The 71,386-nt window shown below is 51.7% G+C and overlaps 2 protein-coding genes across 2 annotated transcripts; both read left to right on the forward strand.

The window, feature by feature from the left end:
* The first annotated feature begins 1,922 nt into the window (after nucleotides 1-1,922).
* On the forward strand, nucleotides 1,923-11,942 carry CFAP107 (cilia and flagella associated protein 107). Its single transcript, XM_089663921.1, has 3 exons — nucleotides 1,923-2,032; nucleotides 9,136-9,310; nucleotides 11,609-11,942. The coding sequence occupies exons 1-3, from the start codon at nucleotides 1,961-1,963 to the stop codon at nucleotides 11,887-11,889; spliced, it is 528 nt and encodes a 175-aa protein (XP_089520047.1). The 5' UTR covers nucleotides 1,923-1,960; the 3' UTR covers nucleotides 11,890-11,942.
* A 7,577-nt stretch (nucleotides 11,943-19,519) lies between these two features.
* Nucleotides 19,520-35,362, forward strand: LOC149434231 (cysteine-rich motor neuron 1 protein-like). Its single transcript, XM_089663922.1, has 4 exons — nucleotides 19,520-19,858; nucleotides 28,873-29,049; nucleotides 29,585-29,722; nucleotides 35,080-35,362. The coding sequence occupies exons 1-4, from the start codon at nucleotides 19,573-19,575 to the stop codon at nucleotides 35,319-35,321; spliced, it is 843 nt and encodes a 280-aa protein (XP_089520048.1). The 5' UTR covers nucleotides 19,520-19,572; the 3' UTR covers nucleotides 35,322-35,362.
* Nucleotides 35,363-71,386: the final 36,024 nt, after the last annotated feature.

Genomic DNA, 71,386 nt, shown 5'->3' on the forward strand with positions numbered 1-71,386 from the left:
CCCCATGCAAGCTCTTCCTATCCTGCTGCCCCCCCCCCCATGCAAGCTCTTCCTATCCTGCCCCCCCCCCCATGCAAGCTCTTCCTATCCTGCTGCCCCCCCCCATGCAAGCTCTTCCTATCCTGCTGCCCCCCCCCATGCAAGCTCTTCCTATCCTGCTGCCCCCCCCATGCAAGCTCTTCCTATCCTGCTGCCCCCCCCATGCAAGCTCTTCCTATCCTGCTGCCCCCCCCATGCAAGCTCTTCCTATCCTGCTGCCCCCCCCATGCAAGCTCTTCCTATCCTGCTGCCCCCCCCATGCAAGCTCTTCCTATCCTGCTGCCCCCCCCCATGCAAGCTCTTCCTATCCTGCTGCCCCCCCCATGCAAGCTCTTTCTATCCTGCTGCCCCCCCCATGCAAGCTCTTCCTATCCTGCTGCCCCCCCCCATGCAAGCTCTTCCTATCCTGCTGCCTCCCCCCCCATGCAAGCTCTTCCTATCCTGCTGCCTCCCCCCCCATGCAAGCTCTTCCTATCCTGCTGCCTCCCCCCCCATGCAAGCTCTTCCTATCCTGCTGCCCCCCCCCATGCAAGCTCATCCTATCCTGCCCCCCCCCCATGCAAGCTCTTCCTATCCTGCTGCCCCCCCCATGCAAGCTCTTCCTATCCTGCTGCCCCCCCATGCAAGCTCTTCCTATCCTGCTGCCCCCCCCATGCAAGCTCTTCCTATCCTGCTGTCCCCCCCATGCAAGCTCTTCCTATCCTGCTGCCCTCCCCCATGCAAGCTCTTCCTATCCTGCTGCCCCCCCCCTCCCCTGCAAGCTCTTCCTATCCTGCTGCCCCCCCCCCCATGCAAGCTCTTCCTATCCTGCTGCCCCCCCCATGCAAGCTCTTCCTATCCTGCTGCCCCCCCCCATGCAAGCTCTTCCTATCCTGCTGCCCCCCCCATGCAAGCTCTTCCTATCCTGCTGCCCCCCCCCAAGCAAGCTCTTCCTATCCTGCTGCCCCCCCCATGCAAGCTCATCCTATCCTGCTGCCCCCCCCATGCAAGCTTTTCCTATCCTGCTGCCCCCCCATGCAGGCTCTTCCTATCCTGCTGCCCCCCCCATACAAGCTCTTCCTATCCTGCTGCCCCCCCCCATACAAGCTCTTCCTATCCTGCTGCCCCCCCCCCCCCATGCAAGCTCTTCCTATCCTGCTGCCCCCCCATACAAGCTCTTCCTATCCTGCTGCCCCCCCATACAAGCTCTTCCTATCCTGCTGCCCCCCCCATGCAAGCTCTTCCTATCCTGCTGCCTCCCCCCCCATGCAAGCTCTTCCTATCCTGCTGCGCCCCCCCCATGCAAGCTCTTCCTTTCCAGCTGCCCCCCCCCCACAAGCTCTTCTTATCCTGCACCCCCCCATGCAAGCTCTTCCTTTCCAGCTGCCCCCTCCCGCAAGCCCTTCCTATCCTGCTGCCCCCCCCCCCCCCACACACAAGCTCTTCCTATCATGCTGCCCCCCCCGCAAGCTCTTCCTTTCCTGCTGCCCCCCCCGAAAGCTCTTCCTATCCTGCTGCCCCCCCCCCACACAAGCTCTTCCTATCATGCTGCCCCCCCCCAAAAGCTCTTCCTATCCTGCTGCCCCTCCCATGCAAGCTCTTTCTATCCTGCTGCCCCCCCCATGAAAGCTCTTCCTATCCTGCTGCCCCCCCCCCATGCAAGCTCTTCCTATCCTGCTGCCCCCCCCCTCCATGCAAGCTCTTCCTATCCTGCTGCGCCCCCCCCCCTTGCAAGCTCTTCCTTTCCTGCTGCCCCCCCCACAAGCTCTTCCTATCCTGCTGCCTTCCCCCCCCACAAGCTCTTCCTATCCTGCTGCCTTCCCCCCCCACAAGCTCTTCCTATCCTGCTGCCCCCCCCCCCCATTTCCACCTTCATTCATTTTCCTATCCTTCTCCTTAGTTCAGGAGAAGTGACCCCCCCACATCCAGCAGCTGCTATGAAATGGACTTTGTTCGGTTCCCGGAGAGCAAACCTGACCGAATCCAGAGAAGATTTTATCTGAAAAGAATGGAGGTAATTATTCCAGATCCTCATTGGAACGGAGATTCCTTCATGGGGGGGGGGGGGGTGGACAGGACGGGGTGTGGGGATCGTAGGGGTGAGGTCTCCTCACTGGAATGCCAAATGCTGCCACCAAGTCTTACATTGGTGGATTCTTCAGATGGGTTTTGTTCCTTCTGTCACCTAACGGGACCTGGAAAGACCCTCCACTTGGTCCTGCGCTGCTATTGTCCCGGCTCTTTCCTTACACTGAGACCCTGTTCACATCACCAACCAATCCCTGGTGGCCTCCTGTGGGAAGACATGATGAGCTATGCAGGGTTGGATCTTCCAATCTTCATCTGATGGAGTTCTTTGTTCCCCAATCTTCAGTGGGAAATTGAGATCTTAGTAGCATTCAACGTCAGATGGACATCTGACCATCACTCTACTTGAGCTTGTTAGACATCCCTTTCCAAAACCTCCCCCCCCCACCATGGAGCACCCCCCATGACCATTAATATGGAGTTGACCTCTATACCATCCCAACTCTTCTGGGAAGGCTTTCCAGATGATTGTGGAGGATGTCTGTGGGAATTTGTTCCATGTGTGAGGTCAGGTACTGATGTTGGGTGAGAAGATGTGGCTCACAATTGGTGTTCCAACTAATCCCATTGCATAGATGACAAATGTCCTGGACTTCCCAATGTTCTGGTGCTTAGTCCCATGATGCACTTTGCTGCTTCCTGAGATCACAGTGTCTCCCTTATTTGGGGTTGTGATATGTGAGAGCTGTGAACAGAGGTGACAGAGGGATGAGACTGAGATGTTAGCAAGTCAGGTGTTCAGTAGGGTTGAGATGAAGAACTGATGTTGGATGAGAAGACCCGGCTCACCATCAGAGGTCCAATTCATCCCAAGGTTGTTCAGTAGGTTGAGGTCAGGGCTCTGTACAGGACACTGGAGTTCCTCCACACCAAACTGGTCATCCATGTCTTTATGGAGCTGGCTTTGTACACAGGGAACAGTCATGGGGGGACAGAAAAGGGTCTTCACCAAACTGTTACCACAAGGTTGGAAGACCACAATCATCTACAATGTCTTTGTATGATGGAGGATTACCAGGACCCTTCACTGGAGACCCCTAAACTCAGTAATCTAAAGGGCAGTGCACATTGTTTGGGTCATATAGTGGACCAATCTGGAGCGAGATGACTTCATTACCATAATTGGTAGAGTTCTTTAATCATGAACCTCCAAGGACACGACTGATGTTGGGTGAGAAGACCTGGATCACCATCAGCATTCAGTATGGTTGAGGTCAGGGCTCTGCACAGGACACTGGAGTTCCTCCACACCGAACTGGTCATCCATGTCTTTATGGAGCTGGCTTTGTACACAGGGGACAGTCATGGGGGGACAGCCGAGCTCCCTCACACTACAATAAGTACCAGTCGAGCTCCCCCCACTATAAGAGGTACCAGTCGAGCTCCCCCAGACTACAATAAGTACCAGTCGAGCTCCCCCCACTATAAGAGGTACCAGTCGAGCTCCTCCACACTACAATAAGTACCAGTCGAGCTCCCCCACACTACAATAAGTACCAGTCGAGCTCCCCCACACTACAATAAGTACCAGTCGAGCTCCCCCACACTACAAGAGGTACCAGTCGAGCTCCCCCACACTACAATAAGTACCAGTCGAGCTCCCCCACACTACAATAAGTACCAATCGAGCTCCCCCCACTATAAGAGGTACCAGTTGAGCTCCCCCACACTACAAGAGGTACCAGTCGAGCTCCCCCACACTACAAGAGGTACCAATCGAGCTCCCCCCACTATAAGAGGTACCAGTTGAGCTCCCCCACACTACAAGAGGTACCAGTAGAGCTCCCCCACACTACAAGAGGTACCAATCGAGCTCCCCCCACTATAAGAGGTACCAGTTGAGCTCCCCCACACTACAAGAGGTACCAGTCGAGCTCCCCCACACTACAAGAAGTACCAGTCGAGCTCCCCCACACTACAATAAGTACCAGTCGAGCTCCCCCACACTATAAGAGGTACCAGTTGAGCTCCCCCACACTACAAGAGGTACCAGTTGAGCTCCCCCACACTACAAGAGGTACCAGTCGAGCTCCCCCACACTACAAGAGGTACCAATCGAGCTCCCCCACACTACAAGAGGTACCAATCGAGCTCCCCCCACTATAAGAGGTACCAGTCGAGCTCCCCCACACTACAAGAGGTACCAGTCGAGCTCCCCCACACTACAAGAGGTACCAGTCGAGCTCCCCCACACTACAAGAGGTACCAGTCGAGCTCCCCCACACTACAAGAGCGCCATTCAAGGTACCATTATAAAGGACCTTAGGGTGGTTCTCCGCTCCCACAGGCTCCCTTCATACTATATGATTGGCAGCTTCTTCTCTAAGACACTCCAGCAGTCACAGGCACTCTGACGTCATCACGTACAGCGTAGGACCTATAGCTCTACATTGAAGATGAGGAACCTCCCACAAGCCGGAGAATCGGGGAGAGGTGGAGGGTGCTGTGGGAGTGAGAGAAGAGGACAGTAACAGTCCTTGTTATTGGTACTTTGTTTTCTCTGGAGTTTAGCTTTAATATTACCCCTCCCCGGGGTAAACCTGAACTCCATCATTGGGACCGGGGGCCACGTGCCCTGTCCATATAATGAAAATGAGATCCAACATTCCTCAGCCCTGATCAGTTTTCTCCAGTCTGCCTGGCCTGCTCTACTCCGTACATATTCATCGAACATTCCGCACCCCACAAACGAGTGTACCCCCAAATCCTCATCATTCTCTGTTGTATACATTGGCTCCAATGGTGGCATTATGATGTTATGGCGTCATCTAGTGGTCAGACATCATTGTTACACAAGTAGGAAATAATTCTCTCATCAAAGTGTCTCATGTATGAACGGCCACCATCACCCAACCAATCAGATTTGATGCCAAACTAAACTCAGCCATCATGGCCTCTGTGTGATCCGTATACTGCTACTAATAGTATATAGAAAGGGGCGGAGATTGGATTCACTCGGTTTATTATTTTTTTTCTTCAGTGTCTTCCTGGTTTTTGGCCTAGGCCAAAATGATGTCATACATTCCAGGAGTCTTCGGGGGCGGGGGCTCAGCTAAGCACACCCTCCTGCCTACATGCCTGGGCTAAGGACAGATGGATTCCAGGAAGTAAATGCTACATGAATCACCTGCCCTTACTCAAGATGGCTTCAGCTAGAAATTCTAAGTGGGGGTGTTTTTCAGAGTGAGAGCTCAACAAAATAAAACATGGATGGATGAATGGAGACATGGATGGATAGAGATGTGGATGGATGGATGAATGGGTGGAAACATGGAGACATGGAAGGATGGATGGATGAAGACATGGACGGATCAATGGATGAATGGGTGGAAACATGGAGACATGGATGGATGGAGTCATGGATGGATGGATGGAGACATGGATGGATGGAGTCAGGGATGGTTGGAGACATGGACAGATGGATGGATGAATTGATGGAGACATGGATGGATCGATGGAGACATTGATGGATGGAGATGTGGATGGATGGAAACGTGAATGGATGGAGTCATGGATGGATGGATGGAGACATGGATGGTTGGAGACATGGACAGATGGATGGATGAATTGATGGAGACATGGATGGATCGATGGAGACATTGATGGATGGAGATGTGGATGGATGGAAACGTGAATGGATGGAGTCATGGATGGATGGATGGAGACATGGATGGATGGATGGAGATGTGGATGGATGGAGACATGGATGGATGGATGGAGATGTGGATGGATGGAGACATGGTTGGATGAAGTTACAGATGGAAGGATGGATGGATGGGGGGATGGATGAAGACATGGATGGATGAAGACATGGATGGATGGAGACATGGATGGATGGGGGGATGGATGGAGACATGGATGGATGGGGGGATGCATGGAGACATGGATGGATGGATGGGGCAGTTTCCTGTGAATAATAACAATGAATTAGGTGGGGTTTCCAGTCCTCAGTTCTCCCCCCCCCCCCCCGAGATCAGAAAGTTTCGTTGTGATCTCGGCTTTCGGTTACAAATCATCGTTCAGGTTTATCGGCAATATAAAATGTTTTTTTCCTATATAAATGAAATGTTATTTGACACCAATAAATACATCTCCGCCCCGGGAGGGGATCTGGAAGCCTCTGGGTCGCCCTTCCCTGTTCAGAGGTGCCGGGACCGATCCTCTCAGAAACAGGCAGATACAGAGGAGGACAATTTTTGGGGGGGGGGACCCCAGGAGAGACCCCCTGATCACATCTGTAAAATCATTGCGTGACTCATGGGAGTTGGGTGGGTCATGTGATTGAGGTCGGGTTATTGCAGGTCAGCTAGACAACTCTACAGGTTGTGGCTCTATCACCTCCTCCTTCTCTGGAGGACCATAGAACCTTCCAAAAGTCGGTAAGAAGGAGGGATGGAGACCCTTATCTGCATATTGATGGGGAAACCAGCCTGGTAGAGCGGTGGACTGGCCTATAAATATGGGAGAGTCAGGCTGACAGGGGAGTGGAGTGGAAGATGGAGTGCTGAGGAGACTGTTGGAGTCTAGGAGGGGTCCCCTAGGTCTAGTGGGGGGGCAGCCTCCAGGCTGGACTTGGGCTGGCTCAGGAGGATACATTCTGTGGAGAGGCATGGATGGGATCAAGGCCTGGGAGCAGTAGGGAGCAGAGAGAACAGAGTGAGTACAGCAGCACTCTCTGTGATCTACAAGGGGAGAGAAGTCCACATGTACCAAGCTTGCCAAGGACAACGCTGGGCTCAGTCCTTCATCCTCGTCCCGGGAGATCTTCCAAGCAGCCAGGAGGGCCGGTAGTGTCTGTAGGCCATGGAGCTGGAATCAGATCTGTAGAGGAAGAGAAGACGTCTCTGCATGTGGCTATGAGAAGTAAAGTTGATTTTTGAGGGGCTGCAAGTTCTTTGCCCCTAAATGGCAGCCGCTGCTGATCCACAATGGCCGGCGGCTTTCAGTCCAGGATCTGCTCTGTACATAGGAGAGAAATGTCCGCCTTCCATTGATTCCAGCCAGACTGTCCATCCCATAATCTCTATTACCCGTCCAAGCTGAATCCCCCAAATAAAACAACAGAACCAACCCATGGACTGGTGTGACGGGAGTGACTTGGGGTGGGGGGCCCATGGAACACAGCTCACTTTGGAGAGGTGGGGAGACCCCTGTCTCAGCTCCCCATATCCCTCTTATGTGTAAGTCACCCTGTGCCTGTTAGGGGTACAGGGGGATCTGTCCTAATACTGGGGTGGGGGGTTGTGGATTGTTTGGTGTCATGTGGCTGCATCCCATTGTTCTATTGTGTGTCTGGCTTGGGAGCAAACTATTATGGGATGTATGTGTTTGTGTATTGGCTTGGGGGGGGGGGTGTCTCCAGCAGCCCTCCCTCCTGATGGGACTGTCTGCTGGTGTGTCTCTTGTTACTAAATGTAGATTGGCCCGCCCTGTGTCATTATGCAGGGAGGGGGGATTGCCCCGCCCTGTGTCATTATGCAGGGAGGGGGGATTGCCCCGCCCTGTGTCATTATGCAGGGAGGGGGGATTGCCCCGCCCTGTGTCATTATGCAGGGGGGGGGGTTGTTCCCTGAGTGTATATATCTTGTATCTGTGTTCTACTTCCTGGTGTTGTCTGGATCTTGAGGTAACAATAGTCACTGATCTCGTGTTCCAGAGCCTGAGAAGCTGCTTCTTGTCGGAGGATCCCAGTGGTGGGTGTCTGGGGTCCGTTACAACTGGTCACTGTCTATGGATGCAAGTGTGTGTGAGAAATACCAGTTGCCTGGCTGTGTGGAGGGAAGCTGAGGGATACCCACAACACACGAGGGAAGTCCTACACATCCTAAACATTCCTCTTCTCTCGGGGATTGGCTAGGCTCCAACAAACACTCAGAATCCATAGTTGACCCTCCAATTGCTGGAATATTCCTCACAACCAAGCCGCGGGTTTAGGGAGATCGCTGACCAGACCTGACCCAGGAAATTGCAGCTCAGCGGACTCATCAGAACCAGACGCTAAGGCTCGCTTCTCATTGCCGATCCAACTTGTGAGGCCCCCAAGTCACATGATGTGAAATCTCATGCTAGTCAATGAGAAGGACTGAAGTCGCTGCGACTGTAGAAGGTTTCCTGAGCTACTTCCAGGCGACTTCTCTCCGACTTGTGCCCATAGACTTCAATAGAAGTCGCCTCCGAGTCGGATCCCCGTCTGGATGGATGTGATTTGGACCCGACATTACAGGAACATTAAATGTATCCAGCCCAGGACAGGGGGCGCTATAGATATAGAAAGCAAGGAGCACCCATGACGAGGGTTGAAAGCATTCAGAGTTTTTTCGTACCCCTTCCCGCCGGCCGCATGCGTATTCGGGGCCCCTCAGCAGGTGGGCGTTAACACCAAGCGGCTGTATATAGTGTGTATCTATAGGTGAGCAGTCTACTGTGCGGAGAGGGCGCCCCCAGCAGGGACTAAACGAGAAGCTCCCAATGTAGACTTGTGTTTGGGAGGGTTGGGTCATGTGACCGCTGTGACAGCCAATCACAGCAGTCACATGATAGGAATGGCGGCCTCCACCTCCCAGCATTTCAAAGGGTCGGGAAGCAGCGGCAGGAAGGGGTCAGACACAGCAGTGAACAGAGCGGGGGAGGGGACTTAGTCATCGGTCACACCAATACGATTTGTGTTCAATTTCAGCGCAATTTTAGGTGCAATTTCTGAAGACTTTATTGCTACTTGTGAAGATTTTCAACGATTTCTTGCAGTTTGCAGAGCGATTTCCATTCTATTCTATGTACTGTATGTGAAATTGCAACAAAACTGCAGGAAAGTCAAACGAGAACGACTTTAGAAATGGCGCCGCAGCAAATCGCACGTTAAGACGCCGACATTCACATTCATTAGATAGGAATTCAATCTGAAATCACACTGGTGGGACCGGGCTGACTCGTTCAGCTGTGTGTGTGATCTGAGCTTCAGTTATTGGGCTCTGTATACATCATCCAGGTTCTATGTCTGACAACAGTAACCATTTCCTTCTCTCATTGTAGGGATTACCGACACAACATTTACTGTCCCATCACCGGGAGCCCCGGGGCCGGCATCTGGTGTCGCTGTACGACGACCATTACATGAGGCACGGGAACTCCACCCTACCGCCTCTCCGCAGCTGGGATGGCAAGAGTCTGGCCTGGCTTCCGGAAAGATCCGACTTCCCCCTGACAGGTCAGGATTCCCCCTTCATTGATCCCAAAGGTTCAGTAACCTTCATCTGAATCCAGTTCTGTCATTACTGCCACTGGGAATAGCTGGGAGGTTTAGTAGACATGACTTCTGCTACTGGTGAGATCTCTGTGCCTGGGCTCCCACTGGGATGTGGGGTCTGTGGGTGTGGCTACAAATGGGATGTGTGGTCTCTGGGTGTGGCTACAAATGGGATATGTGGTCTCTGGGTGTGGCTACAAATGGGATGTAGGGTCTGTGGGTGTGGCTAGAAATGGGATGTAGGGTCTGTGGCTACAAATGGGATTTGTGGTCTCTGGGTGTGGCTACAAATGGGATGTGTGGTCTCTGGGTGTGGCTACAAATAGGATGTGTGGTCTGTGGGTGTGGCTACAAATGGGATATGTGGTCTCTGTGTGTGGCTACAAATGGGATGTGTGGTCTCTGGGTGTGGCTACAAATGGGATATGTGGTCTCTGTGTGTGGCTACAAATGGGATGTGTGGTCTCTGGGTGTGGCTACAAATGGGGGATGTGTGGTCTCTGGATGTGGCTACAAATGGGATGTGTGGTCCCTGGGTGTGGTTACACATGGGATGTGTGGTCTGTGGGTGTGGCTACAGATGGGATGTGTGGTCCCTAGGTGTGGCTACAAATGGGATGTGGGGTGTCTGGGCGTGGCTACAAATGGGATGTGTGGTCTCTGGGTGTGGCTACTAATGGGATGTGTGGTTTGTGGGTGTAGCTTCACATGGGATGTGTGGTCTCTGGGTGTGGCTACAAATAGGATGTGTGGTCTCTGGATGTGGCTACAAATGGGATGTGTGGTCTCTGGGTGTGGTTACACATGGGATGTGTGGTCTCTGGGCGTGGCTACAAATGGGATGTGTGGTCCCTGGGTGTGGTTACACATGGGATGTGGGGTGTCTGGGCATGGCTACAAATGGCATGTGTGGTCTCCGGGTGTGGCTACTAATGGGATGTGTGGTCCCTGGGTGTGGTTACACATGGAATGTGTGGTCTGTGGGTGTGGCTACAGATGGGATGTGTGGTTACACATGGGATGTGTGGTCTCTGGGTGTGGCTACAGATGGGATGTGTGGTTACACATGGGATGTGTGGTCTCTGGGTGTGGCTACAGATGGGATGTGTGGTCTCTGGGTGTGGCTACAGATGGGATGTGTGGTCTCTGGGTGTGGTTACACATGGGATGTGTGGTCTCTGGGTGTGGCTACAGATGGGATGTGTGGTCTCTGGGTGTGGCTACAGATGGGATGTGTGGTCTGTGGGTGTGGTTACACATGGGATGTGTGGTCTCTGGGTGTGGCTGCAGATGGGATGTGTGGTCTCTGGGTGTAGCTACAAATGGGATGTGTGGTCTCTGGGTGTGGTTACACATGGGATGTGTGGTCTCTGGGCGTGGCTACAAATGGGATGTGTGGTCCCTGGGTGTGGTTACACATGGGATGTGGGGTGTCTGGGCGTGGCTACAAATGGGAGGTGTGGTCTCTGGGTGTGGCTACTAATGGGATGTGTGGTCTCTGGGTGTGGCTACTAATGGGATGTGTGGGTGTGGCTACAAATGGGATGTGTGGTCTCTGGGTGTGGTTACACATGGGATGTGTGGGTGTGGCTACAAATGGGATGTGTGGTCTCTGGGTGTGGTTACACATGGGATGTGTGGTCTCTGGGTGTGGCTACAAATGGGATGTATGGTCTCTGGATGTGGTTACACATGGGATGTGTGGTCTGTGGGTGTGGCTACAGATGGGATGTGTGGTCTCTGGGTGTGGCTACAAATGGGATGTGTGGTCTCTGGATGTGGTTACACATGGGATGTGTGGTTTGTGGGTGTGGCTACAAATGGATGTGGGGTCTGTGGGTGTGGCTACCCATGGGGTGCCTGGTTTGTGGGTGTGGCTACCCATGGGGTGAGGGGTTTGTAGGTGTGGCTACACATGGGATGTGGGGTTTGTGGGTGTGGTTAAAAGTGGGCATGGTCCATAGGGTGTCCTTGGATTCCATTGTGAACATCGATACATTGACACTTCCTGTCCGAGGGTGGCAACGCTGACTGTACTGTATCTATGGAGGAGCAGTGTTGTCACCCTGATTTGGACTACAAATCCCTCCCCTTCTCTTCATCTCTATAACGTCTGATCTGAAGGTACTTCTGTTGGCTGTATGAGGACATAAATGTCATTTTTGCTGAGTGAATGAATGATTGGCTGACACGGTGCTGAGTCGACCTTCCTCAGGACACAGACCAGCGGCTATTGAAGATCGATCTTTTCCTTTGCAGAACCTCCAACCAACTTCGGTCTTCTCCAAGAGAAGCAGAAACTCTGGAGAGATCGACCTTCAGAGGACCTGAGAAGCATCTACTCTGCCTCCTATAGGCCGCCGCCAGCCTCTGCCCTCAGGACCCCCCGCTATGGGGTAGCCCCTCGAGTCCTGTCCAGCACTGTGCACAGGAACAACAATACCAATAAAGCTTTGGACTTCAAGGGGCAGACCTACCTCCAGGTTCCGGACCACCCCGGGGCAAGTGGTGGCAATGCGCTGGGGGAACCCGCAGATTAAGGGGGGGGGGAGGTTCCTTTTCTATTAATAAATTGCAAAGATTTCAAAATGAACTTCTTTCCTGTTTGTCATTATGGAGAATTGTGTGCAGAATGTGGAGGGAAATGAATGGAATCCATCCTGGGAAGAGGAGGAAACATCACACAATGTGGGAGAAGGTGAGGGCGGGGGGTACTGTCTGGGGGGTATATAGGGGGATATATAGGACGGTATATAGGGGGTATATATAGGAGGATACATAGGAGGGTATATAGGGGGATACATAGGGGGGTATATAGGAAGATACATAGGGGGGTATATAGGAGGAAATATATAGGAAGATACATAGGGGGTATATAGGAGGGTATATAGGGGGGTATATAGGGGGATACATAGGGGGGTATATAGGAGGGTATATAGGGGGGTATATAGGGGGATACATAGGGGGTATATAGGAGGGTATATAGGGGGATACATAGGAGGGTATATAGGAGGGTATATAGGGGGATACATAGGAGGACATATAGGGGGGTATATTGGAGGATACATAGGAGGGTATATAGGAGGATACATAGGAGGGTATATAGGAGGATACATAGGAGGGATATATAGGGGGATATATATAGGAGGGTACATAGGGGGATATATAGGAGGGTACATGGGGGGTATATAGGAGGATACATAGGAAAGGTATAGAGGATGATACATAGGAGGGTATATAGGGGGATATACAGGATGATATATAGGAGGATACATAGGAGGGTATATAGGAGGGTATATAGGTCTATAGGAGGATATAGAGGAGGATATATAGTATGATATATAGGAGGGTATATAGGAGGATACATAGGAGGGGATATAGGGGGATATGTAGGAGGATACATAGGAGGGTATATAGGAAGGGTATAGAGGAGGGTATATAGGAGGATACATAGGGGGTATATAGGAGGATACATAGAGGGACATATAGGAGGATATATAGGGGGATATATAGGAGGGTATATTGAAGGTATATAGGTGGATACATAGGGGGGTATATAGGAGGATATATAGGATGATACATAGGAGGGTATATAGGGGGATATATAGGATGATATACAGGAGGGTATATAGGAGGATACATAGGAGGGGATATAGGGGGATATGTAGGAGGATATATAGGAGGATATACAGGATGATATATAGGAGGGTATATAGGGGGATATATAGGAGAGTATATAGAAGGTCTATAGGAGGATACATAGGAGGGTATATAGGATGATATATAGGAGGGTATATAGGAGGGTATATAGAAGGTCTATAGGAGGATATAGAGGAGGATATATAGGGGGATATATAGGAGGATATATAGGGGGATATATAGGAGGATATATAGGGGGGTATATAGGGGGATATATAGGAGGATATATAGGAGGGTATATAGGGGGATATATAGGGGGATATATAGTATGATATATAGGAGGATATGATGGAGACTGATGTGAATGTACAATATATATATAAAGCATACATTGATGGCGCTATATAAGTACCTGAAATAAATAAATAGAATTTTTGGAACAAAAGTGGAGTGTTCCTTTAAGTGTAATAATGTGACTAGTCCAGAGGTGGGTGTGATTTTGTGTTCCCTTTGAGCCCGGATCAGACCTCTTTGCTGCAGCGCTGCAGATCAGCCGCCCACCACACGAGTGCCCAGCCTTAGTACATGAGCCGATGCGTCTGGGGACGATGCGGGGTCTGTGTCAGGATCTGTAAGGTGTTCCCACCAGCAGCTAAGTTCCTTGGACAGCAGCGCTCCGAGGGAAATCCAAAACATAGATTCCTGATGGCAGCTTCACAACTCGAGCAGGGATTGGAAATGTCATTGGGGGGATGTCTCTCCTAAGTAGAAATGCTGGTGAACTTTAATGGAAGCTGACGGCCCCCAAAGCTTTTCCTTCAGAAATCAGTTCACAGAAAGGTGATCACAAGAAATATATGGAGACACCTTCCTCCCTTCATGGAAGCAAGCTGCAGATATGACCTTCCATCATTCACCTTCCATCCTTCACCTTCCATCCTTCACCCTTCACCTTCCACCCCTCACCTGCCACCCTTCACCTTCCACCCTTCACCTTCCAACCTTCACCTTCCAGCCCTTCACTTTCCATCCTTCACCTTCCATCCTTCACCTTCCACCCCTCACCTGCCACCCTTCACCTTCCACCCTTCACTTTCCACCCTTCACCTTCCATCCTTCACCTTCCACCCTTCACCTTCCATCCTTCACCTTCCAACCTTCACCTTCCACCCTTCACCTTCCACCCTTCACCTTCCAACCTTCACCTTCCACCCTTCACCTTCCACCCTTCACCTTCTATCCTTCACCCTTCACCTTCCATCCTTCACCTTCCACCCTTTACCTTCCACCCTTCACCTTCCACCCTACACCTTCCATCCTTCACCTTCCACCCTTCACCTTCCATCCTTCACCTTCTATCCTTCACCTTCCATCCTTCACCTTCCACCCTTCACCTTCTATCCTTCACCTTCCATCCTTCACCTTCCATCCTTCACCTTCCACCCTTCACCTTCCACCCTTCACCTTCCATCCTTCACCTTCCACCCTTCACCTTCTATCCTTCACCTTCCATCCTTCACCTTCCATCCTTCACCTTCCACCCTTCACCTTCCACCCTTCACCTTCTATCCTTCACCTTCCACCCTACACCTTCCATCCTTCACCTTCCACCCTTCACCTTCCATCCTTCACCTTCTATCCTTCACCTTCCACCCTACACCTTCCATCCTTCACCTTCCACCCTTCACCTTCCATCCTTCACCTTCTATCCTTCACCTTCCATCCTTCACCTTCTATCCTTCACCTTCCATCATTCACCTTCCACCCTTCACCTTCTATCCTTCACCTTCCATCCTTCACCTTCCACCCTTCACCTTCCAACCTTCACCTTCCACCCTTCACCTTCCATCCTTCACCTTCTATCCTTCACCCTTCACCTTCCACTCTTCACCTTCCACCCTTCACCTTCCACCCTTCACCTTCTATCCTTCACCTTCTATCCTTCACCCTGCACCTTCCATCCTTCACCTTCCACCCTTCACCTTCCACCCTTCACCTTCCACCCTTCACCTTCTATCCTTCACCTTCTATCCTTCACCTTCCACCCTTCACCTTCCATCCTGCACCTTGCTCTTCTTGTCCTCTGAGAGCTGTTCATGTGGTCAGGAGGGGCTCTTCCATTCCCACCAGGAATCGTTCAGGAAGGTGCTGCGTGTTCCTCTGCAAATCACCTGTGTGCAGCGCGGTGCGATTTGAACCCATTCATTTTGGATCACACTCAGTGCATGATAGGCTGTGGCGGAGCATACGCTGGGTGGAAGCTCATGCTTGGACCCCCGCTATCCTTTAACCACCACCCGTCCAAATCACTGAAACCAAACTGGAAACCGCAGTCACATGACACAATGGATCTCAAGCCTTTTCTTTCTCAACTGGACTGCAGAGTTGGAGAGTCTTCTTCAGGCGGCCCCTGGGTGACTTGGCCCCCATATTAGTGATCATGTGGGGGGCTCCTCGTGGTATGATTACATTGGTGGCATGTCCGCAGCACAGTGCCGGATCTCATTCAAAGTTTTATAAACTTCCCATGTGGTATCCTAAGCGGGGGGTTCGTTTTTGATCAATGTATTTTGTATTCCCGTAGAATGACAGCTTTGCTGTTTACAAGTGGATTTTGATCTTCTCCTGACCGACGAATATTCCTCATTATCTGCTGGAGGTGGGTGTGATTTTGTGTTTCCTTTGAGCCTAGATCAGACATTCTTGCTGCAACGCCCCGTTTTTCCATCCAGATATGATTGACGTGTCCTATATACTTGGCATGGGCCGTCTGGGAGTGTGTTGGTATCATCAACCGGTCATTGCTGGGAAGCCTTTCATTTATTGCTTTGTTGTTTGTTGATTTTTTTGTGTGGTTATATATTGATTTTATGTTTTTGGTCCTATTTTTGCTTTATTGTAGGAATTTGTGTTTTGTTTTCCCTGAAGAAGAGGGCATTGTCCCGTGAAACGCGTTGAACTATCAACAAAGTGCTTATTCTTGGTTCTAAGCGGAAGCTACGTATCTACATGTCTACTGACATCTATAATGTGATCATTGTCTGGGTGTCGCAATATCAACTAAGTACCAGTCTATGAGTCCAGGCTGGAGCCATGCAGTATTCTGTCTATTACACTGTTCAACAGGTAAAAAGTTTTGGGCATAAAATTAGCTAATCTTACATAATTTTGGGGTGCTGAAAACGAAAATGACCCTAAAAAATGTTGATTGGCTCTAGTTTCCATGATATATTCACCCATCTAATGACGTAAGCCATTCGAAATTATGATGCAACTTCAGCTGCATATTGCGCAATTGATACTGGTGACCAATAGAAAATGTCATGTATACTGAGATGATGCAATAGTAGCCTTTAATTGCATCACTTCACTGCATAAAAGCTGCAGTATCTGTAGCTGATTGGAGTTCGTCTTTACATTTCGTTTTCTGCTTATATAGGCTACTCAGTAATGCCTCGAACTTGTGTGAATAAAGCAGATCATTTCTGCTATATCTGCGGTGAAATAACTTTTATCTCACAAAAAAGGAGGATAACAGGAATGATTAAGAAAGCCTACAACTTGTATTTTGGCTGCAAGATAGGAGACCAGGACAAGAGCTGGGCACCACATATATGCTGCAATTCTTGTGGGACGGCACTGGAGCAATGGTTGAATGGAAAAAAGGCATCTATGCCTTTCGCTGTGCCAATGATTTGGAGAGAGCCAACAGATCATGTTAGTAATTGTTACTTTTGTATGGTGCCTCCAATTGTAAAAGGGCTAAATAAGAAGAAAAAGTTATCTGTGCACTATCCAAATATTCCATCGGCAATACGTCCAGTTCCTCATGGAGAGGGGCTACCAATTCCTAAAGCACCAGAATCCTTCGTGGTTGAGTCAAGTGAGGAAGAACCTGAAGCGTGTAGTCACGTGCAGTTGTAAGAGATAGCCCTTTCCTCGAATACAAGAGAAAAGCCAAGAGAAGCAAAACCGACACAAACTGAAGACAAAACTAGTGAGAATCCGAAGTATTAAAACGATTCAACTTAGCTTATGGCTATCATTTGTCTTGGTAATCCTATGCAATATATTCTGCCATTTAGGCTTTGTTATGTAGTCAATATCACTTGCTTTATATTTGTGGAAAGACATCTATCTATAGAATTATTGTGCATTATGTAGTCATTACGCCTATAGTAGAAAACTTTCCGTTTACAGAAAAACTAGAGCCAATTGACAAATTTCATTGTTATATTTGAACTCAGAATGTGAAATTCATTAAGAAATGGATCCTTTTGTTTCCAAAACTGGCAAAAAATAAAAATTTGTTGAACAGTGTTATCACTTGATGTGACACCAACCATCTAGGTGTCATTAATCATTAGCCTTGATGTTCTAAGGTTAGCTGCTGGTCGTTTGTAGCTGATGCCCGTGGCACCTCCATTGCGTCTAGGACATCAGTAGCAATTACTGGGCCTTTTTTGTATGATTCTCTATGTATGTGTTTGACGGTCACGTTCCACCTCTTGGTGGTTTTTTAACCAAATAAAAGGAGTTCAATTTTATTAATTGTTTCACATATTTTTGTACAACGTTGATTTATATGGTTTGGTACCCTAAAAGCCCCGTTAGTTTTTCTTGGTTAGAGTCCCATCTAATACAATTTTCATTAGGGGTGTGGTACCAGTAATATGGGTGTGGTGTGGTACCAGTAATATGGGTGTGGTACCAGTACAATGGGTGTGGTACCAGTAATATGGGTGTGGTGTGTTACCATTAATATGGGTGTGGTGTGTTACCATTAATATGGGTGTGGTGTGTTACCAGTAATATGGGTGTGGTGTGTTACCATTAATATGGGTGTGGTGTGTTACCATTAATATGGGTGTGGTGTGTTACCAGTAATATGGGTGTGGTACCAGTAAAATGGGTTGGTACCAGTAAAATGGGTGTGGTACCAGTAATATGGGTGTGGTATCAGTAATATGGGTGTGGTACCAGTAATATGGGTGTGGTACCAGTAGTATGGGTGTGGCATCAGTAATATGGGTGTGGTACCAGTAATATGGGTGTGGTATCAGTAATATGGGCATGGTACCAGTAATATGGGTGTGGCATCAGTAATATGGGTGTGGTACCAGTAATATGGGTGTGGTACCAGTAATATGGGTGTGGTACCAGTAATATGGGTGTGGTATCAGCAATATGGGTGTGGTACCAGTGATATGGGTGTGGTATCAGTAATATGGGCATGGTACCAGTAAAATAGGTGTGGTACCAGTGAAAAAAAAGGGTGTGGTAGCAATAAAATCTGCCCACGAGGTTATGGAGAGTTATTTTGTCTCCATCTCCCACTCCCTATATATTTGTAGGATCTTCATACTTTGTCCTGGAGACATCGAACGCTCACAGTAAAGATATTTGTCTTCTACATTTCAGAACTGGAAGAGTGGGTTTATTTCAGGGGGAATGAAGAATTCACCTTTCAGAGACGGGAACACAAATGGTGGAAGTTCTGGGGGGGGGGGAATAAAACGTATCAGGAGGAACTTCAGGAACTTCACATGTCCAGTCTGGAGGAGAGAAGGGAAGGAGGACATGACTGGAACCTTTACATACATGAAGGGGGTGAAGACGGTTCAGGAGGGCGGGATTTTCAACACGAGACCAAAACCCCGAGGAGCCGACCTCCAACCGACTGGAGGAAAGTTCACAACTCACCTCAGAAAGTATTATTGTACTGAAAGAGTAGTTGGTGTCGGGAATACACTCCCAGCCAGGGGTGGACTGACAACTCATGGGGCCCCCGGGCAATAGGGGATCATGGGGCCCCTGTGCCCTTGCCCAAACTCAAAAAAGCCTATGAAAAAGGTACCAAGGGGCATCTCATGGGGCCCCCTACTGACCCCGGGCCCTCGGGCAGTGCCTGAGTTTCCAAATGGTCAGCCTGCCCCTGCTCCCTGCAGAGGGAGGGAGACAGTCAGCAGTAAATATCTTCAGACATGCGGGGGGCAAACATCCATCTATACTCAGATAAAAAGTTAACAAAACAAAAAACACAAAAATAACAAACATAAAGAAAGAAAACTAAACCCACAGAAAACAACCCCCTCCCCCCCCCCCAAAAAAAAATAAATAAGGCGGACTCAACGGAGCACTCGGTCTTTTTTCTGCTGTGACTTTTCTATGTTTCTCTATGAGCCGACTCCAGTCATTGGTCATAGGAGTTCCTTGGAAGCCATCCATGACAACATACGGGCCAGTCGTGATTGTTTGCCCATCTGAGTTACTGTTTAGTGTCCACAAAACACATTGCAGATGGAATTCATGGCCGATATAACAAAGACAGAGGAGGTCCTGTATAGGAGGCGACCAATGGAAGGAGCCCCCTATGGAGTCCGTCATGTTTTCTTCGTGGTGATCATTAATGATGGGTTGCGGTGGGTGGGATCCCGCGGACGCCGACTTGTTTGTTTGCTCATCTGAGTTCATTCCACTTTGCTGTTTATTTTACATTTCACAATATTGATGACAGGAATTGTTGGCTCTGATCTCCAGGACAGAGGAGGCAGAAGACAGAAGGACGACTCGTGGAGGTGAACATGGGATCGCTTTTATTTCTGCTGATTGTATGTCTTTGCTGGACGCAAGGAAATGCGGCATATAACTGCACCGCCTGTGAGAAAAGGAAATGCCCCCCATATGTTACCCCCTGTCCAGGGCACAGAGCTATCGATCCGTGTGGGTGCTGCGAGCATTGTGCTAAGCAGGCGTCTGACCCATGTGGAGGGCCAGACTGGGAGATGGGCTACTGTGACCGGGGCCTAAAGTGTGCCAACATCACCGGGACGGAGCTGGTGGAGATCCCCAATATGGGGATATGTAAAGGTAAGTCCATATCATACAACACATGTGTCCAGGGTAAGAGGGTCACCCCCAACCACATGTGTCCAGGGTAAAAGGGTCACATCCAACCACATGTGTCCAGGGTAAAAGGGTCACATCCAACCATAGGTGTCCAGGGTAAGAGGGTCACACCCAACCACATGTGTCCAGGGTAAAAGGGTCACATCCAACCATAGGTGTCCAGGGTAAGAGGGTCATCCCCAACCACATGTGTCCTGGGTAAGAGGGTCAACCCCAACCACAGGTGTCCAGGGTAAGAGGGTCACATCCAACCATAGGTGTCCAGGGTAAGAGGGTCACACCCAACCACATGTGTCCAGGGTAAAAGGGTCATCCCCAACAACATGTGTCCAGGGTAAGAGGGTCATCCCCAACCACATGTGTCCAGGATAAGAGGGTCACACCCAACCATAGGTGTCCAGGGTAAGAGGGTCACACCCAACCACATGTGTCCAGGGTAAAAGGGTCATCCCCAACAACATGTGTCCAGGGTAAGAGGGTCATCCCCAACCACATGTGTCCAGGATAAGAGGGTCACACCCAACCATAGGTGTCCAGGGTAAGAGGGTCACACCCAACCACATGTGTCCAGGGTAAAAGGGTCATCCCCAACAACATGTGTCCAGGGTAAGAGGGTCATCCCCAACCATAGGTGTCCAGGGTAAGAGGGCCATCCCCAACCACATGTGTCCAGGGTAAGAGGGTCATCCCCAACCACATGTGTCCAGGGTAAAAGGGTCATCCCCAACCACATGTGTCCAGGGTAAGAGGGTCACCCCCAACCACATGTGTCCAGGGTAAGAGGGTCACCCCCAACAACATGTGTCCAGGGTAAGAGGGTCACACCCAACCACATGTGTCCAGGGTAAAAGGGTCAACCCCAACAACATGTGTCCAGGATAAGAGGGTCATCCCCAACCACATGTGTCCAGGGTAAAAGGGTCATCCCCAACCACATGTGTCCAGGGTAAAAGGGTCATCCCCAACAACATGTATCCAGGGTAAGAGGGTCACCCCCAACCACATGTGTCCAGGGTAAGAGGGTCATCCCCAACCACATGTGTCCTGGGTAAGAGGGTCAACCCCAACCACAGGTGTCCAGGGTAAGAGGGTCATCCCCAGCCACATGTGTCCAGGGTAAGAGGGTCACCCCCAAACACATGTGTCCAGGGTAAGAGGGTCATCCCAAAACACATGTGTCCAGGGTAAGAGGGTCACCCCCAAACACATGTGTCCAGGGTAAGAGGGTCATCCCCAAACACATGTGTCCAGGGTAAGAGGGTCATCCCCAAACACATGTGTCCAGGGTAAGAGGGTCATCCCCAAACACATGTGTCCAGGGTAAGAGGGTCATCCCCAAACACATGTGTCCAGGGTAAGAGGGTCATCCCCAAACACATGTGTCCAGGGTAAGAGGGTCACCCCCAACCACATGTGTTCAGGGTAAGAGGGTCACCCCCAACCACATGTGTCCAGGGTAAAAGGGTCATCCCCAACCACATGTGTCCAAGGTAAGAGAGTCATCCCCAACCACGTGTCCAAAGTAAGTGGGTCACCCCCAACCACATGTGTCCAGGGTAAGAGGGTCACCCCCAACCACATTGGGAGAGGCTCTGGAGATGTCCTGGAGACAAGCGTGGGAGGAGGTGACAAGGGAGCTAGAGAGCAGAAGGTCTTGGGAGGAATGAAGAGAACGATTAGGTTTATATTTGAGACCAGGATGGTGATGTAGTTGGAGGCCGAGTTGTGGATGTCTTCGTAAGTTGTTGTATTCTGAATGTTATTCCTTGGCTGGGAGGAAGCCAGTGGAGGGATTAGCAGATGGAGGACACTGAATGGAGGCCAGTGGAAGGATTGGCAGAGAGGGGTGGAGGACACTGAATGGAGGCCAGTGGAGGGATTGGCAGAGAGGGGTGGAGGACACTGAATGGAGGCCAGTGGAGGGATTAGCAGATGGAGGACACTGAATGGAGGCCAGTGGAGGGATTAGCAGATGGAGGACACTGAATGGAGGCCAGTGGAGGGATTGGCAGAGAGGGGTGGAGGACACTGAATGGAGGTCAGTGGAGGGATTGGCAGAGAGGGTTGGAGGACACTGAATAGAGGCCAGTGGAGGGATTGGCAGAGAGGGGTGGAGGATACTGAATGGAGGCCAGTGGAGGGATTGGCAGAGAGGGGTCGAGGACACTGAATGGAGGCCAGTGGAAAGATTGGCAGGGACTGGTGAAGGACACTGAATGGAGGCCAGTGGAGGGATTGGCAGAGAGGGGTGGAGGATACTGAATGGAGGCCAGTGGAGGGATTGGCAGAGAGGGGTCGAGGACACTGAATGGAGGCCAGTGGAAAGATTGGCAGGGACTGGTGGAGGACACTGAATGGAGGCCAGTGGAGGGATTGGCAGTGAGGAATGGAGGACACTGAATGGAAGCCAGTGGAGGGATTAACAAAGAGGGGTGTAGGACACTGAATGGAGAGCAGTGGAGGGATTGGCAGAGAGGGGTGGAGGACATCTGAATGGAGGCCAGTGGAGGGATTGGCAGAGAAGGGTGGAGGCCAGTGAATGGAGGCCAGTGAAGGGATTGGCAGAGAGGGGTGGAGGACACTGAATGGAGGCCAGTGGAGGGATTGACAGAGAGGTTTGGAGGACACTGAATGGAGGCCAGTGGAGGGATTAGCAGGGAGGGGTGGAGGACACTGAATGGAGGTTAGTTGAGGGATTGGCAGAGAGGGGTGTAGGACACTGAATGGAGGCCAGTGGAGGGATTGGCAGAGAAGGGTGGAGGCCAGTGAATGGAGGCCAGTGGAGGGATTGGCAGAGAGGGATGGAGGACATTGAGTGGAGGCCAGTGGAGGGATTGGCAGAGAGGGGTGGAGGACACTGAATGGAGGCCAGTGGAGGGATTGGCAGAGAGGAGTGGAGGACACTGAGTGGAGGCCAGTGGAGGGATTAGCAGAGAGGGGTGGAGGACACTGAATGGAGGCCAGTGGAGGGATTAGCAGAGAGGGGTGGAGGACACTGAACGGTTGGATAAGGTGGATGAGCATGGCGGCAGCATTCATTATGGACTGGATGGGGGATGGCCTATGCCAATGTTAGCCAATGAGGAGAGAGTTGCAGTAGTTGAGCAGAGAGATGAATTAGGATCTTTGTGGTGTCATTGGCTAGGAAGGGGCGTATTCTAAAGATGTTGCGGAGGTTGAGGCGGAAAGCTTTGGATAGTGATTGGATGTGGGACTGAAAGGAGAGCTAGGAGTCTAGGATAACACCTAGCACCTTGGCATGGGGGATGGGTCAATAGTTGTGGTCTTGATGGAGGAGTCAGAGGAAGAAGCAAGTGGGGGGATAATATGAGCTCGGTTTTGGATAGATTGTGGTCTGATATGTCGGTCAGTAAATTAGTGATGTGTGAGGAGACTGATGGGGTGACCCGAGAGGTAGAGAGATAGATTTGGGTGTTGTCAGCATAGAAATGATATTGGAAGCCGTTGGAGGCTATCAGCTGACCCAAGGAGTAGGTGTAGATGGAGGATAGAAGAGGTCTAAGAACAGAACCTTGGGGACCCCGACTGAGAAAGGAAGAGGAAGCAGAATTGTGATTGACACTGAAGGTGCGGTAGGGTAGGTAGGAGGAGAACCAGCAAGGAGTACAGTAATGGAGGTCAATGGAGTGGAGTTTTGGGAGGAGGAGGGAGTGGTCAGCCATCTCAAAGGCAGCAGAAAGGTCCAGGAGTAGGAGTACGGAAAAGCATCCAATGGATTTAGCCGTTATAGATCGTTTGTGAGTCTAAGGAGAGCAGTTTCTGTGTTGAATCCAGACTTAAGAAGGTTATTCTTGGTGAGGAAGCTGCTCAGTTGGTTGGAGACGAGGCGTTTAAGGAGTTTGGAGGAAAAGAGGAGCAAAGAGATGGGGTGGAGGTTAGGTTTGGTGGGGTTCACTGAGGGCTTTTTAAGTATGGGGTGACTAGTGCATGTTTTAGAGGGTTGGGGAAGGTGCCAGAAGAGAGGGAGAGAATGAAGATGTGAGTTATAGAGTGTAGGATGGAGCCTGAGGGTGACCGCAGTATTTGAGAGGGAACAGGGTCCAGGGGACAGGTGGTTAGGTGGGTGTTAGAAAAAGGTTTAGCAAACTCGTCCATTGAGTTGAATGAGGAAAGTGTTCGATGTACCTGTACACGTGGGGTGTTAAGTAGGGGGATATCTGTAGAGTGGAGATCTCATCACAAATTGTATCAATCTTATATATGAAGTGATTGGTGATCTCCTGGGCAGCGAGTGAGTTGGTGGGTGGAGGCCGTGGAGGACGAAGTGGAGATGAAAGTAAAGATGGCGAGGACTGGAAGAGAAGGTGGTAATGAGAGTGATAAAATCGGTCTGCTGGGCAGTGTGGAGGCAGGAATTTTATTTTTGGAGGGCAGATTTCTATTGGTTGATGTCTTGCTAGGACTTATGAAATATAAATAGGACTACCCTGTTCAACTTGCCAGCCAACCCCAGTCTAGTAATGGCCATTATCAGCCAGGAACATGGATAGGTATCACTTATCAAAAAGGGGGATAAGAAAGCCGGTTCAATCTGCCAGCCAGTCAGCCAACTATCGAAAACCAGATTATCCCGTCTAAGAACATGCGTTTAAAAACGGGTTTCGTTAGCACACATTTGCAAATACATCCGTGAGCCACAGAGCCACGTCAGAGCACCCTGAGTATCTGTGGTCCTGACTCTATAAATCTTGGGAGTCCTCATAGTAGAGGCACATGCATTTAATGGATGCATGTCCTATTTATATTTCCCATGCGATGCCCGTCCATGTTCACTGCCGAAAAAGCCAGTTATAGACCTGGGTCGGTGACCAGTTTTTTGTATGTAATTTTTGAGGTTTGTTGGTGCATTGGACACCCTGGCGACCATTGTGGGTGCATTGGACACCCTGGCGACCATTGTGGGTGCATTGGACACCCTGGCCGCCATTGTGGGTGCATTGGACACCCTGGCCGCCATTGTGGGCGCATTGGACACCCTGGCCGCCATTGTGGGCGCATTGGACACCCTGGACGCCATTGTGGGCGCATTGGACACCCTGGACACCATTGTGGGCGCATTGGACACCCTGGCCGCCATTGTGGGCGCATTGGACACCCTGGACGCCATTGTGGGCACATTGGACACCCTGGCCGCCATTGTGGGCGCATTGGACACCCTGGCCGCCATTGTGCTATATGCTGGGTGTCCGGTGCCTCTACTATGAGGACTCTCAAGATTTATAGAGTTAGGACCACAGAATATCGGGGTGCTGTGACGTGGCTCTGTGGCTTACGGATGTATTTGCAAATGTGTGCTAACTGAACCCGTTTTTAAACGCATGTTCTTAGACGGCATAATTAGGTTTTTGATAGTTGGCTAACTGGCTGGCAGATTGAACCGGCTTTCTTATCCCCCTTTTTGATAAGTGATACCTATCCATGTTCCTGGCTGATAATGGCCATTACTAGACTGGGGTTGGCTGGCAAGTTGAACAGGGTAGTCCTATTTATATTTCCCATGTGATGCCCGTCCATGTTCACTGCTGAAAAAGCCCGTTATAGACCTGGGACGGTGACCAGTTTTTTGTATTTTGCTTGCTAGGACTTAGTCTTACTTCCCAGGCACCCATGAGAGGGGCTACATTTTGTGAGACTTCTGGTGACATCTGTTTGCCATGGTTGTGGGGGTTGGGGCCTGATTGTGTGTGTAGTGAGGAGGGCGAGCTTGTCCAGGGCGGAGGAAATGGATGGATAGTAGACAGAAGTGGCTGGATCGGGGCAGGGTAGGGTGGAGATTTTGTCATAGAGGTGGTTAGTAGAAGAGTGGAGAAGAGAAGGTTTCCAGGGATAGCTGTCAGGTGGATGAAGGGAGAGGAGGTGCAACTAATAACGTGGTGATCAGAGGGTTGGAGAGCTTGCATGGAGTGGGAGAGGATTGTTGGAGAGCTTGCATGGAGTGGGAGAGGATTGTTGGAGAGCTTGCATGGAGTGGGAGAGGATTGTTGGAGAGCTTGCATGGAGTGGGAGAGGATTGTTGGAGAGCTTGCATGGAGTGGGAGAGGATTGTTGGAGAGCTTGCATGGAGTGGGAGAGGATTGTTGAAGAGCTTGCATGGAGAGGATTGTTGGAGAGCTTGCATGGAGTGGGAGAGGATTGTTGGAGAGTTTGCATGGAGTGCATAGGCAGGAGAATACAAGGGGTGAAGGTGTTGCCATCAGAGTGAGTAGAAGCATCTGTCCTTCGTGTGTCCATTGCTTCAGGTCCAAGGAGGAGGTTAGACTGAGAAGTTTAGAAGTAGCAGGAGTATTGGTATTGCCAGGGATGTTGATGTCACCAACAATGATTGTGGGGATTTCAGAAGAAAGAAGTAGGGTAGCCAGGCAGAGAAGCCATCAAGGAAGCTTGATACCGGTCCAGGGGCCCGCAGATCACAGCAATTCTTAAACAAACTGGAGAAAACAGACAAATACAATGTGTCTCAAATGAGGAGAGGGTCAGAGAGAGAGGTCGGTGAAATATCGATTCCCACGCCACTTTCCTTTCATCCATGAGGCAGGGGGAGTCAGCCCAGAGAAGGCCACCATGGGAGAGGGAAGCAGGAGCAGGAGAAGCAGAGTCAGATTCATGACACCAGGTTTCAGTAACAGTAGGTAGATTAAAGGAGCTGTTGGTAATGAAGAGGTTGCGGAGAGAGGCGAGTTTGTTGCAGACAGAGCAAGCATTCCAGAGGGTGCAAGAGAAGGGGAGGCTGGTATTTGGAAGGAGAGAAATGGAAAGTAAATTGTGTGGATTGCAGCTGCTGCTAGAGGACTTGGGGTGATGGGAGCATTGGGCAGAATTGAGGCCTGATGGAGGCCCAGGGTTTTCAGATATATCTCCAGAAGGGTGAGGGAGGTAATATGGGGGTGTGATTATATGCGGGTGCAGAATTAGGCGCGACTCTGGGCTCTGTGGTGATCTCTTACAAAGCCAGTGGCTCCCTCTCCTCCAGGTCTCTGGGATCTCCTAATGGCAGTGGCCTCTGAGTGAGTCCCATTCTGATATGTGAGCTCCGGATGTCTCCAACACAGCAGTCCCCCAACCAGCTCCCCTCACACGAGACTTTGGGAGCCCAGGCTTCTCCTTTTCCTCCCCTCCCCTGGCACACGGTCCACCAGCCTGCTGGTCAGAGTGACCACACACCAGGGGCAGACTGACCATTTGGAAACTCGGGCACTGCCCGAGGGCCCGGGGTCAGTAGGGGGCCCCATGAGATGCCCCTGGTACCTTTTTCATAGGCTTTTTTTGAGTTTGGGCAAGGACACAGGGGCCCCATGATCCCCTATTGCCCAGGGGCCCCATGAGTTATCAGTCTGCCCCTGTCCAGGTGTCACCTCCTTCCAGAGGAAGCTCTGTCCCTTTCAGATGCTAATTGGTGACCATCTGCCTCTGACTGAATTCTGAACACATCTTATTAAGTGTTCCTGCATGGCGACCACTTCCTGTTATCTCACATATATATTCGGATTATTACAGCCAAATTTACCCCCCTAACTCCTCCCACAGTTCTTACACTCCATAGACAGTAATATACCGAAACGTGCGGATTGTTCCCGATTGGTGGGCTATTACTTTGTGGAACGTTTCGCCGAATGCTTCACGAAATATCGGCGTTTTTGTGGTGAAATTGGTCCCATAGGAATGAATGGCAGAATGTTCAAAACTAGAGTCTGAGCTGACAAAAGATAGAGTGTGAGCTGAAAAAAAATAAAAAAATCAAGACATGATTCCTGAACTGCCATCACTCCCTCATTGTCCCGCCCACCTACACAAATCTTATATCAAAACGTTCAGCTATCCCGGCTGCCACTAAACATGTCCACGGCTAAGCCATAGTCCTGATAGTTTTCACAATAGGACCATTTGTTTGCAACTCACGCCGCCCATTGACATTCATTGAAACTCCACTCTAGCCACCTCAAATTTGAAGGGCAATTTCTAAACTGTGACTGTGCCTTCATTTTTAATATTTCAGAGACATGCTATGCAGCAAAATGTAGGTCTGGGTCTTGTGATTCTCACAATATAAAGTTCTTCACTGTAGGATTTAAAATGTTTAAACTACAACCGTTTGAAGATGGCAACCGCCAGTGAAGTGAGCAAGTTGGAGCTGTTTGTTTTTAACCGCTCTTCTCTGCCCTTGCTATAGAGTGAGTTGCCATAGGAACCCAGGTGTGTGAGCAGGCAGCAGAGTGACAAGCCACTCCCCCCAGTTACTCCGCCCAGTTACTCCGCCCACTCCAGTTGTAGACTACTGCTGCAGGGAAAAACACTTCACACAATTTCCCCAGAAATTGGAGCTTTTCTAGTTATTATTATTATAGAGGATTTATATGGCGGCAGAAGGTTCGCTCAGCTGTACATTATAGTGGGGACAGAACATGAGACAAGACAGTAACAATACAATACACGAGGGGGGCGAGGGCCCTGATCCTGGGAGCTTACAATCTAGGAGGGAGGGGTAGAGGTACAGGAGGAAGTGGCTGTGGGGGATGGAGTGGTGGGAGGAGTGGAGGAGATCGGCTGTTAGGTGAGGGTGGGGTAGGCTTCCCTGAAGAGACGGGTTTTCAGGGTGCGCCTACAGGAGAGGAGAGCAGGTGATAGTCTGATGGATTGAGGTAGGGAGTTCCAGAGGATGGGGAAGGCCTGGAGAAGTCCTGGAGGCGGGCATGGGAGGAGGAGACCAGGGAACTGGAGAGTAGGAGGTCCTGTGATGAGCGGAGAGTACGGTTTGGGTGGTAGATGGATACCAGGTCGGAGATGTAGTTCGGGGCAGTATGGTGGACAGATTTGTACCTTAATTTTAGCATTTTGAATTTTATCTGTTGGGCAGTCGGAAGCCAGTGGAGGGATTGGCACGATCAATATCCCCCCCAGGCTGATCGATTGGCTGTCACATACACAATACAATGTCATCTTCTTTGTCTTCAAAACAGCAATCCCAGGAGAACGATACACAGCATACATGGAAGACGATGACGAGAACTGCCCCGAGCAAACCGGCTGTTACCGGGTGATGGGAACGTGTGACTGTCCCACCAAACGTAGCTGTATCCTCGACTTCGATCTGGACAAGTACATCCCTCTGTTCTGCGACCGCCAATACGATGACCGTAAGGACATTTCCAGCACTCACCAAATGTCCCACTTCTTCCATCTCCATCAATGTCCCCAAATGTCCCACTTCTTCCATCTCCATCAATGTCCCCAAATGTCCCACTTCTTCCATCTCCATCAATGTCCCCAAATGTCCCACTTCTTCCACCTCCATCAATGTCCCCAAATGTCCCACTTCTTCCATCTCCATCAATGTCCCCAAATGTCCCACTTCTTCCATCTTCATCAATGTCACCAAATGTCAAACACAAATGAAAAAAACAATCGAATTTTTCAGAATCATTCCAAATACTACAGATAAAACATTCGATTCATACAGATAAAACATTTGATTCATACAGATAAAACATTCGATTCATACAGTTTTCTTGGGATAGCCCGGAGGGAGTCTTTATGAACCAGCACAGATCGCAGCGCCCCATGATGGAGTCCAGAAAGACACTTAGCAGCCTTCAGATTCAGATATTCGTTTTTATCGAACATGCCGGACCGATGTTATAGGTAATAAAGATTTCTTCCTTTTCCCCGAAGCCCGCTATGAGCACATGTTCGAGTATCGCTGTACCCGGAGCGGCTGTGACATGGAGGGTGACGAATGTGTCTGTGGCACCGACGGATGTGATCGAAGCTTTCAGTTCCCAAACAAAGAAAAATGTTACAAATCGCTCAGTAAGTAGGCAATGTCTGTGTATATATTATGTATATTATGTGTATTATGTGTATTATGTGTATTATGTGTATTATGTGTATATATTATGTATATGGTGTCCAATGGAAGGAGCACCAACCTCCTCACACGCTCTTTGGAAGATCATTTGTTGTGTTCCTTCTGTTACATCTTCATCTCCATGGCAATCAGCTGGATGAGGATAAATGGGGATGTTCTCGAGGTTGATCAGAGCGGAGCGATCGGAGAACAGAAGCTCTCAATAGGTCTCATTCCATCACATGACCCAAGCCCTGCTCCATAGATGCCATGGTGTTCATTCCCTGCACTGATGGTGGCCAACAAGCCTGGAACAGCAGTATGTAGTCTGAAATCAATGTCTCCATAACATTCGATGGTATCAGTGATATTCGGCAGGATTTATCCATGGGGTGTGTCCTGCAATGACGAATATTCCTCCTATCTCCGGGATATGTGATGGGAGGAGACATGGGAATACCTTCCTATCTATGAAGGCTTTGCTGAGCTACACGGATCAGAGGAGGCTTCTTGGTTCCCTTTGTCCTCCATAACATGTCGGTTCAAATGTGCTATTATTATATGGGCGGTCCTAGAGTAACACCCCAGTCCTACACGATGCAAAGAATTCAATGCCAATCCAAGGGAATCTGGTGACTGTGTTGTCTCGGGGAAGGAGAGAAGATATGTTCCCTCATATCTAGAAGTACAGCCAACGAGATTGTGGGAAGGTGAGTTACAGAGGGTGAGGGGGAGGGGTGTCTGACATGGGAAAAATGATCATATATATATATACAGCTCTTCTAGTTTTAGATTTTTACTTAAAGAACAGAAGTTCAGAGATTGAGATCTAAAGACCAAAATCCAAGCAATTCCCTGAAATAGAAGAGGTATTATACCCCCCTCTCCGGTGTCCCGTGTCTCCTACCTCCCCTCCGTTCCCTGTAATAGAAGAGGTATTATACCCCCCTCTCCGGTGTCCCGTGTCTCCTCCCCTCCGTTCCCTGTAATAGAAGAGGTATTATACCCCCCTCTCCGGTGTCCCGTGTCTCCTACCCCCCCCCCCTCCGTTCCCTGTAATAGAAGAGGTATTATACCCCCCTCTCCGGGTTCCGTGTCTCCTACCTCCCCTCCGTTCCCTGTAATAGAAGAGGTATTATACCCCCCTCTCCGGTGTCCCGTGTCTCCTCCCCTCCGTTCCCTGTAATAGAAGAGGTATTATACCCCCCTCTCTGGTGTCCCGTGTCTCCTACCCCCCCCCTCCGTTCCCTGTAATAGAAGAGGTATTATACCCCCCTCTCCGGGTTCCGTGTCTCCTACCTCCCCTCCGTTCCCTGTAATAGAAGAGGTATTATACCCCCCTCTCCGGTGTCCCGTGTCTCCTACCTCCCCTCCGTTCCCTGTAATAGAAGAGGTATTATACCCCCCTCTCCGGTGTCCCGTGTCTCCTACCTCCCCTCCGTTCCCTGTAATAGAGGAGGTATTATACCCCCCTCTCCGGTGTCCCGTGTCTCCTACCTCCCCTCCGTTCCCTGTAATAGAGGAGGTATTATACCCCCCTCTCCGGTGTCCCGTGTCTCCTACCTCCCCTCCAATCCCTGTAATAGAAGAGGTATTATACCCCCCTCTCCGGTGTCCCGTGTCTCCTCCCCTCCGTTCCCTGTAATAGAAGAGGTATTATACCCCCCTCTCTGGTGTCCCGTGTCTCCTACCTCTCCTCCGTTCTCTGTAATAGAAGAGGTATTATACCCCCCTCTCCGGTGTCCCGTGTCTCCTACCCCCCCTCCGTTCCCTGTAATAGAAGAGGTATTATACCCCCCTCTCTGGTGTCCCGTGTCTCCTACCTCTCCTCCGTTCTCTGTAATAGAAGAGGTATTATACCCCCCTCTCCGGTGTCCCGTGTCTCCTACCTCCCCTCCGTTCCCTGTAATAGAAGAGGTATTATACCCCCCTCTCCGGTGTCCCGTGTCTCCTACCTCCCCTCCGTTCCCTGTAATAGAGGAGGTATTATACCCCCCTCTCCGGTGTCCCGTGTCTCCTACCTCCCCTCCGTTCCCTGTAATAGAGGAGGTATTATACCCCCCTCTCCGGTGTCCCGTGTCTCCTACCTCCCCTCCAATCCCTGTAATAGAAGAGGTATTATACCCCCCTCTCCGGTGTCCCGTGTCTCCTCCCCTCCGTTCCCTGTAATAGAAGAGGTATTATACCCCCCTCTCTGGTGTCCCGTGTCTCCTACCTCTCCTCCGTTCTCTGTAATAGAAGAGGTATTATACCCCCCTCTCCGGTGTCCCGTGTCTCCTACCCCCCCTCCGTTCCCTGTAATAGAAGAGGTATTATACCCCCCTCTCTGGTGTCCCGTGTCTCCTACCTCTCCTCCGTTCTCTGTAATAGAAGAGGTATTATACCCCCCTCTCCGGTGTCCCGTGTCTCCTACCTCCCCTCCGTTCCCTGTAATAGAAGAGGTATTATACCCCCCTCTCCGGTATCCCGTGTCTCCTCCCCTCCGTTCCCTGTAATAGAAGAGGTATTATACCTCCCTCTCCGGTGTCCCGTGTCTCCTACCTCCCCTCCGTTCCCTGTAATAGAAGAGGTATTATACCCCCCTCTCCGGTGTCCCGTGTCTCCTACCTCCCCTCCGTTCCCTGTAATAGAAGAGGTATTATACCCCCCCTCTCCGGTGTCCCGTGTCTCCTACCTCCCCTCCGTTCCTTGTAATAGAAGAGGTATTATACCCCCCTCTCCGGTGTCCCGTGTCTCCTACCCCCCTCCCCTCCGTTCCCTGTAATAGAAGAGGTATTATACCCCCCTCTCTGGTGTCCCGTGTCTCCTACCTCTCCTCCATTCTCTGTAATAGAAGAGGTATTATACCCCCCTCTCCGGTGTCCCGTGTCTCCTACCTCCCCTCCGTTCCCTGTAATAGAAGAGGTATTATACCCCCCTCTCCGGTGTCCCGTGTCTCCTACCTCCCCTCCGTTCCCTGTAATAGAAGAGGTATTATACCCCCCTCTCCCGTGTCTCCTACCCCCCTCCCCTCCGTTCCCTGTAATAGAAGAGGTATTATACCCCCCTCTCTGGTGTCCCGTGTCTCCTACCTCTCCTCCATTCTCTGTAATAGAAGAGGTATTATACCCCCCTCTCCGGTGTCCCGTGTCTCCTACCTCCCCTCCGTTCCCTGTAATAGAAGAGGTATTATACCCCCCTCTCCGGTGTCCCGTGCCTCCTACCTCCCCTCCGTTCCCTGTAATAGAAGAGGTATTATACCCCCCTCTCCGGTGTCCCGTGTCTCCTACCTCCCCTCCGTTCCCTGTAATAGAAGAGGTATTATACCCCCCTCTCCGGTGTCCCGTGCCTCCTACCTCCCCTCCGTTCCCTGTAATAGAAGAGGTATTATACCCCCCTCTCCGGTGTCCCGTGTCTCCTCCCCTCCGTTCCCTGTAATAGAAGAGGTATTATACCCCCCTCTCCGATGTCCCGTGTCTCCTACCTCTCCTCCATTCTCTGTAATAGAAGAGGTATTATACCCCCCTCTCCGGTGTCCCGTGTCTCCTACCTCCCCTCCGTTCCCTGTAATAGAAGAGGTATTATACCCCCCTCTCTGGTGTCCCGTGTCTCCTACCCCCCTCCCCTCCGTTCCCTGTAATAGAAGAGGTATTATACCCCCCTCTCCGGTGTCCCGTGTCTCCTACCTCTCCTCCATTCTCTGTAATAGAAGAGGTATTATACCCCCCTCTCCGGTGTCCCGTGTCTCCTACCCCCCTCCCCTCCGTTCCCTGTAATAGAAGAGGTATTATACCCCCCTCTCCGGTGTCCCGTGTCTCCTCCCCTCCGTTCCCTGTAATAGAAGAGGTATTATACCCCCCTCTCCGGTGTCCCGTGTCTCCTACCTCCCCTCCGTTCCCTGTAATAGAAGAGGTATTATACCCCCCTCTCCGGTGTCCCGTGTCTCCTACCTCCCCTCCGTTCCCTGTAATAGAAGAGGTATTATACCCCCCTCTCCGGTGTCCCGTGTCTCCTCCCCTCCGTTCCCTGTAATAGAAGAGGTATTATACCCCCCTCTCCGGTGTCCCGTGTCTCCTACCTCCCCTCCGTTCCCTGTAATAGAAGAGGTATTATACCCCCCTCTCCGGTGTCCCGTGTCTCCTACCTCCCCTCCGTTCCCTGTAATAGAAGAGGTATTATACCCCCCTCTCCGGTGTCCCGTGTCTCCTACCTCCCCTCCGTTCCCTGTAATAGAAGAGGTATTATACCCCCCTCTCCGGTGTCCCGTGTCTCCTACCTCCCCTCCATTCCCTGTAATAGAAGAGGTATTATACCCCCCTCTCTGGTGTCCCGTGCCTCCTACCTCCCCTCCGTTCCCTGTAATAGAAGAGGTATTATACCCCCCTCTCCGGTGTCCCGTGTCTCCTACCTCCCCTCCGTTCCCTGTAATAGAAGAGGTATTATACCCCCCTCTCTGGTGTCCCGTGCCTCCTACCTCCCCTCCGTTCCCTGTAATAGAAGAGGTATTATACCCCCCTCTCCGGTGTCCCGTGTCTCCTACCTCCCCTCCGTTCCCTGTAATAGAGGAGGTATTATACCCCCCTCTCCGGTGTCCCGTGTCTCCTACCTCCCCTCCGTTCCCTGTAATAGAGGAGGTATTATACCCCCCTCTCCGGTGTCCCGTGCCTCCTACCTCCCCTCCGTTCCCTGTAATAGAAGAGGTATTATACCCCCCTCTCCGGTGTCCCGTGTCTCCTCCCCTCCGTTCCCTGTAATAGAAGAGGTATTATACCCCCCTCTCCCGTGTCCCGTGTCTCCTACCTCCCCTCCGTTCCCTGTAATAGAAGAGGTATTATACCCCCCTCTCCGGTGTCCCGTGTCTCCTACCTCCCCTCCAATCCCTGAGGTATTATACTTTTGCAGCACTCCAGTGTTTGTAAGACTTTTCATATTCAGAAAACTTCTTGGAGTGTCAGAAAGTTGTTTTTCCTGCTGCACTTGGTGGTTCCATCTTCCAACCTCCACTTACCTTCTGGACAACAGCAGTTCCAGATGGAACCACAGTGCCAGGCAAGGACATAGACATCCAGCCCTCCTGGAATCATGGAATCCCAGAGAGAGGTGTAGAGGTGAGTATACGCTGATTTCTTTTGCCAGGAACTATTGTTGCCCATTGGTGCCCAGAGTGATGAGTAATATTTCGGTACCAGCATCCATTTTCTAAGCCCCAGACTGTCCGTGGTCCATCACCCCCAAATGTCATGTTAAACATGTCAGGGGAATTTGTTGACCTTCTTTTAGATTTGACAATTTTTGGAGAAACGTTATCAGATTGGTAACAATGCCTATTATTTTCTTACAGTGGAGCGTCTGTGTGCCAATGTGACTTGTCCAGAGCTGAAAGTACCTACCTGTCCCCGGGACTCGGTGCTCACCAAGCCTCATACCCCCTACGGAAAGTGTTGCCCTACCGTCCCCAGCTACTGTACATGTAACTTTGAACGTTGTGTGAATAGCTGCCCAAATGGGAAAAGAAAGGTCACTATATGGAAGACGAAGGGGGAGCCTGGAGCGTGCTGCGACCTCAACGTATGCTTGCTCTAAACAAATAAATGATTGGAGGTTTGTGGCCAATCATGAAGAGCCGTGATTTCTCCCTTGTCTTGTCTATCTATTGACTTGATGTTGTAACCTCCAATATACTGGGTCGGAGATTGAGATACCAGACACCCGTTTAGACTGTCTAAGGCCTGTGATGTCCATTTTATTACTCCCCGGGTCAGGGGCGGACTGACAACTCATGGGGCCCCCAGCAATAGGGGATCATGGGGCCCCTGTGTCCTTGCCCAAACTCAAAAAAGCCTATGAAAAAGGTACCAGGGGTATCTCATGGGGTCCCCTACTGACCCCGGGCCCTCGGGCAGTGCCCGAGTTTCCAAATGGTCAGTCCGCCCCTGCCCCCGGTACATAACTCTGTTCCCCGGTAAAATAAATACCCGATCAGCTTAGTAACACCTTCGCTTTTCTTTATGGGACATCAGCAAGCTGACAATTGGTGAAGAGAGCCCAGTGAAATTCCTGAATATTTCAGCACGGCTTTCTAGGTCAGTGGCGATCAAGGTCTTCGAGTCAAAAGATAATCCTCAGTCTCTTCATGAAAGCCTACAATGGTGGTTGGATGGGCAGAATCTTCTGAGATAGCAATCACTCTTACCGATCACTTGGATAACACCAGATGATAGCACAGAGATCTGGGGGGAGGAATGTCTAGAGATCTGTGCTCATGGTCCATGGACTTGCAGTGTTTTGGAGCTAAGAGCAGCTCTTAGAGCCCTTCTGGTCCTCAAACAAACAGTCTGGGTGTCTCAGTGTTTTTGAGAATGGACAACATGATGGCTGTTGCATACATCTGGAAACAAGGGGGCACTCACACTCGTTCCCTGGTGAGAGAGGTGGCTCTAATATTGGATTTGGCCCAGTGCAATCTTCTGAATCTTTCTGCTATTTATGTGCCAGGCGGGACAATCTTCAAGCCATTTTCCTATCCTGGATGAACCTGGACAACAGCAGGCAGTCCCTGCTGCCTCACGTATTCCAGGAGCTGGCACCATGGGCTTTTTTTCTGGAGGTGGTCCTCTTCACCTCTCCTTCCAATGCAAAACTCCTGAGGTTCTATACGGTGTTCTTTCACTTCTAGAAGAAGCAGATGCTCTGAGTGTGGAAGGGCCCTTTTGGGCAGCCTATGTCATTCCGACAGTTCCCCTAATCTTAAGGTTTAGAGAAGATTGTTGAGGAAGAAAGTAATGGTGTTGGCAATAATCCCCAATTGGCCAAACTGCCCTTGTTATCCGCTTCTTCTTCACCTGATCACGTTGACTCCTCTGCCCTTACCTGTTGTGACAATCACGACGTCAGACCCCAGCCCTTCTCACCAAACTCGTGACCGAAGGACTAGCCAATCTAAAACCACGATGTCACGTGCGTAACAATGCCATGCCCAGCTGCACCCTGCACAACGATTTTCCAGCTCACTGGACCACAAATCGATGTACCGGCAGCCTGGGAGCGATTGTTACTAGGTCAGGTTAATTGCGCAATTAACCTTTCACACTGCCACCACCTCCTTTTTGTACAGAGAAAGAGGAAACTCGGCAATATCAGCAATAACACTATGATGGTTGAAATAATCGTCTGTATACCACTGTCACCTCAGGCAGGTTATACAGAGGGTTAAACACACACAGTTGCGCTCTTCAGCGGCAGTAATTCGTAAGTTGCATTAAAGAGCTATAGAAACAGTTCAACACTTTCAGCAAGAAAAGATTTATTACTAAAAGGTCAAAAGGGTGCAATAAAAATATTTACAGAAAAAAGATGTAACCAATATACTGTATATATATAAATATACAGAGAACAATAGCACAGCAAAGAGGTAACAGAAGTTTAGGTAGATAAGTACTTGCCAGTCAGCCTTGGGTTAAGCAGCTTCAAGTCTCATGAGCCAAAAAGGATTTTCTTGTCTCTACTGCTAGTTTCGATGTTAAACACAGGAGACTCTGCTTTCTCTCACACCCAACTCCGAGCTGAACAGCCCTTTTTCTACAATCTCAGCGGGTTGTCTCCTTACAACAAAGAACCAATTGCCTTATTTGGGGAGGGGTGTTGGGAGGAGATCTAAGTACAAGAATCTCTTCTAGCTTATACTTTGGCTCATAACTTTTCCTAGGTACATTTGCCGGCTTGGGAACTAGTATATTAATATTCAGCCACATCTGCAGAATGGTTAGAGATGAAACATTAAATATGCACTTGAATGGTTCAAGAGATATACTTTTCTGCTTTCCTATGTATGCCAGCTAAGGGGTGTCACATACCAGGAGAATGGCCTCAAACTGAGCCTTCCGAATAGAGGCGCCATGTTTCGGTAGTTATGTCCTACGTGAAGATATCAACTTATATGAAAAGTGAGTTTTTAAAAGCAAGCCTGTTTTTACGACCCCTTGGAAGGTCTTTTGAAATTCAGTGAGGGACTTCACGATTGCCAGATTGCACAATTTCTTAGACAGCGAGGCACCCAGCTCGTGAGGTTTTATAGCTCGGAGCTCCCTGCTGTGCTTCGGCCACCTGTGACACTTCTCATCACTCAGGCCACATGTCACTGTGGATGAGCAGAGAGGGAGGGGGATGAGGAAAGATATATTTGTACAAGATGGACGATCCTTTGCCAAGATGGAGGTTGGAGCAAAATGGTTGAACCGCGTCCATCTCTGTGGGTACGATTGCTATACCCATGTCCCTCTATTTCTAGGTCCCATACTCCAGTCAGCTCCAGTCTTGGGTCCTGAGAGGAGGAGATTTCTAGAGCTTGGCTGCTCATCAGAAGAAGTGGACATCCTTAGGAAATCAAGGAAGGAAAACATAAATAACGCTTATAATAAAGTCTGAAAAAAATCTCCAATTTTTGGCCTCACAAAAGTTTTGGACCTTCTTCAGAGAGGCCTAGATTTGGGGTTGAGTGCAAGTACATTCAAAGGCCACTCTGGAGCCAACAAGGGTGCAAAGGCCAACAAATAGGGTGATAGAATCCTGACTTATCAAAGTCGTCTTGTTATCTCGAGGTCCAAAGAGTTGGAGATTCTGCAAGGAATAATGGAACAGTCTACTAAGAGTGTTTCCTCATCATGGCATCCGTGTCTCGTGGATCTCCGGAGGTTGTATACAAGGCAGAGACGTGGCCACCATTAAACATATATGTTCTGCATTATCCCACCCTTGTAAGCCAGAGATGTCCAAACTGTGGACTGACATGGAGCCGTCAGGAACATTGGATATAGTGAATGCGGGGTCCGGGGAGAGCGGATATAGTGAATGGGGGGTCCGGGGAGAGCGGATATAGTGAATGCGGGGTCCGGGGAGAGCGGATATAGTGAATGCGGGGTCCGGGGAGAGCGGATATAGTGAATGCGGGGTCCGGGGAGAGCGGATACAGTGAATGCGGGGTCCGGGGAGAGCGGATATAGTGAATGGGGGGTCCGGGGAGAGCGGATATAGTGAATGGGGGGTCCGGGGAGAGCGGATATAGTGAATGGGGGGTCCGGGGAGAGCGGATATAGTGAATGCGGGGTCCGGGGAGAGCGGATATAGTGAATGCGGGGTCCGGGGAGAGTGGATATAGTGAATGGGGGGTCCGGGGAGAGCGGATACAGTGAATGCGGGGTCTGGGGAGAGCGGACATAGTGAATGAGGGGTCCGGGGAGAGCAGACATAGTGAATGCGGGGTCCGGGGAGAGCGGATACAGCGAATGCGGGGTCCGGGGAGAGCGGATACAGTGAACGCGGGGTCCGGGGAGAGCGGATATAGTGAATGCGGGGTCCGGGGAGAGCGGATACAGTGAACGCGGGGTCCGGGGAGAGCGGATACAGTAAATGTGGGGTCCGGGGAGAGCGGATATAGTAAATGCGGGGTCCGGGGAGAGCGGATATAGTGAATGCGGGGTCCGGGGAGAGCGGATATAAGGAATGCGGGGTCCGGGGAGAGCGGATATAGTGAATGTGGGGTCCGGGGAGAGCGGATATTGTGAATGCGGGGTCCGGGGAGAGCGGATATAGTGAATGCGGGGTCCGGGGAGAGCGGATATAGTGAATGCGGGGTCCGGGGAGAGCGGATATAGAGAATGCGGGGTCCGGGGAGAGCGGATATAGTGAATGCGGGGTCCGGGGAGAGCGGATATAGTGAATGCGGGGTCCGGGGAGAGCGGATATAGTGAATGCGGGGTCCGGGGAGAGCGGATATAGAGAATGCGGGGTCCGGGGAGAGCGGATATAGTGAATGCGGGGTCCGGGGAGAGCGGATATAGTGAATGCGGGGTCCGGGGAGAGCGGATATAGTGAATGCGGGGTCCGGGGAGAGCGGATATAGTGAATGCGGGGTCCGGGGAGAGCGGATATAGGAAATGCGGGGTCCGGGGAGAGCGGATATAGTGAATGCGGGGTCCGGGGAGAGCGGATATAGAGAATGCGGGGTCCGGGGAGAGCGGATATAGTGAATGCGGGGTCCGGGGAGAGCGGATATAGTGAATGCGGGGTCCGGGGAGAGCGGATATAGTGAATGCGGGGTCCGGGGAGAGCGGATATAGAGAATGCGGGGTCCGGGGAGAGCGGATATAGTGAATGCGGGGTCCGGGGAGAGCGGATATAGTGAATGCGGGGTCCGGGGAGAGCGGATATAGTGAATGCGGGGTCCGGGGAGAGCGGATATAGGAAATGCGGGGTCCGGGGAGATCGGATCGGCCGATTTCCGCACCGTTAATGGGTTAATTGGTCGGCCATTTTTCTGGATTTTGTCAGATTTTTTTGATCGGTAAAGCTGGAAAAAAATCGGCCGATTTTCACGGCAATGATGGGCAAATCGGCCGATCTTTTTACCGATAAAAAATCTGCGCATGAACTGTGACCTGCAAGAAGAAGACGAAGAAGAAAAAAAGAAAAAGAAGAAGCAGAAGAAAAAGAAGAAGCAGAAGAGAAAGAAGAAGAAAAAGAAGTAGCAGAGAAAGAAGAGAAAGAAGAAGAATTCCAGTCCGCTATTATATTTGACATTAAAAAGTATTGCGGTTGCAACAATGTATCTATTTGTATCCGAAAAACCATCTGTATCCGAAATGGATACAAATAGATACATTGTTGCAACCGCAAGACTTTTTAATGTCAAATATAATAGCGGGGCTCTCTGCAGGGACAGAAGTAATTAAATGCCGGGAAGAAAATCGCCGATTTTTTTTACTGTTGGTGGTAACGTCGGCCTATTGAACGACCGATTTTTAGTTTTTTTTGTTAAAAAACTGCCGGTTTTCTCCCCGTCTTTGGCCTGCATTAGTAACACTTTAATCACCCGGAAATTTCCCAATAATCTCAGGATAGACATTGGCCATCTGAGGATGCCATCTAGTGGCCAAGTGAGTTAGTACATAAGCAAACACAGGTTGGTTAATGACACAAATCCACCAATAGGAATGAGGTTACACCTTCTGGGCCTCCCTCGGGCGTGTTTTGTAGGGTGTATCATTCACAACCAGATAAAACAACAAGGGAGGTCAGCTTGAGGACTGATTATCTGAGACACACGTCATTCACACACAGACTCACAGGGACAGATTCAGACCATGAAAGGAGGGAGCCGTCACCTAGAGACCACATCATCTGGGAGACTCCACCATCTAGGTCACAGCTCTCACTGACACCAGGACACGTAACTTCAACCGTGCTAAACACCATTTTGGGAAGGTCACTCCACCCATAAGTCGGCAGCTATTTTAGGAGAGTCTGGCCATTGTAAAGTGTAATTATATTTTTTGTTTATAATTCATTCTTTTTGTCCTGGGTGCAGAAATTCTATGCTAGTTGATTTGCTGCCTCATTAGATCTCCTGACACCCCAAACTTTGGTAATTGTAATTTGCCTAATTGGCATAAGCTTGGACAAACTTCACCCGGAAATTCGACTGCAGCGGGTTCACAGGTCAGGTTTGTCCAACACAGATTGTTATCTGCCAGATTTTATCCAATTGGTTAGGATATCTGCAGAAGGGAAAATCATGATTGTCTCATCGGTATATATCTTTCAGTAACAGTTCATTTGTGTCAGCCTATCAGTCAGACTTTTGTGGTGTTTGTATGGGAGTTATTGTCATAAATATTCATTTATATTTGATAGCCTCATTCTGTACTCACGGGTCTTGTTGTGTTCCCTAAAGAATTATGCTTCGCTACAATTAAATAAGTCAGTTAAAATATTTTTAGAAATTATTTTTGTATTGGAGCCACTGTGATTCGATCTATTTAGCTGACTAAATTAATCATTCAGGCATTCCCCTATATGGGTTCCCAGAGGACGGTTTCAGCTGCCAGTGGTGGAGTTCTAGAAGAAGAAGATTTTATGATGTAGCAACACTTCTCAATGGCTCCACATCTCCTGAGCATATGCCATGTCCCTGGAGCCTGCCCTGAACTGTTCTTTTTCCTCAGGATCCTTTCCTTATGTTCTACACTCCCTAGTGGGTTCCTGTCCCTGACCACACAATCCACACCATGGAAGTTCCTTTATTTAAAGGTTTCCTCACCCAAAATGGCTTCCAAAGTCTCTGGAGACTTCATTGTCCAATCAGATCTCTTCTCTTCTAGACCTCATCCCATGTAATAATGGCACAGAGCAACCTACAGGCGGGAAGGCTAACTGCACCTGACTACACTCTATAAAGTGATTTGTTTGGTGATGGTCTATAATAATGATGGGTTGTAGTGCGGTGGGTGGGATCCCGCGGACGCCGACTTGTTTGTTTGCTCATCTGAGTTCATTCCACTTTGCTGTTTATTTTACATTTCACAATACTGATGACAGGAATTGTTGGCTCTGATATCCAGGACAGAAGAGGCAGAAGACAGAAGGACGACTCGTGGAGGTGAACATGGGATCGCTTTTATTTCTGCTGATTGTATGTATTTGCTGGACGCAAGGAAACGCGGCGTATAACTGCACCGCCTGTGAGAAAAGGGAATGCCCCCCATTGTCAGGGATCTCCTCGATCCCTGCCGCGATGGTCCCGGCGCAGGCGCACTGCTCCGCCCTGTACACAGGCACTAGGTCCGGGCCGGCCGCGGCGTTCGAGTTCGCGCATGCGCAGTAGAAGCCGCGGCCGCCCGCTGGGCACCAATGGCAGCGCAGGGCGGGATATTTAAAGGTCCCTGAGCTGTCATTTCGTTGCCTTCTGGTCTTACCTGCTTCCTGTGATTCTGTACCTGTGCCTAGTAAGTTTATTGACCCGGATTGTTTCTTGACCTGCTGATTTCTCCTGCCCAGACCCTTGCTTGCCCGACCTCTCTCCCTGGATGCCCCTCATTGGTTCTGACCTCCTGTTGCTGACCTGGCGTGTGACCCGACGATTCTCTGCCTGCTCCCTTGTACCTTACCGTCCTCTACCTTACCGACTCGGCCTGTCTGACTACGCACTTGCTCAGCCATCCATCCATCCATCCCATCGGGGTCACCCGACCTCCTCACATCTGGCTCTCCCTGGTTGGAGCCCCTGGCGAACACCCCTACCACTGACAGGTGTGCTCAGTAGAGGCGACCTGGTCTCGGGGTACTACAAGTCCATCCCCACCATCAGGGGCCCTGGTGAACAAGTACCCTGGGGCTTAGACTCCGCGCTCTGGGCACGCCTGACCAGTGGAGTGCTAGTGGTGCCGCTCGGCGGTCCCTCACAGTACCAGAAGGCCATGACTGAGCCTCGAGGAGGACCCTCCCCGTTGGACGAGGTTTGCAGGCACCTGGCCACCCTGACGCAAGCAGTAAACACATTACAGGACAGATGTCTGCAGATCGAGAATCGGTTTCAGGCCTGCACCATCTCTGTTCCTGTTTCACAGGCCCCGGCTCCTGCACCACCGGTTGCAGCAGCCCACGAGCCGGCTCCTGGGCCTTCCACATCACTCCCTATGGCGGAACCCCGAGTACCCTTACCCGAGCGCTTCCATGGGGATCGCACACGCTTTCGGTCATTTCGTGACTCTTGTCTGCTCTATTTTGAACTGCAGCCACGGACCTTTTTGACAGAATCGGTGAAAGTGGGGTTTGTTGTCTCCCTGTTGCAGGGTGAACCCCAAGACTGGGCCCACCGACTAAGGGGAAACAATGACCCTCACCTGGTTACGGTCGACAGCTTCTTTAACGCCATGGCCATCTTATATGATGACCCACAACGGGCGGCCTCGGCCGAGGCCACATTATACGCACTCCGACAAGGTCGGCGGGCGGCTGACGAATACACCTCAGACTTTAGGCGCTGGATGGGTGACACTCGTTGGAACGAGTTCGCACTTTTGCACCAGTTCCGTATGGGCCTTTCTGAGGCTCTGAAAGACGAGCTCGCCCGGGTGGAGGTGCCCGAGACATTAGAGGACTTGATTGCACTCACCATTAAAATCGACCGTAGGCTACGGGAGCGCAGATTGGAGAGGTCTGGTCAGGGTCGCGGAAATCCCTGGGGGTCATTTCAGGGATCCAGTCAACATACTAGGCCAAACATCCAGAACCTGCCGTTTGAAGATGCTCCCGAACCCATGCAGCTAGGCCTGGCACGGCCTAAACTATCGCCTGAGGAACGCCAGCGCAGACGCTCCCAGAATCTGTGCCTGTACTGCGGCGAAGCTGGTCACATGGTGCGTTCCTGCCCGCAGAAACTGAGTAAGTTCACTTCATCTTCTTTATCTATTGGCAATATGAATCCGTCCCAATACTTAGTTGTCCCCCTCTCCTTTCAGCTTTCAGAAAGGACCGTGGAGGTGACGGCCATAGTTGATTCGGGGGCATGCAGCTGTTTTGGGAATATCAATTTTGCTCACCAGCAGGGTATCCCCCTCCGCCCAAAGGAGAAGGGGTTTCACATCTTTTTGGCTGATGGTTCCCGGATAAAGTCAGGGGTGGTTAACCAGGAGACCCCTTCCATTGTGACTTCCATTGCCGGTCAGCACCGGGAACTCCTCCGCCTGGATGCTATTGCATCACCCCTTTTCCCAGTCATTCTGGGGCTCCCTTGGTTGCGGGCCCATAACCCCCAAATTGACTGGGAAACTGGGGTTGTCTCGTTCCCTTCCCCATACTGTCGGGAACTGTGTCGAACTTCGGGCCCGGAGGTCCCCCAGGTCCTCCTGTGCTCCGAAGGGGATGCCAGCCTAAAACAAGTGATTCCTGCAGCCTATCATAGGTTTCTTGATGTGTTCAGTGAACGGGGAGCAGATGCTCTACCCCCCCACCGCCCATATGACTGTCCTATTGATCTGTTACCCGGTTCTGAAATTCCGTTCGGGCGAATTTTTCCCCTTTCTGAGCTAGAATTAGGGGCCCTGAAGGACTATATTGAGGACAGCCTCCGAAAGGGATTCATCCGTCCCTCCACTTCCCCAGCAGGTGCAGGGATCTTCTTTGTAGAAAAGAAGGACAAGACTTTGAGGCCATGCATTGACTATCGGGAGCTGAATAGGGTCACAATTAAAAATCGTTACCCATTACCACTGGTACCTGAATTATTCCAGAGCTTAAAAGCTGCAGTAGTATTTACCAAGCTGGACCTAAGGGGAGCCTACAATTTGGTTCGCATAAGGGAGGGGGATGAGTGGAAGACGGCCTTCCGCACCCATTTCGGACATTTTGAATACCTGGTCATGCCTTTCGGGTTGTGCAATGCGCCAGCCACCTTCCAGCACTTTGTAAACGACATCTTTAGGGACTTCCTGGACATCTTTGTCATCGTCTACTTAGACGACATTTTGATTTTCTCATCCTCCCTGGGGGAGCACAGGGTACATGTAACAAAGGTGTTGGGGCGGTTGCGGCAGCATGGGTTGTACGCTAAAGCAGAGAAATGCTGCTTTGAACAGGCTAGTGTTACATTTCTGGGTCTGATTATCTCCACCACGGGGGTCGCAATGGACCCTCAGAAGGTCTCTGCGATCCTAGATTGGCCTGAACCCACGGACAGGAAAAGCGTCCAACGTTTTATTGGGTTTGCAAACTTCTACCGGAAGTTCATCAAGAACTTCTCGGGTCTGGTCTCCCCCATCACTCAGTTAACCAAGCTTGGGACGCGATTCAGATGGACGCCCGAGGCACAGGAAGCTTTTGAAGCACTAAAGAAGTTATTTACCTCGGCACCCATTCTGGGTCATCCCGACGCCTCCCTGCCCTACATCTTAGAAGTAGATGCGTCAGAAAACGCGGTTGGCTCCATCCTTTCCCAGCGAAAGGGCGCCAAGGAATTACTTCACCCAGTAGCATTCTTCTCACGGAAACTTACCCCGGCGGAGAGGAACTACGACATTGGGGATCGAGAACTACTGGCTATCAAAACCGCATTAGAAGAATGGAGGTACCTGCTGGAAGGTGCCTCCCATCCCATCCTGATATTCACGGACCACAAGAACCTGGAATATCTGAGGACGACCAAACGTCTGCGCCCACGACAAGCAAGATTGGCATTGTTTTTCTCGAGGTTCCAGTTCCACATCACATACAGGCCCGGCTCGAAAAACACGAAGCCTGACGCGTTGTCGCGCATGTACGAGGACACCAAGGAGATCCCAGTACCCGACACTATTCTTCCTGCAGGAAATTTCTTGGCCCTCCAGAGGAACCTTCGCTCCGAGATCCTGAGAGCGTCCACAGCGATGTCTACCTCCGATGGGGCGCCCCTCCAGAACAAGGAGGGACTCCTATGGAGGGAGGACCGGATTGTGGTGCCGGAGGATGCCTGAACCTTAGTCTTGGGACATTGCCATGACCACCCAATGGCAGGACATTTTGGCCCGGTCAAGACCCTGGAACTTCTCCGACGTTCCTTCTGGTGGCCGGACATGGCCAAGGAATGTAAAAGTTACGTGAGCTCCTGTGCCATCTGCCAGCGGAACAAGCCTTCAAGAAATAAGGCGTGGGGCCTGCTACGTCCATTACCCATCCCTGAACGGCCCTGGCAGAAAATCTCTATGGACTTCATAGTCGAGCTTCCACCTTCACTGGACCACACAGCAATTCTCGTGGTCGTGGACCGCTTATCCAAGATGGCCCATTTCATTCCTTTACGGAAGACTCCATCAGCAGCCGAGACGGCGCAAGTCTTTATTCGAGAGATCGTTAGGCTGCATGGGGTTCCCGAAGACATTGTCTCGGACCGAGGGGTGCAGTTTACCTCGCGGTTTTGGAGGGCGTTGTGCAAAGCCCTGGATATCAAGCTGTCCCTTTCCTCGGCATTTCACCCTCAGACCAATGGTCAGACCGAAAGGACCAATCAGACCCTGGAGCAATACCTGCGATGCTACACATCATTCTCTCAGGACGACTGGGTGCCACTTCTCCCTTTGGCGGAATTTGCGTACAACAACGCTTGCCATTCAGCAACAGGGCAGTCCCCGTTCTTCTCCAACTATGGGTTTCATCCTGTCTTCCTCCCGGACTTGGTCCCGGAATGCCCGATTCCAGCGACACAGGATGCACTGACCTTCTTCACTTCCAACAATAAAAAACTACAGGAAGCCGTCCGTCAAGCCCAAGAAGACTACAAGAGGGCTTTTAATAGGCAGCGAAGAGGGGATCTGGTGTTGCGGCCCGGAGAGAAGGTTTGGCTGGCTACGTCAAACTTGAAGATGCTCTGCCCGTCAAAGAAGTTGGGACCTAAATTTATAGGCCCTTTTTGCATCAAACGGATGGTCAATGAAGTGGCCTATGAACTTGTTCTCCTTGAGACACTCAAGATCCACCCTGTCTTCCACGTGTCCCTGTTGAAGCCGGTAGTCCCTGATGCCTTCCCGGAACGGGAATCCAGGCCCCCGGAGGCCGTAACGGTTGAAGAGGAAGAAGAATTCAAGGTGGAGGCAATCCTGAAGTGCCGACGAAGGGGGGGCCAGACCCAATTTCTCATCAAGTGGAAGGGCTACGGCCCTGAGGACAATTCGTGGGAACCAGCCCATAATGTCCATGCACCTAGACTTGTCCGGAGGTTTCTTTGTGATCACCCGTGGTGGAGAGATCAGGTGGGCATCCGGAGGTTGCCCGTAGGGGGGGGGCAATGTCAGGGATCTCCTCAATCCCTGCCGCGATGGTCCCGGCGCAGGCGCACTGCTCCGCCCTGTACACGGGCACTAGGTCCGGGCCGGCAGCGGCGTTCGAGTTCGCGCATGCGCAGTAGAAGCCGCGGCCGCCCGCTGGGCACCAATGGCAGCGCAGGGCGGGATATTTAAAGGTCCCTGAGCTGTCATTTCGTTGCCTTCTGGTCTTACCTGCTTCCTGTGATTCTGTACCTGTGCCTAGTAAGTTATTGACCCGGATTGCCTTTGACCTTGCTGATTTCTCCTGCCCAGACCCCTGCTTGCCTGACCTCTCTCCCTGGATGCCCCTCATTAGATCTGACCTCCTGTTGCTGACCTGGCGTGTGACCCGACGATTCTCTGCCTGCTCCCTTGTACCCTACCGTCCTCTACATTACCGACTCGGCCTGTCTGACTACGCACTTGCTCAGCCATCCATCCATCCATCCCATCGGGGTCACCCGACCTCCTCACATCTGGCTCTCCCTGGTTGGAGCCCCTGGCGAACACCCCTACCACTGACAGGTGTGCTCAGTAGAGGCGACCTGGTCTCGGGGTACTACAAGTCCATCCCCACCATCAGGGGCCCTGGTGAACAAGTACCCTGGGGCTTAGACTCCGCGCTCTGGGCACGCCTGACCAGTGGAGTGCTAGTGGTGCCGCTCGGCGGTCCCTCACACCCATATGTTACCCCCTGTCCGGGGCACAGAGCTATCGATCCGTGTGGGTGCTGCGAGCATTGTGCTAAGCAGGCATCTGACCCATGTGGAGGGCCAGACTGGGAGATGGGCTACTGTGACCGGGTCTCCTACCTCCCCTCCGTTCCCTGTAATAGAAGAGGTATTATACCCCCCTCTCTGGTGTCCCGTGTCTTCTACCTCCCCTCCGTTCCCTGTAATAGAAGAGGTATTATACCCCCCTCTCCGGTGTCCCGTGTCTCCTACCTCCCCTCCGTTCCCTGTAATAGAAGAGGTATTATACCCCCCTCTCCGGTGTCCCGTGTCTCCCACCTCCCCTCCGTTCCCTGTAATAGAAGAGGTATTACACCCCCCTCTCCGGGGTCCCGTGTCTCCTACCTCCCCTCCGTTCCCTGTAATAGAAGAGGTATTATACCCCCCTCTCCGGTGTCCCGTGTCTCCTACCCCCCCTCTGTTCCCTGTAATAGAAGAGGTATTATACCCCCCTCTCCGGGGTCCCGTGTCTCCCACCTCCCCTCCGTTCCCTGTAATAGAAGAGGTATTATACCCCCCTCTCCGGTGTCCCGTGTCTCCTACCCCCCCTCCGTTCCCTGTAATAGAAGAGGTATTATACCCCCCTCTCCGGGGTCCCGTGTCTCCCACCTCCCCTCCGTTCCCTGTAATAGAAGAGGTATTATACCCCCCTCTCCGGTGTCCCGTGTCTCCTACCTCCCCTCCGTTCCCTGTAATAGAAGAGGTATTATACCCCCTCTCCGGGGTCCCGTGTCTCCCACCTCCCCTCCGTTCCCTGTAATAGAAGAGGTATTATACCCCCCTCTCTGGTGTCCCGTGTCTCCTACCCCCCCTCCGTTCCCTGTAATAGAAGAGGTATTATACCCCCCTCTCCGGTGTCCCGTGTCTCCCACCTCCCCTCCGTTCCCTGTAATAGAAGAGGTATTATACCCCCCTCTCCGGTGTCCCGTGTCTCCTACCTCCCCTCCGTTCCCTGTAATAGAAGAGGTATTATACCCCCCTCTCCGGTGTCCCGTGTCTCCTACCTCCCCTCCGTTCCCTGTAATAGAAGAGGTATTATACCCCCCTCTCTGGGTTCCGTGTCTCCCACCCCCCCTCCGTTCCCTGTAATAGAAGAGGTATTATACCCCCCTCTCCGGGTCCCGTGTCTTCTACCCCCCCTCCGTTCCCTGTAATAGAAGAGGTATTATACCCCCCTCTCCGGGGTCCCGTGTCTCCCACCTCCCCTCCGTTCCCTGTAATAGAAGAGGTATTATACCCCCCTCTCCGGGGTCCCGTGTCTCCTACCTCCCCTCCGTTCCCTGTAATAGAAGAGGTATTATACCCCCTCTCCGGGGTCCCGTGTCTCCCACCTCCCCTCCGTTCCCTGTAATAGAAGAGGTATTATACCCCCCTCTCTGGTGTCCCGTGTCTCCTACCCCCCCTCCGTTCCCTGTAATAGAAGAGGTATTATACCCCCCTCTCCGGTGTCCCGTGTCTCCCACCTCCCCTCCGTTCCCTGTAATAGAAGAGGTATTATACCCCCCTCTCCGGTGTCCCGTGTCTCCCACCTCCCCTCCGTTCCCTGTAATAGAAGAGGTATTATACCCCCCTCTCCGGTGTCCCGTGTCTCCTACCTCCCCTCCGTTCCCTGTAATAGAAGAGGTATTATACCCCCCTCTCCGGTGTCCCGTGTCTCCTACCTCCCCTCCGTTCCCTGTAATAGAAGAGGTATTATACCCCCCTCTCCGGGTTCCGTGTCTCCCACCCCCCCTCCGTTCCCTGTAATAGAAGAGGTATTATACCCCCCTCTCCGGGTCCCGTGTCTTCTACCTCCCCTCCGTTCCCTGTAATAGAAGAGGTATTATACCCCCCTCTCCGGGTCCCGTGTCTTCTACCTCCCCTCCGTTCCCTGTAATAGAAGAGGTATTATACCCCCCTCTCCGGGTTCCGTGTCTCCCACCTCCCCTCCGTTCCCTGTAATAGAAGAGGTATTATACCCCCCTCTCCGGGTCCCGTGTCTTCTACCTCCCCTCCGTTCCCTGTAATAGAAGAGGTATTATACCCCCCTCTCCGGGTCCCGTGTCTCCTACCTCCCCTCCATTCCCTGTAATAGAAGAGGTATTATACCCCCCTCTCCGGGTCCCGTGTCTCCCACCTTTCTTCTTTTCCAGCACTCACCCTTGAACACTCTTCAGAATTTGACACTTCCAGGAATGTCAGGACACTTGTTTCTCCTGCTACACTTCGTGGTTCCATCCTCCAACCTCTGTGTCCCTACAGGACATAGCAGTACCAGATGGAGCCACAGTGCCAGGTAATGACACAGACATCCAGCCCTCCTGGAAGAGTAGAAATCTTATGAGTCTTAAGGAGGTTGCAGCAATGGAAGGTAGGAGACTCGGAGTGCTGCAGAGGGAATAGTGGCCTGGCCGGTGTGGTCCCATCGGGGAGGCTTTAGAAGCAGGATGGCGTGTTTCTAGCCTGTCCCTCCACCAGGAACCTCTCCTGGCCGCTGGTCACTTTCCCTGACAGACAGATGCTCTTTCCCTCTCCTATCTAGTTTGCAGAATGCGCACCAAAACCTGGAGACTTAAAAAGACTCTACTAACCCAAGATGGCCACCAGGGGTCACCTGGATGCAGCTTCGCCAACTGGAACGTTGCCTCCGGGGACCACAAAATCATGGACTGTATAATAATAATAATAATGGACAAACCAGGTTTCTCCTGACTTCCTCTCCAACTGCAGTACCTCTGCGAGTGCCACCTACATTGTAGGAAGCAGACTGTCCCTGGCATTGTAAGAACAACAGTAAAATGCCACATGGTCAGGGTTAAGGCGTAACAATCACACCAAGCTCAAATAAAATAGAATATCTTGCCGGAAGTTGCCGGTCAGCATGTCTGTTCAGCTTCCCTGGACAGTAGTGAATTTTGAGCTTAAACCTCGCCAGACGTGAGGCCCACCTTTGTTCTCGCGCTTTCAACATGGTCATGTCCAGGTAGGCCAGGGGATTGTTATTGGTGAAGACGTCTATGTCAGGTACTCTACGAATTTCTTGGTGTTAGCCCAGAGAAGGGCAAGTAACTCGAGTTTAGTTAGAGCCGGAGTTATGGGGGTTATTTTCTGTGGATTGTAAACTGGCATAAGTAACCACCCTCTCCTGGTCATCCTGCACCTGAACCAGGATTGTACCCAACCCCTGGAGGCTTCCATCTGTGTACACCCGGAAGGGCTTGGTATAGTCCACATAGGCCAGTAATGGCACAGAGGTCAGTTTCTGTTTTATTATTATTATTATTATTATACAGTATTTATAAAGCGCCAATAGTTCGCTCAGCGCTGTACATTACAAAGGGAGACAGAACATGTGACAGAACAATACCAATACAATGCAAAACATGAGGGGATCGAGGGCCCTGCTCTTTCGAGCTTACAATCTAGGAGGGAGGGGGTGGTGGCACAGGAGGAGATAGCTGTGGGGGATGGAGTGGTTGGAAGAGTGGAGGAGGTCGGCAAGTTAGCAGGGGGTGGGGTAGGCTTCCCTGAAGAGATGGGTTTTCAGGGTGCGCCTAAAGGAGAGGAGAGTAGGTGATAATCTGATGGGTTGGGGCAGGGAGTTCCAGAGGATGGGTGACACCCTGGAGAAGTCCTGGAGGCGGGCATGGGAGGAGGAGACCAGGGAACTAGAGAGAAGGAGGTCTTGTGAGGAGCGGAGTGTGCGTGTTGGGCGGTACTTGGATATTAGGTCAGAGATGTAGTACGGGGCAGTATGGTGGACAGCTTTGTACGTCAGCGTTAGGATTTTGAATTTGATCCGTTGCGCAATCGGAAGCCAGTGGAGGGATTGGCAGAGGGGGGTGGCGGAGACAGAGCGGTTGGAAAGGTGAATGAGTCTGGCAGCCGTGTTCAGGATGGACTGAAGAGGGGATAGCCAGCGGTGAGGCAGGCCAGTGAGGAGGGAGTTGCAGTAGTCGAGTCGTGATATGATGAGGGAGTGGATGAGCTGTTTAGTGGTTTCTGGGGTTAGGAACGTGCGGATTTTGGCGATGTTGCGGAGGTGGAGTCTGCACGAGTTTGTTAAAGATTGGACTTGGGGCTGGAAGGATAGGTTGGAGTCCAGAATGACACCCAGTACTCTGGCCTGCGGGGCGGGTTTGATGGTAGCGTTGTTGGATGTGATGGAGAGATCAATGGGGGGTGGCGTCCGGGCTGGGGGGGAAGACAAGAAACTCGGTTTTGGAGAGGTTCAATTTAAGGAAGTGGAGCGACATCCAGTCTGATATGTCGCTCAGTAGGTGTGTGATTCGAGCTGAGACCAAGGGGGTGAGGTGGGGGGTTGAGAGATAGATTTGTGTGTCGTCGGCATAGAGGTGGTAGTTGAAGCCGTGAGAGTGTATGAGTTGGCCAAGGGAGGAGGTATAGATGGAGAAGAGAAGGGGTCCGAGGACAGAGCCTTGAGGGACCCCAACAGAGAGGGGGAGTGAGGGGGAGGTGGTAGCATTATAGGTAACGCTGAAGGAGCGTTGTGACAGGTAGGATGAGAGCCAGGAGAGAGCAGAATCTCTGAGGCCGAGGGAGTGTAGTTTTTTGAGGAGGAGGGGGTGGTCGACTGTGTCGAAGGCCGCAGAGAGGTCAAGGAGTAGGAGCACCGAATAGTGGCCATTAGCTTTGGCGGTTAGCAGGTCGTTGGAGAGTTTGAGTAAGGCAGTTTCGGTGGAGTGTAGGGGACGGAAGCCGGACTGTAGGGGATCGAGGAGGTTGTTGTCGTTGAGGTGAGAGCATAGGCGGGTGTAGACTAGGCGCTCGAGGAGTTTAGATGTAAATGGGAGCAGGGAGATGGGTCTGAGGTTGTTCGGGTCATTGGGGTCCAGGGAGGGCTTTTTAAGTATGGGGGTGATGTGTGCATGTTTCAGAGGGGAGGGGAAAGTGCCTGAGGAGAGGGAGAGATTGAAGATGTGGGTGAGGGAGCGTAGGATGGAGGGGGAGGGAGGTTGTAGGAGTTGTGAGGGGATAGGGTCGAGGGGGCAGGTGGTGAGGCGGGCATCAGAGAGGATCTTGGAGACTTCCTCGATGGTAGTAAGGTCAAAGGTGCGGAGTGTTGGGGGAGCTTCAGTATGAGGAATGTAGGGTGGGGTGGAAGAGGAGGTCAGAGCAGTGGTGGGGCCGTGGGAGAGGGGTGATGAGGGGGTAGCTGAGTGAGGGTGAAGGGGGTTGGAGAGAGTTTGAGCAGTGACGAAATCCCTGCGGGTTAAGTCGAGGGGGAGTGGGGATAAGGGGGTAGCTGTGTGAGAGGGGACAGGTTGAGAGGGCGTGTGAGTTGCGGCAATGTCCTTGCGAATTGTGTCAATTTTGTTTTTGAAGTGATTGGCAATCTCAAGGGCAGTGAGTGAGGTGCTGGGTGGAGGTGGGGAGCGGTGAGTGAGGTGCTGGGTGGGGATGAGGGGGGGGGGGAGAGCGGTGAGTGAGGTGCTGGGTGGAGGTGGGGGTGGCGAGAGTAGAGAGTTGAAGGTGGAGAAGAGTCGGCGAGGATTGGAGGAGAGGGCCTTGATGAGGGTCAAGAAGTAGGCCTGTTTGGCAGCATGGAGGGAGGAGGTGTAGGTGCGGAAGGCAGATTTGTAGCGGGTGAAGGCTTGTTTGGATTTGGTTTTGCGCCATAGTCGCTCCAGGGCACGACTTTGTCGTTTGAGGGTTTTGGTGTGATCAGTCTGCCAGGGCTGGAGCGGTCGGGGTCTGATGTTGCGTGTGGTTAAAGGCGCTAGTGAGTCAAGGGCTGTTGAGAGCGCGTTGTTGTAGGCGGTCAAAGCCAAGTCGGGGCAGGGCAGGGGGGAGGATGCGGTCATGGAGTTGATCAGCTGCAGAGTGGAGGGGGGCAGGGTTCAGGTTGCGGAGGTTACGGCTGGTAGTAGTGTGACATTTGGAGGGGTAGGCATTGGAGGATGAGGAGATAGAGAAGGTGATCAGGTTGTGGTCAGAGAGAGGGAAGGGGGTGTTAGTGAGGTTGTGGGGAGCGCATCGGTTGGAGAAGACAAGATCAAGGATATTTCCGTCGGAGTGGGTGGTGGATTGTATGCACTGTGCAAGTGCAAAGGAGGAGGTTAGGTGGAGGAGACGGGCTGTGTCCGGGTTGTCGAGGTTGACAGGGATGTTGAAATCCCCAAGAATTATGGTGGGTAGCTCAGAGGAGAGGAAGAAGGGTAGCCAGGAGGAGAAGTCATCTAGGAAGCGGGGTATGGATCCAGGAGGCCGGTATATCACAGCAATCTTCAGGGGGGTTGGGGAGAATAGTCGGAGGCAGTGGGCCTCGAAGGAGGAGAAGGATAGGGAGGGGGGGTTTGGAAGGACTCGGAAGGTGCTCTGCGGTGACAGGAGCAGACCAACCCCACCACCTTTACGACCGTTAGGCCTGGGTGAGTGGGTCCAGGTGAGACCTCCGTAGGAGAGTGCAGCAGGGGAGGTAGAATCAGTGGGCTGGATCCAGGTTTCCGTAATCGCTAAGAGGTTGAGGGAGCAGGAAACAAAGAGGTCGTGGATGGCGGTAAGCTTGTTGCACACCGAACGGGCGTTCAGGAGTGCACATGAAAATGGGGGGGAGATTTTAGGGAGCAGGGGGACAGATACTAAGTTGCGGGGGTTGCAGTAGGACGTGGAGGTGGGAGGGTGTTGAGCGGGTGAGGGAGGTGGAGGGCCAGGATTCGGGGAGATGTCTCCCGCGGCTAAGAGGAGGAGAAGGGTGAGAAAGGTGGCATGGGAGCAGGATGTGCAGGAGTGTGAGAAACTCCTAGTGGAGGTGTTGGGGTCAGTGGGAGAGAGGAGTAATAGGAGGAGGTGGGGGGTGCCATAGAGGGGTGAGGGAAGCAGTGAGGACACAATATACAAATGTTTGGGAGGGGCAGAGGGATATAGTGAATGGAATTTGGGAACGGAGGAGAGGAAAATGAGAAGGAGGAGTGGAGGAGACATTTTGGGGAGGTGAAGAGAGCAGTAGTAGGGAGATGATAGCAGTGAGGGGGAGATGTACAGGTTGTGGGGTGGAGCAGAGGGGTAGAGAAATGAGATTTGGGAACAGAGGGTAGTAATATGATGAGAAGAGGGGCGTATTATATAAAGGCACACAGAGTGGGTCTCAGGCATGTAAGAGGTTTCCCAGGGTGTTTGCTTGCAGTCTTCCAGCATGCAGTAGAGCTTCTTACTGTTGTTGTGTCTTCCTGCTGCTTGGGTTCTCCTGCTTTAGTTCAACTGCTGCGTTTAACTGCTTCTTCTATGCACTCGTTCGAAGCCGTACTCAATCTGAAGCAGCACCCCATCAGAGACTGTGCCCCCCATCAGAGATCTCCCCCATGAGCTGATCTAAATTTATAGGGAGATGCTCAAATGAGCATTCAACTCCACCCCAATTAGAAGCTGATAAAGATCACATGAGGAGTGGGGGATGATTCTCTCAGGAAACAGACACCGATCGTAAAAGGGTGCAACTGAAGGTGAGAGCTGATCAACATATACAAAAATATAAATACAGTATTTGTTCTGAATATAGCAGGAGTCAATGCGTTTTGGAGTTAAGAGTGGAGGTAGGAGAAAGGAGCATTTACCCAGGAGGAAGGCAGCAGGAGTCAATGCGTTTTGGAGTTAAGAGTGGAGGTAGGAGAAAGGAGCATTTACCCAGGAGGAAGGCAGCAGGAGTCAATGCGTTTTGGAGTTAAGAGTGGAGGTAGGAGAAAGGAGCATTTACCCAGGAGGAAGGCAGCAGGAGTCAATGCGTTTTGGAGTTAAGAGTGGAGGTAGGAGAAAGTGCCTCAAAGGCTTGTTTTGGTGGGGTCATCCCACTAGGTCTGTATAGAAGGTGAGCGTCCACTCCTCTTCTAAGTGCCATGCCCACTCAGTAATTGTGTCAGCAGGATGGCTATCTGGGCGAACTTCGGGATGAACTGGCTATAGTACCCCACTAACCCAGGAAGGAGCGCAGCTCTGTGACAGTCTTTGAGTTCTGGGTCCAGGGACAACCCTTCTGCCTCGACAATGTTACCCAAATACTGGATCTTTTGCTTCATCAGGTGGCACTTGCCGGGATTGAGCCTCAGTCTGTATTGTGTTAGTAATGGGAACACCGGGTCCAAATCTCTTCCAATGTCTTGGAGAAGATAATGATATCATCTAGGTAGATATAACACTGTCTCAAAGTTGAAGTCTCCGAGACATCTTTCCATTAAGAGCTGGAAGGTTCTGGGGGCATTGCTTAGGCCGAAGGGCATACGGTTAAACTTTAACAGTCCCAGGAGGGTGATGAAAGCATTCTTTTCCCAGTCCTGGTCCCTAACAGGGACTTGCCAGTAGCCACTAGCCAGAACTAGAGTGGAGAAGAACTTGGCTTGACCCAGGGCCATTAACAATTCCAGTGGGCATGCATCCTGGTGGGTACAATCATTAGGTTTACAATAATTCACACGAAAGTGTAGACGGTCATCTTTCTTTTTACACCAGCATGACAGGGACAGCCCAGGGACTGTGGCTTTCTTGGATCACTCTGCTTTGTAGCATATTACAGATCAGATCCTTAACCTCCTGGCACAGTATTGGGGGAATATGGAAATACCACTCCTGGATGAGTTGTGTATCCCCTGTGTGAATCGGGTGGTGAATGGCTTCAGTGAACCCGTAATCCTCTGGACTGGTAGCAAATGCTAGTAAGTGCTTTTCCAGCAGCTGATGGACCAGTCCTTGTTGTGGCAGGGGAAAGTCTTTAAAGGGTATATCCAGATGTTCCAATAGTAACTTGTATTGAGCCTCATCTCAGAACACCATGGTTGCCTGTAGAGGGGCACAAACTTCTTTTACCCTGAGTTGGGCCTTGGAGATGCAGTGGAGAGGCACCAGGTAGAGATCCGCCAAGGTGGAGTGCCTGGGCAGTTCTACAGGTGTTGTCCCCATAATGATAAGCTGCACCAAGACTCTTCCTTGGTGGACTTTAGACAGGTATGGCCCACCAGCCACTCCCACGACGCCAGCTATGAACTGGTCCCTCAGTACGTGGTTCGATCTCGTAATGTCAGTACAGCCATGCACATCCTTTTTTTCCAAAGGTTCTGGATGGCTACCACTGAATAAGTGAGACTCTAATCCTCCTGCTGTTTCCTGACAAAGAATCTTTGTCTCAGCTCCAGGCCCGGTACCTTTTCTCAAAGTCCTATGAAGTTGATACAATCTGTTCTAAAGTAGCCCGCTCTTCTGGCAAAGATGGGAAACACTCACAGTTCCATGTAACTTGACAACACAATAGATTTGATGCACCAACAGCGCTGTCTCAGAGGGCAGAATTCGTCCTGGCCGGTCCAGTCCCAGTGGGGAGGCTTCAGAAGTAAGGTGTGTCCCTCCTCTCCAGGAACATCTTCTGGCCGCTAGTCACTTTTCTTGTCAGACAGGTTCTCTTTCCCTCTCCTATCCACTTTGAAGAATGCGTGTAAAACATGGGGGCAGGGGCTTAAAAGATTCTGCTTATCCAAGATGGCTACCAGGGATCACCTGGATGCAGCATAGTCAACTGGAATGCTGCCTCCAAGGACCAGTAAATCATAGAGAAACCAGATTTCTCCTCACTTCCTCTCCAACTGCAGTACCACTCAGATTGAGCACCACCTATAGTGGAAGGAGCAGGCTGCACCTTCCTACATGTTGCTCAACATTTAATGTGACCAGAGAGATGCCTAATATTTAAGTACCAGCATCCATTTTCTAACCCCCAGAGCACCAAAGCCTCTTAGGTGTACCTCCTCAAACCCCAGATGATTCTTGCTCTTCACCCAGCTGCCTGAGGGCATCCCTGAGCAAAGGGGCCCAAAGCTGTCAGTTTAGAACAGTCCTAGATGAGGAGCTAGTTGGGTCTTGCACCTGACTGCCTTCTCTCCTTATCTGGCCCAGGGGGTGCAAGAGTACTCACACTGTCCTCTCCTGTCAGCTTAGTGGGTTGGTAGCTGCCTTCAGGCATTTATCTGGGCTGGCTCCTTCCCTGCTGCTCAGGATATCCTCCCCAGGAGATGGTGGTACAGTAGAGCTCCTCTTCTTCAGCAACCTGCCTGTTGGTAGGCCCCCTCCCAGGCTCCACACTCCAGCCTTCATTAATCCATCTTCCACCCGACACTGACTACATCCCTCTAGGCTCTCTGATATTGGAGGGTTGTCCTGGTCACCATGTCCAGCCTTCTGCTAGGGGATTGACCAAAGCCCCTCAAACATGCAGATCTGGGCCTCCTCCCCTCCTCAACCCCTCTTCCAGAAAGCTCTCAACTTTCTAGAAAGTTGGTAGGACTTCAGAAACCCTAACTTGTTGGAGCATCCCAGCCTGTCCTTAGGTGACCTCCTTCCTCACTCCCAGGCTGACTCATCCTGGGTCGCTACTTATCCTCTGTATAAAAAGAAAAGAAAAAAGAAAAAACAAGCAGCCTATCTAGCTAACTTGGGGGGTGTTACAAACATGTCAGGGGATTCTCTGTGATCCTGTAGTCTCCATACCTGCTGCCATGGACATGTGACCTCAGTTTCTGGCCTGAAGGTGAATTGGCATAAGTCTCAAGTGCTGCCATTGGGTAGGGACCTTTGTCAGCCTCCGGCGGCTACTTCGGCCCTCCGTTGGGTGACCCAGGTTAAATACTTGGGGCTACATATCACTAGGTCAGTTTCTGATTTCTTTAGGCTGAATGTCACGCCTACAGTTTCCCTACTTAAACGTAAAGTCAATGCCTGGAGGAATCTCTCGCTCCATGATAGGGAAAATGTATCTGCTCAAAATTCATTCGTAACTCACCAGTTTGGATCCCCAAATCCATTTTTCAGTCTATACATAGCCTGATCTTTGGCTTTATGTGGCAAGATGGGTGCCCCTAGGCTTAGGCTGGCAGTGCTGCAACAACCATGGAAGGAGGGGGGGAATGGCGGTCCTGGATTTCCATAAATATTTCCTTGCGGGCACTTGGTGTTTGCAGACAGATGGCTCATGAAACCTCTTGATGATGCAGTGGTCGCCTTGGAGGCAGTCATAGTGGGTTCCTATGAAGCCTTACACACTTGGTTCATTGAGGTTGCAAATCCCCCCACCCCCAAACTGTCTATGAGATCTGTGTTGAGGGGCTGGACCACGTCGCATGTGAGTGACCCTGGGGGATCCCTCCCCCATTCCCCTCATGCTCCTCTCTGGAGAAAGCCTCATTTAGCCCATTTTCTTAATTTTGAGGATCCGATAGTGTGGACCCACTATGGGGGATCTAGTACACAATGGGGCCCTGCTATCCTGATGAGCTGAAAGCTATACATCGCCTTCAAAATACAAATTTTTAGGTTCCAACTCAGACATGCATACCAATCATAGTTTGGGAGGTCACCTTTGCTCCTTCAGATATAGAAACCATGCTATGAGATGAAGATCTCCTTAAACCCTTGTCTACTATATATAGGTCCGTGTTCCCTCCCACACTACATGTATGACCAGCCGGGAAGCAGTGGTTCCCGATCCTGATACAGAAGACTGGAAGGATATTTGGGATGTCCCCTTTGTCAAGCTCATCTCTGCTCGGGATCAGCCTATCCCCGTATTTATCTGACTCCTGCTAACTGACATATTTGGTAACAACTCAGGATGAAGCTGACGCGTTTCATAGCTCTGATGAAGACGGGACCCCCTTTGAAATGCGTCAGCTTTATCCTGAGAGTCTCCCTTCCTGATGGGATTCGCATGTGTCTCCTAATTCAGGGACTCGTTTCTGGGATTTGATATCCTGTTGTATTGCTACTCTTGTGAGTATATTTCCTATATCAATAAATCTACGAATGGCTTACTAAGGTAATGCGCAAGGTCGGTGCGCTCTGGGCTTTGTTTTTGGTCTTTACTCCAGTCACTAATATACCCCTTAGTCTGTCTGTTCGGACAGACTGGTGTCGTCTAGTCTTGTATGGTCAGTGGTGGTGTCAGTGGTCTGTGTTCGGACAGACTGGTGTCGTCTAGTCCTGTATGGTCAGCGGTGGTGTCGGTGGTCAGTGTTCGGACAGACTGGTGTCGTCTAGTCCTGTATGGTCAGCGGTGGTGTCGGTGGTCGGTGTTCGGACAGATTGGTGTCGTCTAGTCTTGTATGGTCAGCGGTGGTGTCGGTGGTCGGTGTTCGGACAGACTGGTGTCGTCTAGTCCTGTATGGTCAGCGGTGGTGTCAGTGGTCGGTGTTCGGACAGACTGGTGTCGTCTAGTCCTGTATGGTCAGCGGTGGTGTCAGTGGTCGGTGTTCGGACAGACTGGTGTCGTCTAGTCCTGTATGGTCTCTGTGGTGTCGGTGGTCGGTGTTCGGACAGAGTGGTGTCGTCTAGTCCTGTATGGTCAGCGGTGGTGTCGGTGGTCGGTGTTCGGACAGACTGGTGTCGTCTAGTCCTGTATGGTTGGTTGTGGTGTCAGTGGTCGGTGTTCGGACAGATTGGTGTCGTCTAGTCTTGTATGGTCAGCGGTGGTGTCGGTGGTCGGTGTTCGGACAGATTGGTGTCGTCTAGTCTTGTATGGTCGGCGTTGGTGTCGGTGGTCGGTGTTCGGACAGAGTGGTGTCGTCTAGTCCTGTATGGTCAGCGGTGGTGTCGGTGGTCGGTGTTCGGACAGACTGGTGTCGTCTAGTCCTGTATGGTTGGTTGTGGTGTCAGTGGTCGGTGTTCGGACAGATTGGTGTCGTCTAGTCTTGTATGGTCAGCGGTGGTGTCGGTGGTCGGTGTTCGGACAGATTGGTGTCGTCTAGTCTTGTATGGTCGGCGTTGGTGTCGGTGGTCGGTGTTCGGACAGATTGGTGTCGTCTAGTCTTGTATGGTCGGCGGTGGTGTCAGTGGTCGGTGTTCGGACAGATTGGTGTCGTCTAGTCCTGTATGGTCTCTGTGGTGTCAGTGGTCGGTGTTCGGACAGATTGGTGTCGTCTAGTCCTGTATGGTCTCTGTGGTGTCAGTGGTCGGTGTTCGGACAGATTGGTGTCGTCTAGTCCTGTATGGTCTCTGTGGTGTCAGTGGTCGGTGTTCGGACAGATTGGTGTCGTCTAGTCCTGTATGGTCAGCGGTGGTGTCAGTGGTCGGTGTTCGGACAGATTGGTGTCGTCTAGTCCTGTATGGTCAGCGGTGGTGTCTGTGGTCGGTGTTCCGTTACAGTCTTGTTGGCCAGTGAATTCAGGTTTGTGGACTATGTGGCAATATCTGAGGACTGTTGTGGGACGTTTTCTTTGTAACCTGTAGGATGTATGTTTTGTTGGGTGGGGGGTGTCTGATATCTCCTGAATGTCTCTGTATTCTAGTGTTCACTGGACAACACAGACATGGTTTCCTCTCTTTTGTATTTTGTATTTGGATGACTGCCAGGCTTGCTGACCGTAGCCATAGATTGTTCTTTTGTTGTTAATTTGTGTGTTTTCTGAAAAATACCAATAAAAAGAATTTTACAAAAAAAAAAACGTCAGGGGAATCTGTTGACCTTCTTTTAGATTTGACCATTTCTGGAGAAACCTTTCAGGTCGGTAACAATGCCTATTCTTTTCTTGCAGTGGAGCTCCTGTGTGCCAATGTGACTTGTCCAGAGCTGAAAGTCCTGGAATGCCCCCCCCCCAGTCTCGGTGCTCAGCAAGCCTCATACTCCCTATGGAAAGTGTTGCCCTACCGTCCCCAGGGGGGCCTGGATCGTGCTGCGACCTCACCGTATGCTTGCTCTACACACGTAAACCCCCCAGATGGAGGCTTGTGGCCAAACATGACCATGAAGAGCCGTGATTTCTTCATTGTCGGAATTATCGATCAGCTTGATGAGATTTATAGTCCCTAATATTCTGGGTCAGAGATCGCTACATTCAGAGATACGTCTTTATCAAATAACCAATTAGATTCCTTCTCAGGTGAGGGTCAGACCTGTGGTGTCCATTTTATTACTCCCCGGGTACATTACTCTGCTCCCCGCTAAAATGAATACCCAATCAGATTAGTAACAAGTTCACTTTTCACCGGGATCACCAGAGACACCAGGATCACAAGGAACACTAGGATCACCGGGAACACAGAAATCACAGAGATCACCAGAATCATCGGGAACACCGAGATCACCAGGAACACCAAGATCACCAGGAACACCGAGATCACCAGAGACACCAGGATCACAAGGAACACTAGGATCACCGGGAACACAGAAATCACCGAGATCACCAGAATCATCGGGAACACCGAGATCACCAGGAACACCAAGATCACCAGGAACACCGAGATCACCAGGAACACCAGGAACACCGGGATCACCAGGAACACCGAGATCACCAGGAACACCGAGATCACCAGAGACACCAGGATCACAAGGAACACTAGGATCACCGGGAACACAGAAATCACAGAGATCACCAGAATCATCGGGAACACCGAGATCACCAGGAACACCGAGATCACCAGGAACACCGAGATCACCAGAGACACCAGGATCACAAGGAACACTAGGAACACCGAGATCACAGAAATCACAGAGATCACCAGAATCATCGGGAACACCGAGATCACCAGGAACACCGAGATCACCAGGAACACCGGGAACACCGGGATCACCAGGAACACCGGGATCACCAGGAACACCGAGATCACCAGGAACACCGGGATCACCAGAGACACCAGGATCACAAGGAACACAGAAATCACCGAGATCACCAGAATCATCGGGAACACCGAGATCACCAGGAACACCGAGATCACCAGGAACACCAGGAACACCGGGATCACCAGGAACACCGAGATCACCAGGAACACCGGGATCACCAGAGACACCAGGATCACAAGGAACACTAGGATCACCGGGAACACAGAAATCACAGAGATCACCAGAATCATCGGGAACACCGAGATCACCAGGAACACCAAGATCACCAGGAACACCGAGATCACCAGAGACACCAGGATCACAAGGAACACTAGGATCACCGGGAACACAGAAATCACCGAGATCACCAGAATCATCGGGAACACCGAGATCACCAGGAACACCAAGATCACCAGGAACACCGAGATCACCAGGAACACCAGGAACACCGGGATCACCAGGAACACCGAGATCACCAGGAACACCGAGATCACCAGAGACACCAGGATCACAAGGAACACTAGGATCACCGGGAACACAGAAATCACAGAGATCACCAGAATCATCGGGAACACCGAGATCACCAGGAACACCGAGATCACCAGGAACACCGAGATCACCAGAGACACCAGGATCACAAGGAACACTAGGAACACCGAGATCACAGAAATCACAGAGATCACCAGAATCATCGGGAACACCGAGATCACCAGGAACACCGAGATCACCAGGAACACCGGGAACACCGGGATCACCAGGAACACCGGGATCACCAGGAACACCGAGATCACCAGGAACACCGGGATCACCAGAGACACCAGGATCACAAGGAACACAGAAATCACCGAGATCACCAGAATCATCGGGAACACCGAGATCACCAGGAACACCGAGATCACCAGGAACACCGAGATCACCAGAGACACCAGGATCACAAGGAACACTAGGATCACCGGGAACACAGAAATCACCGAGATCACCAGAATCATCGGGAACACCGAGATCACCAGGAACACCAAGATCACCAGGAACACCGAGATCACCAGGAACACCAGGAACACCGGGATCACCAGGAACACCGAGATCACCAGGAACACCGAGATCACCAGAGACACCAGGATCACAAGGAACACTAGGATCACCGGGAACACAGAAATCACAGAGATCACCAGAATCATCGGGAACACCGAGATCACCAGGAACACCGAGATCACCAGGAACACCAGGAACACCGGGATCACCAGGAACACCGAGATCACCAGGAATACCAGGAACACCGGGATCACCAGGAACACCGAGATCACCAGGAACACCGAGATCACCAGAGACACCAGGATCACAAGGAACACTAGGATCACCGGGAACACAGAAATCACAGAGATCACCAGAATCATCGGGAACACCGAGATCACCAGGAACACCGAGATCACCAGGAACACCAGGAACACCGGGATCACCAGGAACACCGAGATCACCAGGAACACCGAGATCACCAGGAACACAGAGATCACCAGGAACACCAGGAACACCGGGATCACCGAGATCACCAGGAACACCGAGATCACCAGGATCATCGGGATCACCTGGATCACCGAGATCACCAGGAACACCAGGAACACCGGGATCACCAGAGACACCAGGATCACAAGGAACACAGAAATCACCGAGATCACCAGGAACACCGAGATCACCAGGAACACCGAGATCACCAGGAACACAGAAATCACCGAGATCACCAGAATCATCGGGAACACCGAGCTCACCAGGAACACCGAGATCACCAGGAACACCGAGATCACCAGGAACACCGAGATCACCAGGAACACCGGGATCACCAGGAACACCAGGAACACCGAGATCACTGGGATCACCACACGTCACAGAGACTTCCTTGGTGAGGCTGCAGGTATGACATGAAATATAAGGAGGAGTTCAAATGACGTGTCCTTCCCATCTACAGCCTCCTGTCCCTGTCCTCCCACCTCCACCCATCTACAGCCTCCTGTCCTCCCACCTCCACCCATCTACAGCCTCCTGTCCTCCCACCTCCACCCATCTACAGCCTCCTGTCCTCCCACCTCCACCCATCTACTGCCTCCTGTCCCTGTCCTCCCACCTCCACCCATCTACAGCCTCCTGTCCTCCCACCTCCACCCATCTACTGCCTCCTGTCCCTGTCCTCCCACCTCCACCCATCTACAGCCTCCTGTCCTCCCACCTCCACCCATCTACAGCCTCCTGTCCTCCCACCTCCACCCATCTACAGCCTCCTGTCCTCCCACCTCCACCCATCTACTGCCTCCTGTCCCTGTCCTCCCACCTCCACCCATCTACAGCCTCCTGTCCTCCCACCTCCACCCATCTACTGCCTCCTGTCCCTGTCCTCCCACCTCCACCCATCTACTGCCTCCTGTCCTCCCCCCTCCACCCATCTACAGCCTCCTGTCCTCCCCCCTCCACCCATCTACAGCCTCCTGTCCCTGTCCTCCCACCTCCACCCATCTACTGCCTCCTGTCCTCCCACCTCCACCCATCTACAGCCTCCTGTCCCTGTCCTCCCACCTCCACCCATCTACAGCCTCCTGTCCCTGTCCTCCAATCTCCACCCATATACAGCCTCCTGTCCCTGTCCTCCCATCTACAGCCTCCTGTACCTGTCCTCCCACCTACACCCATCTACAGCCTCCTGTCCCTGTCCTCCCACCTCCACCCATCTACAGCCTCCTGTCCCTGTCCTCCAATCTCCACCCATCTACAGCCTCCTGTCCCTGTCCTCCCACCTCCACCCATCTACAGCCTCCTGTCCCTGTCCTCCCACCTCCACCCATCTACAGCCTCCTGTCCCTGTCCTCCCACCTCCACCCATCTACAGCCTCCAACTCTCCCTGTCCTCCCACGTGCACTCATCTACAGCCTCCTGTCCTCCCACCTCCACCCATCTACAGCCTCCTGTCCCAGTCTTCCCACCTCCACCCATCTACAGCCTCCAACTCTCCCTGTCCTCCCACCTCCACCCATCTACAGCCTCCAACTCTCCCTGTCCTCCCACCTCCACCTATCTAAATCCTCCTGTCCCTGTCCTCCAACCTCCACCCATCTACAGCCTCCTGTCCCTGTCCTCCCACCTCCACCCATTTACAGCCTCCTGTCCCTGTCCTCCAACCTCCACCCATCTACAGCCTCCTGTCCCTGTCCTCCCACCTCCACCCATCTACAGCCTCCTGTCCCTGTCCTCCCACCTCCACCCATCTACAGCCTCCTGTCCCTGTCCTCCCACCTCCACCCATCTACAGCCTCCTGTCCCTGTCATCCAACCTCCACCCATCTACAGCCTCCTGTCCCTGTCCTCCCACCTCCACCCATCTACAGCCTCCTGTCCCTGTCCTCCAACCTCCCCCCATCTACAGCCTCCTGTCCCTGTCATCCAACCTCCACCCATCTACAGCCTCCTGTCCCTGTCCTCCACCTCCACCCATCTACAGCCTCCTGTCCCTGTCCTCCAACCTCCCCCCATCTACAGCCTCCTGTCCCTGTCCTCCCACCTCCACCCATCTACAGCCTCCTGTCCCTGTCCTCCCACCTCCACCCATCTACAGCCTCCTGTCCCTGTCCTCCAACCTCCACCCATCTACAGCCTCCTGTCCCTGTCCTCCAACCTCCACCCATCTACAGCCTCCTGTCCCTGTCATCCAACCTCCACCCATCTACAGCCTCCTGTCCCTGTCCTCCCACCTCCACCCATCTACAGCCTCCTGTCCCTGTCCTCCAACCTCCCCCCATCTACAGCCTCCTGTCCCTGTCCTCCAACCTCCACCCATCTACAGCCTCATGTCCCTGTCCTCCAACCTCCACCCATCTACAGCCTCCTGTCCCTGTCCTCCAACCTCCACCCATCTACAGCCTCCTGTCCCTGTCCTCCAACCTCCACCCATCTACAGCCTCCTGTCCTCCAACCTCCACCCATCTACAGCCTCCTGTCCCTGTCCTCCCACCTCCACCCATCTACAGCCTCCTGTCCCTGTCCTCCCACCTCCACCCTTCACACCTATATTTTAAAAATTCCCATAAAGTCCAACTCCGACTCCATGCTCTCCCCCGCCAAAGCCCCCTTGTGGTCTCCCCCGTGGTATTTTATTATATTTTTTTCACATATACCTTTTTCTGATACCTTTTGGAAGAGCACAATACACTCTGGATCCTCTTCTGATCTTCTCCAATGGTGGATGGTCCTCAGAGAAGCAGAGATAACATGATGACGTCAGGGCCCTTCTCTCCATCACTGCGCTATGAATGACGCCCCTCAGGGGTGGAGCCATCGTGAATGAATTCATAGTATGTGTTTGTTCCTAAGTGATGCACAGACCTGATACAGGAATCTGAAAACTTCCTTCCCCTCCCCTGACTGAGCCCAATCCTCCTCAACTGTGTCTCCCTCCTCCCCCTCCAAATCCTCCTCCAATGTGTCTCCCTCCTCCCCCTCCAAATCCTCCTCCAATGTGTCTCCCTCCTCCCCCTCCAAATCCTCCTCCACTGTGTCTCCCTCCTCCCCCTCCAAATCCTCCTCCACTGTGTCTCCCTCCTCCCCCTCCATTGCATCTCCCTCCTCTCCTACATATCCTCCTCCATTGCGTCTCCCTCTTCCCCTCCATATCCACCTCCATTGCGTCTCCCTCCTCCCCTCCATATCCTCCTCCATTGCGTCTCCCCCTTCCCCTCCATATCCTTCTCCATTGCGTCTCCCTCCTCCCCTCCATATCCTCCTCCACTGTGTCTCCCTCCTCCCCCTCCATTGCATCTCCCTCCTCTCCTACATATCCTCCTCCATTGCGTCTCCCTCCTCCCCTCCATATCCACCTCCATTGCGTCTCCCTCCTCCCCTCCATATCCTCCTTCATTGCGTCTCCCCCTTCCCCTCCATATCCTCCTCCATTGCGTCTCCCTCCTCCCCTCCATATCCTCCTCCATTGCGTCTCCCCCTTCCCCTCCATATCCTCCTCCATTGCGTCTCCCTCCTCCCCTCCATATCCTCCTCCACTGTGTCTCCCTCCTCCCCCTCCAAATCCTCCTCCACTGTGTCTCCATCCTCCCCCTCCATATCCTCCTCCATTGCGTCTCCCTCCTCTCCTACATATCCTCCTCCATTGCGTCTCCCTCCTCCCCTCCATATCCTCCTCCATTGCGTCTCCCCCTTCCCTTACATATCCTCCTCCATTGTGTCTTCCTCCTCCCCCTCCATATCCTCCTTCATTGCGTCTCACCACTCCATATCCTCCTCCATTGCGTCTCCCCCTTCCCCTCCATATCCTACTCCATTGCGTCTCCCTCCTCCCCCTCCATATCCTCCTCCATTGCGTCTCACCCTTCCCCCTCCATATCCTCCTCCATTGCGTCTCACCCTTCCCCCTCCATATCCTCCTCCATTGCGTCTCCCCCTCCATATCCTCCTCCATTGCGTCTCCCTCCTCCCCCTCCATATCCTCCTCCATTGCGTCTCCCTCCTCCCCTCCATATCCTCCTCCATTGCGTCTCCCTCCTCCCCTCCATATCCTCCTCCATTGCATCTCACCCTTCCCCCTCCATATCCTCCTCCATTGCGTTTCTCCCTCCCCCTCCATATCCTCCTCCATTGCGTCTCCCTCCTCCCCCTCCATATCCTCCTTTATTGCGTCTCCCCCTCCATATCCTCCTCCATTGCGTCTCCCTCCTCCCCCTCCATATCCTCCTCCATTGCGTCTCCCTCCTCCCCCTCCATATCCTCCTTCATTGTGTCTCCCTCCTCCCCTCCATATCCTCCTCCATTGCGTCTCCCCCTCCCCCTCCATATCCTCCTTCATTGTGTCTCCCTCCTCCCCCTCCATATCCTCCTTCATTGCGTCTCCCTCCTCCCCTCCATATCCTTCTCCACTGTGTCTCCCTCCTCCCCTCCATATCCTCCTTCATTGCGTCTCACCCCTCCCCCTCCATATCCTCCTCCATTGCGTCTCACCCCTCCCCCTCCATATCCTCCTCCATTGCGTCTCACCCCTCCATATCCTCCTCCATTGCGTCTCACCCCTCCCCCTCCATATCCTCCTCCATTGCGTCTCACCCTTCCCCCTCCATTGCGTCTCACCCCTCCCCCTCCATATCCTCCATTGCATCTCCCCCTCCATATCCTCCTCCATTGCGTCTCACCCTTCCCCCTCCATATCCTCCTCCATTGCATCTCACCCTTCCCCCTCCATATCCTCCTCCATTGCGTCTCACCCTTCCCCCTCCATATCCTCCTCCATTGCGTCTCACCCCTCCCCCTCCATATCCTCCTCCATTGCGTCTCACCCTTCCCCCTCCATTGCATCTCACCCCTCCCCCTCCATATCCTCCATTGCATCTCCCCCTCCATTGCGTCTCACCCTTCCCCCTCCATATCCTCCTCCATTGCGTCTCACCCTTCCCCCTCCATATCCTCCTCCATTGCGTCTCACCCTTCCCCCTCCATATCCTCCTCCATTGCGTCTCACCCTTCCCCCTCCATATCCTCCTCCATTGCGTCTCACCCTTCCCCCTCCATATCCTCCTCCATTGCGTCTCACCCCTCCCCCTCCATATCCTCCTCCATTGCGTCTCACCCTTCCCCCTCCATATCCTCCTCCATTGCGTCTCACCCTTCCCCCTCCATATCCTCCTCCATTGCGTCTCACCCTTCCCCCTCCATATCCTCCTCCATTGCGTCTCACCCTTCCCCCTCCATATCCTCCTCCATTGCGTCTCACCCCTCCCCCTCCATATCCTCCTCCATTGCGTCTCACCCTTCCCCCTCCATATCCTCCTCCATTGCGTCTCACCCCTCCCCCTCCATATCCTCCTCCATTGCGTCTCACCCTTCCCCCTCCATATCCTCCTCCATTGCGTCTCACCCCTCCCCCTCCATATCCTCCTCCATTGCGTCTCACCCTTCCCCCTCTAGACAATTCCGCTCACAGTGGGAGGGGTTCAGTGCTGTCCATCCAGAAAGCAGTGGGTGGGACTGGGTGTGGCATCTTCTCCTCCCACTGTAGTGCATGCAGGCCCTGCCCACATGAGGGTGACAACTCTCTCCTGAACTGAGCAGTGCAGCGTTCTCCTCTGTTATTAATAAAGTTTTTCTATAAAACACCAATCCAGACGCGGAAGGGACATGTCTTTATTGGATACAGGACAACAAATATGTACGACATATTTGTGACACGGAAATATTCATGACTAGAAGGAGGACAATGACAGGCATTGCATTGTGCAATCATAATACAGACGAGACATCGGACACAGAAACGCCGTCCAATCCCGCGATCCGCGTCCACAAATGTCCCTCTACAGTCCTCACACATGGCACTGAAATATTCGGCTCCCCTCCCCCTCCCAGGACAACACTGACTCATCAACAATTAAAGGGGAGCAAAAAAAAAAAAAAACCCATATCCACCCATCCCCCACTGCCCTGCCCCCTAACACTCCTCTGGACCTCAGATGGAAACCCCCCCATATTGTCGCGGACGTGGTCCAGGATCGTCTCATGGTGACAGGTTCTCTATGCAGCTCAGACATTGGACCCGCCCATTACTCTCGATGCCACAACTAACGCATGTGAGGCAGAACTCCACTAGGGCGGCGCATGCTGGACGCAGATCCTGAGACCATGGAGGACCTGGGCCGGGTCACATGGAGGAGGTCTGTATTACTATTGAAGGGGGGAGGGCGGCATTTGGGGCATTAATACACTTCCAATGTGAAGGAGAAATATCACATAGCAAAGGACCTGTGTGCATAGGCTTCGATGGAAGCAGCTCACATACTGGACTTATCAATGAACAGAGAGAAGAAACGATGCGAACTGCAGAAGCAGCCAATAGGAGTGACTGACCAGGAGCCGGCGAAAGGTTCGATTCTATTGGACAGAAAATGGCGGAACCTCTGCCAGGCTGGTATTGCTGTCTGGGCACCCTAAGGCATGAGCCTGTTGAAGGGGTCCGGAATGTGATCGCTGAATGAAGCTTTGGACCCGTCCTGAAGACCCTTGGTGTGCCAGTGACATACTTCCCACTTTCCAGGAGGTGATCGCTACAACACCCGCCTACAACCACAGCCAGGAACGTGTGCGGTGGGAATGGCGAATTCACCATCTGTAGATACAGCAATTATTGGGGGTTTCCCGGAGATCTGAACATTATTTCAGGGATTACTCCATATTATGGAGCCACAATTCCCACCATCCATCTTACTGAAGATTGTCACCAGAACAGAAAGTGGCAGAGAAAACTAAACGGTCGCTGAGACAGGAATACAGGGGAATCTTTCAATGGAGACACTTGTTCTGGTGTCAACTGCCTTTGGAGGGATTTCCTCCCACTTCCTGTTCTGTAGAAGAGAAGGAAAATCTCCACAAAAGCTCTCAATCACATCTGAGTTCCCGAGGATCCCATCATATGTGACTCGTCAATCCTGCCGGCTTCTTGTGTAGGTGACACCATAGGAAGCCATGTGTTCCATCTGTCCACCATCGGCCGTAAACCAACGATTCCAGAAGTGTGAGCGAGGTAATAAATTCACCCGCGTAGCCCCAGCCTAAGTCACTGGAAATAGAGCGCAGATCATGAGTCACGGAATGGCAGCTTCTACCGGAGCCCAATCACAGAGGGGCGCTGTTTCACAATGTCTCTTTAGGTAAATACCCTTAGATTTACCTCTGAAGGGAGCTTGGCCCTTTAAAAGGGGTCCGTCCCA

Source organism: Staurois parvus, unplaced genomic scaffold (genome assembly GCF_062004578.1).
Source record: "Staurois parvus isolate SC_StPar_1 unplaced genomic scaffold, SC_StPar_1.0 ptg001801l, whole genome shotgun sequence".
NCBI classification, from domain to species: Eukaryota; Metazoa; Chordata; class Amphibia; order Anura; family Ranidae; genus Staurois; species Staurois parvus.

What these genes read in the sequence shown, in the direction of transcription:
- CFAP107 (XM_089663921.1), top strand. Translation starts at nt 1,961, where the DNA reads ATGGACTTTGTTCGGTTCCCGGAGAGCAAACCTGACCGAATCCAGAGA. An exon ending in TTTATCTGAAAAGAATGGAG is followed by an intron (nt 2,033 to 9,135) that starts GTAATTATTCCA and finishes CTCTCATTGTAG; the next exon opens with GGATTACCGACACAACATTT. An exon ending in ATCCGACTTCCCCCTGACAG is followed by an intron (nt 9,311 to 11,608) that starts GTCAGGATTCCC and finishes TTTCCTTTGCAG; the next exon opens with AACCTCCAACCAACTTCGGT.
- LOC149434231 (XM_089663922.1), top strand. Translation starts at nt 19,573, where the DNA reads ATGGGATCGCTTTTATTTCTGCTGATTGTATGTCTTTGCTGGACGCAA. An exon ending in CAATATGGGGATATGTAAAG is followed by an intron (nt 19,859 to 28,872) that starts GTAAGTCCATAT and finishes TCTTCAAAACAG; the next exon opens with CAATCCCAGGAGAACGATAC. An exon ending in AAAATGTTACAAATCGCTCA is followed by an intron (nt 29,723 to 35,079) that starts GTAAGTAGGCAA and finishes ATTTTCTTACAG; the next exon opens with TGGAGCGTCTGTGTGCCAAT.